General features: G+C 48.7%; 1 protein-coding gene and 1 long non-coding RNA gene across 5 annotated transcripts; one reads left to right on the forward strand and one right to left on the reverse strand.

Moving 5' to 3' along the window:
- The first annotated feature begins 12,830 nt into the window (after positions 1-12,830).
- On the forward strand, positions 12,831-24,821 carry NCR2 (natural cytotoxicity triggering receptor 2). 3 transcript variants are annotated; one of them, XM_070244559.1, is made up of 7 exons: positions 12,831-13,117; positions 15,520-15,593; positions 15,737-16,078; positions 21,935-21,994; positions 22,614-22,743; positions 22,883-22,966; positions 23,549-24,821. In XM_070244559.1, exons 2-7 carry the CDS (start codon positions 15,539-15,541, stop codon positions 23,802-23,804), a joined length of 927 nt encoding a protein of 308 aa, XP_070100660.1. In that variant the 5' UTR covers positions 12,831-13,117; positions 15,520-15,538; the 3' UTR covers positions 23,805-24,821. The 3 variants fall into 3 exon arrangements, with proteins under 3 accessions (XP_070100660.1, XP_023480675.1, XP_070100659.1); XM_023624907.2 differs by having other exon boundaries at positions 12,857-13,117; positions 15,492-15,593; XM_070244558.1 differs by having other exon boundaries at positions 12,865-13,117; positions 15,492-15,593; positions 22,856-22,966.
- Positions 24,822-56,595: 31,774 nt separating this feature from the next.
- Positions 56,596-57,627, reverse strand: LOC102150486 (uncharacterized). 2 transcript variants are annotated; one of them, XR_011429743.1, is made up of 3 exons: positions 57,497-57,627; positions 57,234-57,318; positions 56,596-57,149 (listed from the first exon to the last, which is right to left on the reverse strand). It is a non-coding gene; the product is annotated as an uncharacterized lncRNA (long non-coding RNA). The 2 variants fall into 2 exon arrangements; XR_002802058.2 differs by having other exon boundaries at positions 57,448-57,620.
- Between the last annotated feature and the right edge of the window lie 13,556 nt (positions 57,628-71,183).

Below are 71,183 nucleotides of genomic sequence, written 5' to 3' on the forward strand. Positions count from 1 at the left end.
AGCAGTGCTCTTTTATTTAGAGAATAGAATAGCATGGGGACAGGACCCACGGGCAGTCAGAGCTTCTGCTGCCCCAAGTTGAGTGTTAGAGCTAAATTTAAGGCATAGGTATGTGAGTTATCTCTTTACAAGACAAAGAATAAGTAAAAAAGTTAAACCGGTATCAGTGCATTTGGCGGTCCCACAACTTTTAGATAAGAATCAAACCGGATTGAGTAAATGGTCTCCACTTGAATATTATCCTCAGCTAAAGACAAAGGAGGATTTGAGGGGGGGGGGGGGGTCAGTTACATGAGGTTGCCAGACAGTAAACAACTTAAGTTCTTGCCTCTGGCATTGATTAAGAGTTTCTAGAGATAAGGCCATCCCCCTTCTTCCTGGCACAGAGAGGGAGGCATCTTCACAGATAGAGGTTTTCCTTAGAAATGTAAATCTTTCCCAACAAAGGGACAAGCAAATTCCACTCCTTGGAGCCTGCTTCTCATCTGTAGTTTTAAAAGTAACCAGCCTAAAAATCCTCATCATAAACCGTTTTAAAATTAAGCAGCCTAAAAATCCTCATCAATCATGATGACAATGAAGAAGCCAGCAGCGGGGTTGTCCCACATAAAATAGGGAGGCTCCTGAGCCATTTCCCGGGGCTTGGAGCTGGAGACTAACGGGGAACAAGTACCTGATGTCGTTTCCTTACACCAGATTTTCTGCTTATACTCACCTTCCTGGGGAGAGGATTGGCATTTCACAGAGATGGCCTGCCCCTGCACTGCCCACACCACCTCATGCCTGGAGTTTCGTGCTTGGGAGCCTAGGAAACAAGCCCTCAGGTCAGGCTAAGGAATGGGGCCCAGCCACACCCAGAACCTGACACCACACAGCCCTCAGCCCCAGTGCCACACCACTGCCACTCCCGGGTCCCACCGTCCCATAACCCACTCCGCACCTCCCCTCACCTCCAACTTCCCTCCCTCCCTCCCTTGCCCTGTCCCTCCAGATTCACCCTCCTCTCCCTGCCCCTCACCTGAGGACAGGAGCAGCAGGACCAGAGGCAGGTGTGGGGCCTCCCAGGCCATGTTGCCCTCTCCCTGTGCTCGAGCACATGGAGCAAGGAGCACAGGGTGGTTCTGAGACAGACAGACCCAGACGCTGGGCCTGACCCTGCCCAGATGCCCCGGCACATCATGGCACAAGATTGAGAAAGGAAAGGCCTTGATTGGGTAAATGGGAGGCCTGCAGGGGGTGTTCAGTGGGCAGCAGGAGGGTGGGGGTCCCCTGGGGGAATCTCCAGCTGCTGGGAGCATCTCTGCCTTGCAGGGGGCTCGGCCTTGCCCAGCTGGGCAGCCAGGCACTGTGGCTGCGGCCTGGGTCCCCTGTCCACCCCACCCCCACGCAGCACTTCCTGGGTGAAAGTAAGAGGTTGCCCCACTTCTCTCAGTCTCCCTCCCTTTCACTTCATCTGCCAGGGCCCTGGCTGTCTCTGCCCACCTCCAACTCCCCGGGAAAGGACTGGCTGAGGCAGGCAGGGACTCAGGAATATCTGAGACCAGATCAGCCCTTAAGACCCTCAGGTCCCCAGGGGGAGCAGGGACCTCCTGGCCTGGAGGCTGCATGGTTGAAATGACACAGGCACACCTACGCTCAGACTCTCACAGCCCCTGAGAATGTGTCCTAGGCACCCGCATTCTTTATAACAAATAGGAACCGTAGTCAAGCATTCCCGGCCAGCCCTCCATCACCAGGCAATTTGCCTGCTTACTGCCACACCCTCTTACACACCTCTGTGACCAGCTCCAAGAAGCACCGCACAGTATCAAACATCAAAACGCCAGACCATATTATTTCACGTGTAGCAGTCTCTTTAGTGAGTAGGTTTGTATGCAGAACACACGGACTCCACCCGGTATTGGATACAAATTACATTTCCCTCCTCCTGATGAATGTTGACTGTGATGTAAATAAACAGGAAATAACGAGTTAAGGCTACTAAGGATTTTAACTAAATTGGACCTGGGCTGGTTGTGCCCCCTCCACCGGAACCCTCCACCCCTGACTGCTTATCCCATTGGGGGAACCGCCGAGACACTCACCTTGGCCTTGGACCTGCCACTCTCTCTGGGACTTACCGCACCCTGATGTCCCCCTGGCGCTTCGGAACTTTTGTCACAGTGGGTTTTTTAATCAGATAGCACACTTTGGATTAAACTTTGTACAGGTCGTAGGAGTGACTTTTTGAGCAGTTCGAATTCAGATCACGAGGGAAATCTACACTTTCCATTTTGCAAGGTTACGCAGGAGCTAGGAGATAGAAATAGGAGATGGAATTTCAATTTTATGGAAATAAGGTAGGGAAAAAAAGACCTTAAAAAAAGCGTAAAACCACATTCGCCACTTAGAGTTTACAAAGCCTGGTTACAGGAGTACCTAACTCTGGAACTCCCGGACTTGTCTGCAACTTAGAATCACCTGGGAGGTGGGAAAAAATGCCAACGCTCGGGCCATGACCCAGACCAATGAAATGAGCCCCAGGGGACCGGGCATCAGTGTTTTTGAAGCTCCCCATGTGATCCCGGTGTGCAGACAAGCCTGGGAACCACTGATCTAATTTAATTTCCACAAAATCCTTGTGAAGCAACGGTCACTAGCCCCTTTCACAGTGAGGAAACTGAGGCACAGAAGTCCTGAGGATTCCCTTAAGGTTCCCCGGCGAATTCGTGGCATCGCCCGGGCCCAGGCCTCCTTGGGCAGAGCTCCCTCGGCTGCCCGCACCGCCCTCCCGCAGGACAGGCAGCGCAGCCGGCGGCGGGAGGGGGCGTCTATAGCGCTGAAGAGGGGGCTCCGCGGGAGCACAGCCCAGGTGCGCACCCGGGCGACGGGCGGGCTGCTCTGCCCCCTGCTGGCCGGAGAGCGCTATGACCGCGAGCTCGCGTGTGCTCACAGGTATGAAGAGCGCCGCGGCTTCCTGATTCTTCCCTTTCCTCCTCCCCAGTGTCTCCTTCTCAGACTCCTTTTAACTTGCCCTTTTCTATGTGACAAGGGGGCCCTCCCTTCGCAGCAGTGAGCACTTTGAGGGTGGAGTCACCATTCTCTGTGCTGTGGTCTCCCCACCAGTGGCTGTGGGGTGAGCACCCCCCGCCCCGTGCAGAGCCGGGGTCTCAGGCCCCCCAAGGGTGCAGACAGTGCTCAGCGCCTGGGCCTTCTGTCCTGTCGGGAGCTCAGTGGGAGCCCAGGAATGGAAGCTGCAGAGAGAGGACCCAAAAATCTCTGGTTCCCAATCCTGAGAAGGTCACCTCTTTGCAGGTGCAGCTCTGGAGAATCAAGAGGAGCCTGGGGCACATGGCTGTGTAGGACCTGGGCTCTGGGAGGTGCCCAGGAAATGTGGGGCTAGAGTTCACTGTCTGACTGGCACAGTCTGTGGCCCTGTTAGAGGAAGTGGCCCCCAGTGGCACTGTTACCTCTGGAACCCCACTCTGTTGACCTAGAGAGTAAATACCTTCTTCCCCCTGCCCCAAGATACAGGACAAGAGAAGAATCTGGGAGAAGCTGAGACCACATAGGCCCAGGAGGGGTGAGGAAAGGCAGCTGTACCCGCCCACTCCTCCCTCTCAGTATGGCTGCAGGGCCAGAGGGGACTCAGTTTCCCTGTCTGCCCCATCAAGTTGGCGAGGTCAATAGCTATGGGTAGACTTCTGATGGCCTTTCTTTTGATGTTTTTCCTGGGTCTACCTGCCTGGAGCCCTCCGTTCTGGGTCCCCTGCAGAGGTTTCCACCAGCCTGGGAGAATGCTCAGGGCCAGGGTCAGAGCTGACCTCTTTCCCAACACCTCCTATACCACTCCCTGCACCCCCCAAACACACACCCCAACAGGCTAAGCAAGAGTGGGGCCCGGACTGCGTCAGGGCTCATTCCACTCCTCCACACTCCTTCTAAAGCTCAGCATTGATCCCGTGTCCTCCAGGAGCCACGTACAGGGGGTGCAGCCACAATGCGGCTGAAGACCCTGCGTGGAGGGAGGCTGGTGGGTGACTCCTGCTGTCATCTAGGTGGAAGGAGTTGAAGATCTGGGCAGAGGAGGCAAGGATTCCAGAATCTGGAAAAGATCTAGAGAGTTTGGTGACAAAGGAAACCAAGTATTTGAAAGCCATTTATAACTTCCAAGTTTGACCCAAATTTGGGGCAGATGTGAAACTCTAGCACGATTGTCTCAAATTTCACATTTATCAAAGTTTTACAATATTTTACAATCCAGAAAAATACAAGTACTTTGAGGGTTTTTTCCTTAATGATAGAATTTTTCTTTCTACTTTTTTCCATCTTGACCATTGAAAGGGTTTGCCACACTCACATGGGGAACTCTGCGCAGTCAGTTAATGAACGGAACTTGCCCCTTACCTTGGCTCTAACAAGCACATAAGTTCCCTGTCGGTGAAACCGTTAGGACAAGTCTGGCTCGGGCAGAATGAGGGACTATCATCCTGGTGTGTTTAGTTTAATACCAGGTCGGGCTTTTCACTCCGCGCTCTTCCTCCTCTCTCCCTTCAAGCTGCCATCTGCTGAGACGTGTGGTCCCGGATCATGGAGCCCGTGTCCCCGTGCTGTCATCTACCTCACCAGCCTCAGGACCCCCCAGGCCAGCTCCACCTCTCACCACTTCACCATCTTCACTTCTGAACACAAGAAAAACCCCACCCGATCAGGGTGCGTTCTCTTTTTTATATATTGTTGAAGGCAGTATGCTAATATTTTGTTCAGGATGTTTGTGGTCCTGAGGGAAATTGGTCTGTCATTTTCTTGTCTTCTAATTCCTTTTTCTGTTCTTTGTATGAGGGTAATTCTGGCCTTATAAAATGAATTGGGATATGTTCCCTATTTTCTCAGAGTCTAAATGTGATATTATTTCCTTCTTAAATCCTTGTGGCATTTTGTCTTGTTAAGACCATATTCCTCAGCCCCTCCTGAAGTTGGAGGCCCAGACGGACTCACTGGCGAATTCTGGTCACGTATTTCTATGTCTGAAATGGTTACTTTTTACATGGATTATTATTTATTTTAAATGTTTAATTAAAAAATGACTATCACAATACTCTATTATGATTTTCTCCATAAAGCTTACTCTTACTATAACTTTATTATTATTTATTTGCACGTTTATTAATTTCTTATCTCCTTTCTGCCTTCCCCATCCTACCAGACACCCTTCTCTGCAGGTAAACTCATAAGAGCAGGAAAGGTCTCTATTATTTATCAGTCTATTCCTTGAGTCTAGAACAGTAGGCTGTCCGTAAATATTTGTTGAATGCATGTATGAATGAGTGAATAAACTCTGGCGAAGATTCTTTGCTTGACCAAATTTTAGTCAGGCTCCTGAAACTTGTCCTAAGATTATCTGTGCAGTTCCTTGTAAAATCCAGTTTTAGCAAGAACCCTGCGAAGTCAGTTCAGCAAGTGTCCCCCGCCCTCGATATCTGATTGGATTCTTCATCTGCCACCATCCCCAGGTCGTGTCTGGTCACCCTGACCCGTCGTCAGCAAAGGATCCTCTTTGGTCGGTCTAGCCAGAATCCCCCCTACCATTAATGCTTCGTCTCAGTAATCTTCCCCCCATTGACCCCAGCTGTGCCCTGACTGTAAATTCCCGCTTGCCCCGGCTGTGCTGGGAATGGAGGCTGGTTCTGTGCTGAGGTCTCTTTTCCCTCTTGTAGTAGTCCTGAATAAAATCTGATTTTACCGCTTTAACTACTGCCCTACTCTGGTTTTCCTTTGGCAACTCTCCTTTTGTTCCTATGGGTTTTCAACTAATACCCTTGAGTTTTTCAAGTAGATAACTACATACCCAGCAAATAATGGTAATTTGGCCTGTTTTTTTAAATGGATATATCCAATTTTGTTTTCTTGTTTAATTACATTTGCTGGTACTTCCAGAAACTTGTTAAACAATCCTTTTGCTATTGAGCATTATTATCTTTTTTTTTTCAGGGGAAGATTTGTCCTTTGCTAACATCCGTTGCCAATCTTCCTCCTTTTTTCTCCCCCCTAAAGCCCCACTACATAGTTGTGTATAGTTATAAGTTCTTCTGGCTCTTCTGTATGAGCCGCCATCACAGCATGGCTACTGAGAGATGAGCTGTGTGGTTCCACACCCGGAAACTGAACCCAGGCTGCTGAAGCAGAGCATGCCGAATTTTAATCACTAAGCCATCAGGGCTGGCTCAAGCATTATTATCTTGATCCTAACGGGTTTTTTTCCTTCTTCTCCCCAAAGCCCCCCAGTACATAGTTGTATATTCTAGTTGTAGGTCCTTCTGGCTCTGCTGTGTGGGATGCCACCTCAGCATGGCTTGATGAGCGGTGACATGTCCATACCCAGGATCTGAACCGGTGAAACCCTGGGCCACTAAAGCAGAGCACGTGAACTTAACCACTGGGCCACGAGGCTGGCCCCTGCATTTTTATTAATATGAGTTTATAACCTGCATTTATTGGAGCTACAAATTTTGAAAATACATATATGCATTATTTGATGAAATCTTAAAACAAGATAGTACTGCGACAATAGCCATTGTACCCTTTTTCAATTCCTAGATTTAGAATTGCTGAGTTAGAGATGATTTCTTTTTTCAAACAGATTTTGATTACTCTCACCACACTGCCTTTCAGAAAGACAGGATCAATTATTTTTAGCTAGCAGAATATACAATTGCCTTTTCCCTAAAGTTTCCCCAACCCTGGTCATCATTGCTTATTTTAGCTTTTGTCAATCTGATGAGAAGAGTGGTCTTGCATTTATTTTAATAATATCTACTTTGAATAGACTTTATTAAACATTGTTCATTTGTATTTCTTCTGTAGGAAATTACCTGCTTTTTCTAGTGAATTACCCCTTTCTCTAGTGAAATATTCATTTTCTCTTATTATTTAAAAGACTTGTTTTTATATGAAGTCTAATAACCCTTTATCTGCCAAATAGGAAAGAAACATTTATTCACAACTGTAATTTACTTTTAAATGTTATCATATCTTTTTATAATGTCCAAATTTTAATTGGCATACAGTATGACCACTATTTTTCCCTATATAGTTTCTGGTATTGAGATTATAATTTGAAAGTTCTGCTCCACCAAAAAATTACATAAATTTCATTTTTATTTCCTTTGAGAACTTTTCTCTACTGCTATTTCCTGTCTACATATATAGAATTAAAATCAAGCAAACGTCATACTGTGGATGTTGATTACTAATGATGGCAGACATTAACTGGGGAGATACCATGTAACAGGCACTTCTGTAAATGTTTATAATGGTTTACCCAATAATTCTCAGAAGGAGTCATATTAGGGATCCATTAATATTTATTTAAGAAAGGAGGAAATTGAGACCTTTAGCAGTTTGCTCAAAAACATAGAGCCCGGAAGAGGCAGAGTGGGAACACAAAATAGAGTGTGTGTCTCAAGAGCCTAGGTGCTTTACAGCGTGACTTTAGATGCCTTGGAATCGAAAATTCAGGGAGTATCGATATGAGTCTGATACCCTTCTAGAGAATACCCGCTCCTGTTCCACTGTGGGGACAATTCCAGGACAAGAGGACGTATGAGTCTGACATGCCGCTCTTGCCGCCTAACTTTTATTTTGTAAACGATGACCCCTTTAAGGACAAATAAATATTAGAGATGTTGTAACTCCCTTAATAGATCTATACAGTGCACAAGTATTTTCTACAAATGAAAAGCCAGAAATCCTTTACTTTTAATAATAGCTAATATTTATTAAGCACCAAATTTTTACATACAAAATCTCATTCAATCTTGACAATAATTTTGCAAGATAGATACTGTCTTGGCCATTTTCCAGGCGATGGAATTGAGACTCAAGTCTGTCTGACTCCATGGGTGCACTCCTAATGGCTCTGGGTATGCTGGCCTTGGCGAATTGGCTTAAGATGAATTTACTTTAGCCACACTGGCACTGGCCTGCCCTGGAGTCCCCGGGATGAGCACCCGGAGGCAGCCCCAACCTTGGATCCCATAAACAGCAATGACAAGGGTATTAGTGGCAGACCATACCCCTCCTCCGCTCAAGGTACCTGGACAGCCCAGGCTCAGGGCGGAAGCCCTGAGAGGGCTTTGGGGAGATTTCCCAGGGCCTAGGGCAGCGCCTGGTGATGCTCCCTCCGCTCCACGGTGGGGTCCTTTCTGCAGACTTCTCTGCAGACCCAGTGCCTCTTTCCCACCAGAATTGAGCAGACCACTGACCACACCCTTCACTAGCTCCTCTACCAGTCATCAAGGGCTCTTGACCCCATGACACTTCCTGGTCACAAGTTTGTCTAAAGCCCCTCTCTGCAGGTTTGTCTCCCGAGTGTGTATTTTCACTGGGTTCTCTGTGCTTTTGTTTAAATGTGTACCATCCTCACAGACTTTCAGAGAAGCCCCTCACCTGGGCAGGGCACAGAGAGGCCACCCTCTGAGTCCTGCCCTGGGGCTGTCACTACACACCCCTCCAACGCTGGTCCCCAGGGAGCACAGCCTGCTGGGCCCTCTGCTCTGGCCATTTTCCCCATTCTACCTCCCCTGCCATTTAACACACTTTTTAACATAATATAATATTTAAAATATTAGATACACAAGCAACATATGAACATATGTCTATGAAGACTTTCTATGAAAAACGAACACGGTGCTAGAATAAAAGGGAGACTTCAAGTTCCCTTCCCGTCCCCTTCCCCCGACACTAACCATGCTCCTTCTCTCGAAAGTACCCCTGTTCTGCGAGGGGTGTGTAGCTTGCCAGACAGTTGCTGCGTTTCCATAGATAGAGGCTTATGTGTGCAAACACATGCACAGTCGGAGTTCACTTCACTTTACGTAAGTGGGATTATTCTCTATGCGCCATTCTGCAGCAACCATTAAATTTAACAAGATGTTTGGAGACCCAGCTGTGTTTGCAGGTAAGACGTGCCCAGTCTTTTCAAACTGCTACCTGGCACCGTGCAGAAAAGATGCGCCATGAGTTATCTTATTATTCCCCCGGGGCTGCTGTGACTTTGCTAGACTAACATTTGTGAAGTGAAGCACAGGGTGCCAGAGGGTGAGCCCGGGGTCAACAAAAGACCACAAGAGAAGTTGAAATAGACAAGTTTACCACTCACAGGTCCTGGAGCAGGTACCCAGCACGCCTCGAGGGGCCACACAGGGAGGTGAAGGCAGGGTGCAGGCAGAGAGGGTCAGGACCTGGGGCACACACCTTTATTAGGGTCCGTTTGGGAGTGCTTTGGGGTTCCCAGGCTAAGGCCAGATTGGTCAATTCAAACCAAAAAGAGCCGGGGTTCAGTATGGGGAAGGCCTTAGGGGGCAGGGGAGGCTGTTAATCACAAGGGCCGGGGAAGTCGGGTCAGGAACTTCCGTTTTGCGTGTGACTCTCTGGGCTCCCGTCTAGTGGGGGGCTGGCGTCAGGTGAAGACCCCTGCAAGCCACCTGGCCAAAGAACATGGATGCCAAGGCAGCAGCACCCGGGGCAGTGTAGCTAACTCCCCACAGGGGCTCACTATTATAATCAACCTGCGATGACCATCTTTGTGCAGGTCCTTCTGTGCCCGTGTGTGTGTGTTCCTCAGGCACGAGTACCTAGAAGTGGCGTCGGCAAGTCAAAGAATGCACGCAGCAAACTTCACAGATCCTCCCATTCACCTTCAAAAATCATACAATTCACATTCTCGCCGTGAAGATAATACCTGCTTCCTCGCACCCTCCACGACACCGGCTATGAGCAATCTTTTTAAAGATCTCTGAAATTAATGAATAAAACATAATATTGCAATTTGCTTTCATTTATAAATGTCTCAACAAATTAGAAGTTACGATGTCTTTGTAAATATCTCTGAGGATATCTATTGCAATTATTTGAAGTTTCTCTCCTGTTCCGTGAATTATTGCCATTAATTCTACATTCAGGTGTTCTGTGTGCTTGTGTTGAATCTTTACCTTCATGCTCTTCATTTCCCTCCACCGTGTGAGCTACTTGACTGTCAAACAGTGTTAATGATCAAAGGAATCGAGAGCATATCCTCCTGCCCACATTTTGGGCTGTTGAGGCTTCTGCTCCTGACATTCTAATTCAACCCTCAGAAACCTAATCTGTTGACGGTCACTATTCTTAACTTGGATTCACCTTCTTTTTAAATTTGTTTCCTACCATTTACTAAGATTGGGGGTGGGAAGAGAGAAATGCCAGCGGGCTGGGTCGGCCACACTGATCCTCCACACACACACACCCCCTTGGAGGTGCAGCCACTAATATCTAAGCACAGGAAGAAACACACACCACCTCCCTTTTCAAGACGGTGGGGTTTTCTCTGGGTTCCCAGAGGTGAATTTAACTGGAGGAGGCTGGAACGCATTTCCTGTGGAGTGGAAATCCCTAGTAGGTTTCTCAGAGGAGGTGGAGCAATGTCAGCCTCTGCCCGGGAGGAATACGCCAGCGGCCTTCTGTGGAGACCCTGGGAGGTCGAGGCTGAGAGTGGGGAACCAGGGGGAGACAGACACCAGATATGGGTGTGAGGATGAAAAGGAGGGAAGAGAGGGGAGGCAGAGGAGAAGCAGAGCTGACAGAGGTGGTGGTCTGGGTGATTCATGAACTTAGAAGCAGGAGGAGGAGATCTGGCAGAGGGGCGTTCTAAGGTTTGGGGGGTGGCTGAATAGGGTTTGGAGCCCCCTGATTGGGGCCTTGGAGCAGAGGCACAGGGAGTGTTCCAAAGGGCTGGGTCTGCATGTCGGGGAGGCCTGGGTGCCACAACGGTGATGGATTCAGGGCTGGGAGGCATCTTCCACAGGCACAGACAGCCCTCTCCTCAGAAAGGGCCACAGGAGTCATGGAGGGCAACAGCCGATGTGGCAGCATGGGCGTTGCTCCAGGCGCCTGGGCTGACCTAGGGCCATCAGAAACCTCCACTGCTGCTGCCCGCAAAGCGTTCTTATGGCTCTGGGGAGTGGGGAGAAGGAATTTCACAAAGTGAAGTGTATGCGCTGCCTGGTCCTGCTCCCCTCCCAAGCCTGCCCACCTCTCCAGGTCTCGGTCAGTCCCCGAGGGGCTGACTTCTGGTTGTCAGATCTGTGGCACTGAAGGAGTGGATGAGGTATGAGTGTGTGTCTGTGTGAGTGTGCATACATCTGAGCAAGGGCCTGAGAGTGTGAAGAACTGAACACTGGGAACCCCAGGACCCCCACCCCGTTCATCTCAGATGAGGCAACTGCAGGGTCCTCCACGTCTTCTCATCAGGATTCATGGGCATCCGGAACATTCTCACTTGCACACACTAGCACTTTCAGTATAGTGGGTTTTCAACTTGGACAGGGCATTTTGGATAATTTTTTGCAAGTTGAGTGAATATTTCAGTACCAAGAATAGTAAAAAAAAAAAAAAAAAATGTGTTCCCTCTCCCCCATCCTCAATAAAATAACTTTGAATTTATCTTTGTGGCAGTGTACCCCCACTGAAGGCTATGTTTCTCAGCCTCCCTTGAAATGGGGGGTGGTCGTGTGACTAAGATCTGGCAATGATTTGTAAACAGAAGTGTCGTCTGTGCTTTCCATAAGACCCTGTGAAAACATGACTGGGTCAATCTCTTTTCTCCTATCTTTGTTCTCCTCCATGCTGCTACCTAGCATGAGCATGTGATGACTGGAGCCCTGGTAGCCACCTAGAGCTATGTGGTGACTTGAGGAATGGATGCCCTGCACGGTGGAGCAATAAGATAGAAGGATTGTGGGTCTCTTGTATTCCGGAGGTAACTTGCTAGCCTTAGATTCCCTATGTCTGAACTCTTTTTGAGAAAGCAATAAACTATGTTGCATAACCTTATTTTAAATTATTTGTTACTCCCAAGCGAACCTATGATTCATCAGTCAGCTATTGCTACAATAATGCTGCATAACAACCCACCCCAAAACTCAGGGCTTGAAACAACTTTCATTTCTTCTTGCTCACGCATCTAAGGGTTGGCTGAGGGTCAGCTGTTCCAGGCTGGGCTCAGCTGTGCTTGCCTCAGAGAGTGGCATGTAAGATTAAGAAAAGTAACAGTGAAATGCAGACTTCCTAACTGGTGTTCACCTAATGCTGGAGTGCTGCTCCCTGTTCCTGTGCATGTCTGGCTTTCCATAAAGAACCACTTCGCTGCTTAGGAGAGTGAAATGGGCTCCTTTAATTGAATAAAGACACAGGTTTGATTCCCTCTGAGAGCTCTGGGATCCTTATACACTCTCATCTCCCAAAACACACAACAAACGGGCCCAAGTAGACCAAGTAGACACTGTAACCAAGCACTAACAACAAAACCCTCGCAACTGGACTGCACAATATGATACGGAGGAAACCTCGGCTAATTGAGTCAGAACCTGTGTGTCTTGTCTCACATTCCACAACAAACTAACCTGCCTGTAGGGACATCGGTCCTGCATTGCTTCTGTTCACTCGCCCCCACGTCCTGCAGATATGTCCAGCTCAGGTTCCTGGATTCCTCCCCAGGCCCCCATCGAAGGCAGACAGAGCCGCCCGATGGAGCTTCCTGCATGCGCCTCTCCCTCCCAAGGCAGGGCTCCCTCAAACATAGTTCGGACCTCCCTCTTCCTCTAGAACCACCCTGGCTCCCCAGTGCTTCCCCCCGAAGCCCAGGCTCCCCAGCCTGATCCTGAAGCTCCTCCATGAACAGGGCCCTACCGGCCCACCCAGATGGAGGTCCCGCCAGGAGCCACCCGCAGGCAGGTGGGAGGCAGTTCAGTGCGGGAGCCTGGACACATGTTCCATCAGTTTCCTCACTGGTAACAATGGAACTGATGAGGTCCATTGTTCTTACAGAACTCTCAGAGGAATTAAATGGATGAGGAATACAAAGCACCAGGGTACGGAAGACACTGAACCAATGCTGAGCAAAGTCAGTGGGTGTGGGGTCAGGCCCACCTGGAAGGAAATCAGAACCACTCCTGATCAGCGCCTGTGAATCTGACACTGTGTCTATTGAGTAGGGGCCTGGGGAGAAAGGAGCCCACACCCACTCAGCTCTGACATCCCGGGCTGCCAAGATCCCCTGCATGGCGCCAGAGTAGGGGACACAGGCAGGAAGCTCCAAAGGGAGGTAAGTGGATAGCCCAACACGGACAGGAGAAAGGCACAGTCTGTCCATTTTACAGACAGAGAAACTGAGCCATGGTTGGCCCAGCCCCCGTCTGGGGGAGGAGTTGAGGAGTAGAGTCCCCAGGAGCATGCTGTCTCTAGCTCTGCTTGCAACGGTCCAGGCTCCTGTGAGGGTGACAGCGAGGTTGGGAGGAGTTACTGAGGCTCCAGAGTTCCCTTCTCAGAGGGTGGGCAGAGGGCTCAAGCCCTCGACCCCCATGCCCTTTGACAGGACTGCTGGTGGTGCCCTGCCCTGGTAGTGTGACAGTGGTTCCTCACCCCATCTCTTGAGGACACTTCTGAAGGAACCCCAAATCCCACCACAATGACATGCCCCAGCCCCTCTTGCAAAACTTCACACTGTGACAGGGGCTATTTTGAGCCCCCTGGGAGCAGGGCCAGCCCCACCCTAAGCCCAGGCTCCCCTCCCTCCAGCTCCCAAACCTGGACTCCAGGTCCCAGCTGCCAGAGTGGAGCCGGGGTCCAGAGGGTTCCAGCAGAGTCCTCTCCTGGGGTGCTGAGCTCTGGACTCTAGGCAGAGGGTGCTCACCCCACTCACACTGGTGGGGAGTCCACAGTGCAGAGAAAGGAGCAGATCCAGTCCTCAGAGAGCTTCCTGTCCGGTGGCGAGGGACGACCCACACTGACCCAGCAGAGAACAACTCAGAGTGGAACACAGAGATAGTGTACTGTGGGCAAAGAGTGATCTCGGGGGCCTGCAGGGAGGAGGCGGCCCTTCCCCGTGATCAGCAGAGCCCAGAAAAAGAGAAAATCAACATGGGAAAACAGTTGCTACACACCCTGACACACCGCTATAACAGGCAGAGCCACCCTCCTCCCTTCAGGAGGGCACCCTTGGCATTTTGGTGCGTAATTAGGTTCAGCGAGGGGACGCCCAGATCTCGCCTCTGCGTGTGTGTGCAATCCAGTTTTTGATCCTGTCTCTGGGCGAGACTCCAGCCGAAAGGCCGCGTTTGGCAGTCAGGAGGCCTGGCCTGGCTACAGCAGCACATCCCGGCCGCAACGCCCTCATGTGAACAGAAAAGTAATGCCCCCCTCACACCCCTACTGTGGGACTGAAGAGAGAGGGCACGGGGACCCGCCTTGTAACTAACATCTGGCAAGCGAGGGGCTGGCACTGTTCCCGAGGTTTTCTAGTTCGAAAACTCCATCCTGCTTTCCCACCTGTGGTCCCTGGGCACTGGTAGCTGATGGCCCTACTGCGTTGTCCTCCTTTTACCTGTCCCTCTGCCCTAATCCTGGCGGATGCTCACTCTGCATCGGGGCCGGGCGAGGAGAGGGGCAAGGGGGCGGGGCAAAGCAGTGAACTGGGAATCCTGTCCCCTTGATAGGCTCGAATGCCTGTCAGTCATAACTCCCAGCGGAGCGCCCTGAAGCAGGCGATGGGCTGCAGAGACCCCCGGTGGCCACCACCGGAATTACACATACACAGAGAACTCGCAGTGGTCTTAGTCTCTCTCTGTCTCTCTCTCTGTCTCTGTCTCTCTCCTCCTCTCTATCTAATTTCTTTTTCTTTGTAAATTACATCTTTTTAAAATTAAATCTTAAAATTGCTAGCATCCACTAAAGAAACAGCTGTTAGGGTCTTTCATCTGTTTAGGTGTTAATTACACAAATGTTTCTCTAGTGTCCACAGGTGGACAGTTAAGGGTGCAGAGATGATGCCAGGTCCATCCTCCCACCAGCCCCTCTGAAGACCCCTGATCTCTTTGCTCTCAGCTCCCCTCTCTCCCTCCTCTGCCAGGGACCCTCCCTACACTTCCTCACTGGAACTGAATCTCCACCTCCCCTGTCCCCTCAGTGCCCACAAGACCTCCCTAGGTGGAAGCACGTCACTGATCTACCAGACAGGTCTGGGCATGAAGCTTCTGACCACCCCTGGGGCCAGTGGGGCTTAGGGCTCTTGCTCAGACCCCTAAGTGCCCCGAGCTTGTCATCCACCTTCACCGTGACTTTCCCTGGAAAGGAGGGTGAAGCCAGAGCTCTGCAAAGAAGAGGCGGTGCACAGAGAAAGAGAAAGAAGAGAAAGAGTGGGCAGTCCATTGCTTGACCACAGTTTCCTCCTGGCCTTCTCGGCTCCTCCTCCAGAGGCTGGTCACAGGAAGGGGCACCTGGGCCTGGAGGAGAGGAGCCGCCTCTGCAGAGACCCGGGAGCTGTGTGCCCGGCAGGGCTGTGCCCTCCAGTCCAGATTCACCTCTGCCCTCCCAGGTCTCCCGCTCCCCACCCCGGGCCTTGGCCTCTCTCCTTTCGTCTGTCTCAGAGGCACTGGAAGAGGCAAGCGACTCAGGCCCCACTCCCGGCTTCCTCTCTCCAGTGCCCCCCACCATGTCCTCTCCCACCAGCACACTGGAAAAGGGCCATATGGCCCGGAGGTTCCCATTCCCACAACTGCTACTGCTGCTGCTGCTGCTCCCAGGTGAGGAGAAAGGGATCTTAAACTGGGAGGGGAGGAGAGGGGGTGACAGAGACAGCAGGGCCGGGAGCAAGTGGCTCTGTGGCCAGAGGGCTGGTGGCGGGGCTAGTCCTGGCGTGGCCCCGACCAGCAGCCTTGTTCCCCAGGCTCATGGGCACTATCAAAGGCCCAGGAACTTCACCGTGTGGCAGGGCAGACGCTCTCTGTGAGGTGCCAGTATCCGCCCAGGGGTGGCCCCTACCAGAGCAAAGGCTGGTGTAAGGAGGTGTCGAAGTTCACGTGCCTCAGGCTGGTCACCAGCTCCAGACCCCGCACGCTGACTCAGATCTCTCAATCCTCAATCTGGGACGACCCTGCTGCTGGCTTCTTCATTGTCACCATGACTGGTCTGAAGGAGCAAGACTCGGGACACTACTGGTGCAGAATCTACCACACTTCCGGAAACTCTGTCGATAGGTCCTTAAGGTTCTATCTGGCGGTGTCTCCAGGTGAGCCTCTTCCCCGGGTCCCCTCGCTCCCTTTTGGTGCCTCCTGGTTTCCTAGTCACGGAAGCCAGGCTGCCCTCTATCCCACTCTCGTAGGAAGGCTGTTGGGGACGTGTGCCCGGGGGACTTGCATATGTGCACACACACACACACCCTCACACACAGTCTGTCTCGATGATTTACAAGCCTCCTCAAAGATGCTCAAACGGAGCAGTTGAGGATGCTGACCAGTCTGAGCTCCTCTGACCTGGACAAGGGGAGCCCCAGACAGCCCGGCATCTTTGGAGGAGACACCTGTACCTGGCACATAGTAGGCACTCAAGTAAATGTGTGTCCACTGGCCACAAACCGCCCCTCCCCATGTTGGTATCATGTTGGTCTTTCCATTCTTCCTGGTCCAGATCAGAGGTCAGCAAACTGTGTCTGAAAGCTAAGCACGGTTTTGATTTTTTTTTTTAAAGATTTTATTTTTCCTTTTTTCTCCCAAAGCCCCCTGGTACAAAGTTGTGTATTTTTAGTTGTGGGCCCTTCTAGTTGTGCTATGTGGGACGCCACCTCAGCGTGGCTTGATGAGCGGTGCCATGTCTGCGCCCAGGATTCAAACCAGTGAAACCCTGGGCCGCCGAAGCAGAACACGAGAACTTAACCACGTGGCCACGGGGCCAGCCCCTGAAAGCTAAGGATGGTTTTTTAATGATTGGGAAAAAATGGAAAGTAAAATAATATCTTGTGATACGTGAAAATTGTAGAAAATTCAAATTTCAGGATCCATAAATAAAGTTTTTTGGGAAGACAGCCATGCCCATTTGTTTACGTAATGTCTATGGCTGTTTTCATATCATAATAGCAGAGATGAGTAGTTGTGACATAGACCACATGGCCCACAAGTCATAAAGTAGCTGTTCTCTGGCCTTTTACAAACAGTTTTGCCAACCCCCAGTCTAGATGAGGGCTTCTCAAAGTATCCGTGGTTGCAATGGACTGAATGTTTGTGTCCCCTCCAAATCGTGTGTTGAACTCCTAACCCCCAGTGGGATGGCCCTGCACCGGGGCGTCTGGGAGGTGGTTAGGTCCTGAGGGTGGAGCTCTCATGAATGGAATTAGTGCCCTTATAAAGGGACCGCCTGCCAGAGAGCTCCGCATCCTCTTTCTGCCACGTGAGGATACAACCTGGAAGAAGGGCCTCCCCAGAACCCCACCATGCTGCCACCCTGATCTTGACCTGCCAGCCTCCAGCACTGTGAGAAATGAGTTTCTGTTCATAAGCCAGCCAGTCCGTGGTACTTTGTGACAGCAGCCTGAGCAGACCAAGGCAGTAGTAGAGGACCTTTTAAAAAAAATCTCCAATTCATCAGTGACTATGTTTTTGGTAAAATACAATAAAAATAAATCACCAGAAACATAATAAGAAAAAACATATAAAATACAAGCCCAAAATGCTTATTAGATTTGACAGGTGTAAAATTACATTTCAACAAATACAATCAGAACAAACATAACATAGGGAAAAAACTTTTAATCATAAAAGTTACAGGGAGGGGGCTGGCCCCGTGGCTGAGTGGTTAAGCTCGCGTGCTCCACTGCAGGCAGCCCTGTGTTTCGTTGGTTCAAATCCTGGGCGCGGACATGGCACTGCTCATCAAACCACGCTGAGGCAGTGTCCCACATGCTACAACTAGAAGGACCCACAACGAAGAATATACAACTATGTACCAGGGGGCTTTGCGGAGAAAAAGAACAAAAAAAGTTACAGGGACTGGCCCCTTGGCCCAGTGGTTAAGTTCGAGTGCTCTGCTTCGGCAGCCCAGGGTTCGAATCCTGGGCGCGGATATGGCACCACTCATCAGGCCATGCTGAGGCGGCGTCCCACATGCCACAACTGGAAGTACCCACAACTAAAAATACACAACTATGTACTAGGGGGCTTTGAGAGAAAAAGGAAATATAGAAAAAATTTTTAAAACTTAAAAAAATTACACACGTTCATTGAAAGTGTACATGCAGGTAATTGATGTAGTAGCTTAACATTATACCTGTAACATTTTATTATACCAGTAACTTTTGTTACTGGTATAATCCTAACCAAACAAAACTGATCATAATTAAATCATAACTAAAACAATCATAAATAAACAATCATAACTAAACACAAAGTTAGAAGTGAAATAGCAATTTTCTGTATTAAATGTCAATATTCACACTTGGAACAAACACTCTAAATATCCACATTTGAAGATTTTAATGTGACAAATGAGCATTCTTCTTGCTTATTAACTTACCTAATCTGAGTAACATTAGTGACATCATAACTCTCAGGGGAAAATGTATAAAGAAATTGTTTTGATGCTTTGTTTTAATAACACTCATAGCAGAAAACTGGTCTCACTGACGTGTGTTGACAGAAATACAAAAAAAATATTTTTAAGCAATCTCAACAAGCTCAGTATTTTTAACTTTTACAAAAGGAAGCACGTGATGCTGTATTTTCAAAATGCATTTTCAATCCTTCATCAGTAGCTAGTTCCAAAATTTTATCATAAAGTATAATTATATTTAAATTATCTTTTGATGAAAAAAATGGATTCTGAATCTATGACTTTCCTATGCATATATCTTCTTTTGACAGAAAATAAAAGTCAAAACATTCTATCAAATTATTAAAGCTTTTCTATGAGTACGTACTTTTGCAGATGCGCAATATTGAGATCATCACCTATTTTGTTGATCATTTTTATTAAATTCAGAACACGACATAATTTATAGAAGCTATCCTTCTAAGCTTCTTTTGTTTTTGTCCTTAGATTTTATTTGCCATTGAAAAACACGTTGCCTTCCTTCCTTGCATGGAAATATTAATATCAAAGCTCTAACAGAAACAAGTCTGACTGTGAAATTCACATCTTTAAAAAGCTGGTACTAAACTGATTTCTGTCTTGCGCAAACATTAGGAGTTCTTCCCGTGGATCAAAGATTCTCGACGTGGCATTCGATAACGACTGCTTAGGATCAGTTTCCGTGTCATCACATAATAAAGAGAATGATTTCAAATTCTGTACATTCATCTTTATGTAATCCACAATTTTTACCACGTTGTTAAGCATGCCGTTCAGTTCAGCTGAGTGTTTTTCATAACAAGACTTTCTCAGTGAAGGAAGCAGTGCGTTGATTTACATTCTGGCCCAAGGCTCCTTAATCTGAATGCTACTCCAGAATGCTTCCCTGTCATAGCAACTGCAGCCATCAGAACATACTCCTTCAGATTGCACCTATAGTAAGAGAATAGCTATCTTAGCAATATTTGTGCATTTTTCAACTTGCTGTGAAAAATACTTTGCTAGCTTTACAGTTATGTGTTAATTAACAATGGGGGTAGGTTCTGAGAGATGTGTCATTAGTCGATTTCATTGTTGTTCAAATATCACAGAGTTCACTTACACACACCTAGATGGTGCAGCCTCCTGCACACCTAGGCCATAAGGTACTAATCTTATGGGACCACCATCATATATGCGGTCCCTCATTTACCGAAACTTTGTTATGGGGCCCATGACTGTATTCATTCTGGGAGTGGATCTTCCATATCATTAGCTAATTCCTGAATACGTGGAGCTAAAATGTCCTGGTTTGTGCTATTTAAGCTCCCTTCCTTGCTATAGATTAACCCAACACCGTGAAGCAAACATCTGCCTTGCAGTCTTTCAACGCTGTTTCAGCAATTATAGACAGAGTTTTAGTCTTAGCAATTTCACAAGAAGCCCACAAAACATTAGAGTTTATATGTGAAATATTGACTGCTTTCAAGAGCATTTTTTTTTTTTTAAAGATTGGCACCAGAGCTAACAGCTGTTGCTGTTGCCAATCTTCTTCTTTTTATTTTTCTTCTTCTCCCCAAAGCCCCCCCAGTACATAGCTGTATATTCTAGTTGTGAGTGCCTATGGTTGTGTTGTGTGGGACGCTGCCTCAGCATGGCCTGATGAGCGGTGCTGGGTCTGCGCCCAGCATCTGAACCATGGAAACCCTTGGCTGCTGAAGCAGAGCGCGCGAACTTAATCCCTCAGCCATGAGGCCACCCCTCCAAGAGCTCTTTAATTTAATGCTCTTTTTTGTTGTTGTTAAAAATGATTAGTTTGTTTTGAACTTGTGTTTTCATGTTTTGTATGTAAATGCCATTTGTTTTTATGATGTTTTTGCTTCATTAGCCAGTACATCTCAACAAATAACTCACTGGGTTTTAGTACTTCGCCATGAATCATAGTTACAAAACTCACACTCTCTGAGCGCCATACTTTCCCATCGCTGCCGTAACGAATTACCGCCAACACCGTGGCTTACAACACCACAGATGTGTGATCTCCCAGTTCTGTGGATCGGAAGTCCACTGTGGGCCCCTCTGGGCTAACATCAAGATGCCAGCAGCCTGTGTTCCTTCCTGTAGGTTCTTAGAGAGAGTCCATTTGTTGCTCATTCAGATCTTCGGCAGAATTTGGTTCCTTAGAGCTATAAAACGGAGGTCCCATTTTCTTGCTGGCTGTCTATGGAGAGCTTTCCCAGCTTCTAGAGGCGGCCATATTCCTTGGCTCATGGCCTCCTTCCTCCACCTTCAAAGCCAAAGATCCTTTCCTCTCTGTCTGTAGCTGGGGCACATTCTCTGCTTTTAAGTCCTCGTGATTAGACGGGACGCACTCACATAGTCTCTCCATCTCAACATCTTTAATCTTAACCACCTCTGAAAAGTCCCTTTTGCCATGTAAGGGAACATATTCACAGGTTCCTGGAACCTAGGATGTGGACATCCAGGGGGCTGTTGTTATGCCCACCACAAGGAGGGATGACATTTTCCAATAAAACCAGTACAAACTCTTTGGGGTAACTTCAGAAGGGAAATTTTCTTTGAAAGCAATTCCACTATCATCATTTAGTTTATTATTACTGCTACAGTCAGAAAAGATATGTCTTTTCTTGATGAAAAGCTCAGTGACTTTTGTTTTGCTATGTGTTAATTAGTAATCAAATTAGCTAATTACTACTCTAAATTAGCTAATCATGTTAAACTCTAAACTTAAAAAAAAACAGGTTTGATTGAAAATTAAAATGATGGCAAAAATAACAAATGATAAAAATAATTTTTTCAGGTGTTTATACACTATTGGGTTATAACTGACCAACTAACCTTAACGTATCACAGGCAGGAATACGGTCCTACTGTGTGTTACTGGCACACAGCTTGCTCCATGCGCAGCTCTCTGTGCCACTTTGGCAGCACTCGGACTTATCTATATCCCGTTCAACCAGATGAGTTTACTAATCTTGCTTGGACCTTGAGGCAATGTCAAATTGATATAAAATCTCAAAATCCTTACTCCTAATTTCTGTATTTACTTTGTGGCAAGCAGGTTGCAATTTGTGGACCGGCGCCAGCCCGTCACACATTCAGTGGCCCAGGACTAGAATTTTCTGAGCGTCTCAAGGACCTCCTCCAGGCTGGGAACATGGGTAGTTCCCAGCTGTCATTCTGGGCAGGCTTGGAGAGAGTGTTCCTGTGGGACAGGATGGTGTCCGCATGCCTGTCAGCCTGGGACTCTCTCCAGGGAAGACCGTCCAGGGCAGCCCCTGAGCCCAGGGGTGTCCCAGCCTCAGGCACCCTCTCTCCTCTGGGCCTCTCCCAGCCCTTGACCCTTTCTTTCCCCCCCCTTTGCGGGAGACTGCTCCCCTCAAGGACCCTGGGTGTGTGTGTAGACTTGGCCGAGGACGCTGAGAGCCCCCACTTCCTGTCACAGCGTTGGGGCCGACACTGTGTCTTTCCCATCTGGGCCTCCCTCTGCCCTCTGCAGCCATTGTCTTCTCTTTATCCTCAACAGCCCCCAAGACTTCTCCAGAGATGCCCTCCCCACAGCCTCCCCCACGGGATCCGAGCACGGGTAGGTCTGGGTCTTCCTGGGAAAGAAGAGCAAGCAGGGCAGGTGGTCAGCAGGCAGGTCACAAAGTCTCAGAGTCAAGAGGGGGCTCCATAAAAGGTATTTACCCAGGCCGTTGAGGCAGTGGGGCCTGCGGGCTGGCCTAGGCTCTGCCACAGAACCAGGAGGGACAGGGCCGTGACAGCAGCCCTTAAAATTCCCCATGAGGCTCCCCCTTCCCCTAACGGCCCCAGAAGTGTGCGAAAGGGAACGATGTCAGAGATGAGAGCTCCTTAAAGACCGTGGCTGTTTCCACACTTGGGGAGGCCCAGAGGTAAAGAGGGCCCATCCAAAGATGTGGAGCAGCTCAGAGGGAGGCCCGGGCCTGCTGACTCCTATTCCAGTGCTCCTCCTGGACCCAGGGACACCTCCACAGGCCCCACATAGAGCCTGGGCCGCAGGTCTGTCTAGTCCTGAGCCGGGGGACTTCACACACCAGTCCCCACTCCCCAAATTGGTTTTCTTCTAGGCTGATGAGCTTCTGTTCTCAGTCCAGCCCGGTCCCCTGTTCCAGCTTTCCTGCCAGCAGGAACAGGTGGGCCATCCCATCTGCTAACCAAGGTCCCATCTCTTTCCTTGGCAGCCTCTGCCTCCATGCAGGCCACCTGGGCTCCCCATGACCTGGTCTCATCACAGACCCAGAGCTGTGTGTCCCCGACTGGAAGAGCTGGAGAGACCCCCGGGGCTTCCTCTGCTATCACCGCCCCTTCACGGTGAGTTCAGCTTGCGACCCTCATCCACACACGGGCCTGGCTCAGGGGCCCAAGGACAGAAGCTGCCACCCCAGGCTCGGTCCTCTCCCCTTTCTGTCCCTCTGTCCTCCAGGCAACAAAACCCCACCCCCCACTCCAGTCCTGCAGCCCCCAGTGCCCTGGTGCCCCTGCTGTGTGGACTCCTCGTGGCCAAGAGCCTGGTGCTGTCAGCCCTGTTTGTCTGGTGAGTGGGGTTCAGGCTGGACTTGGGGGGAAATGGAGCAGGGAACAGCCTCTGTCCCTGGGTAGAGAGTTGGAGGGGAAAAAATTATAATCAACAGCACTCTCCAGATTAAACCCTCACTGAATCCATCCATCTTGGGTGTTCGTTACAAGCTCAGCTTTGTCTTTCAGCTGTAAACTCTCACGCATCTTGTCCACGTTTCCCACCCCTCCCCACTCTCCCTCCCCCTCTAATTCATCCCTCCGTTCATCCCTCCGTCAGTAACACCGACAGGAACAACCAGAAGTCCCTCCCACCGCCTGCCCTTCATGGAACCAACGCCTATGCGCAGCCCCCATCTCAGAAGCTGCCTCATCCTAAGTCCTGAGGGAAAGAGGGTTACACAGGAGGGAGAGTCACAAGCTCTGGGGAGAAGGGGACACACGAGGGAGCACAGAGGTGGGGCTGAGGGAAAGGTGCAGGGCCAATGAGAGAGTGAGGAGGACATGGAGACAGGACCAGGTCAGGCCAGGAGCCAGCGTGGGGAGAGAGGGACACGGCCAGAGAACGATGCCAGTGGTTTCACGTGTTTCTCCCTCTCAGGACCTCACATCTCAGGACCTTAAGGAATCGACATGTGCGGCACAGAGGGAGGTCTCTGACGTGCCCAGCTCGGCGCAGACCAGGCCCCTGGGCACTTCCTGCTGAGCCTCGGGACCCAAGAAGGACGGCCAGTCTCCCTGCAGTCCTCAGGAGCTCCTCCCTGACCTCTGAACTCTGCCTTTCCCGCGAAGAAAAGGCCAAAGCCTCCCAGAACTTAAGCCAGCGCCCTTGGCTACCTTCCTCACTCCAGTGCTGAGGATTTCCCAGCTCCGCCCCCGCCCAGGTCCAGGCCCACTGCTGGCTCACACTGTGTTTGCCTCTGGGCCAGCACCGTCCAGACATGGGAGCCAAAGCCCAGGACAGCACCTTTCCACCAAATCAGAGTCACCACTGCTGACAGCTCCCACTCCTCCTCTTCCCTTCCTCCTCTACCCCCACCTCCTGCTCTCCCTCCTTCTCATCCTCCTCCTATAGCCCCACAGCTCAGCCACGCCCCAGATCACTGCCGACATCTCTCTCTCCCTCTCCCCTTGCTCAGCCACACACTGCCAAAGCCTCTCTATCCGCTTCTCTCTGTTGCTTCCGTCTCTTCCTCCTCGTTTCCAAAACCCGTCACCTCGCACCTCTGTGTGGACCACTATGTCAGTCACCTAACTGGTGTCCCGCCTTTGCTCTCCACGTCCCAGATTGTTCCCCCTTATACATCCCTCTCAACAACGCCTCTGTGCACTTTGACTGTGTGGGAATTGAAGTCCAGGGTCATTTCAGGGCCCCAGGCTCTGCCAAGGTCAGCCACCCCTTGTCACCATGTCACTGTGCATCCCCCATGCTGTCCTTCTTGTGCCACCAAGATGGCCACAGGCTCGGGAGAGAAGTGAACCCTCCTTTTTCTGCACAAGTTGAGCAGGACGCTCCTCACGACCACGAGCGAGGTGGCCCTGGTCTGACGCCCGGCGCTGACCCTCCCTACTGCTGTCCTCTCTCTGACACTTGTTATCTCAGTGTTGGACTTTCCAGACTGAGCCTCTAACTTTATTATCTTTTCTCTCTTGTTCTTCATCCATTTTTCTTTATTCCTGCTTTCTGGGAAAGTTCCTCAAGGTTGCAGTCCAAGTCTTCCATTCAAAGGTTTACTATTTATGCAAGCACATGTTCAAGTTTCTAAATGGTCCGTTTGTTCTCTGAACGTTCCTTTTTCACCTGCATGTTTTATTTGGGGATGCCATATTTTTTCTGGCAATATTAAAGTTTTAACTTTTGACGTTTTTTTTAAGCCTTGTCTATTTTCTGTTTCCTCCAAGTGCCTTTTTGTATCTTTTGTTTTCTCCTTTCATTGGCCTCTGTCTTTCCTCAGATCTTTCTGGAAACCTCTGCTGCTTCTCGGCAGCCCATCCATATTTAAAGGTTTGGATGCCCAGTGTGTGTGTCATGGACTCTAGACTGATTGGGCAAGAGCATTTTAATGGACTGAATGTGTCCCCCCCAAATTCGTATGTTGGAATCCTAACCCCCAAAGTGATGGAATTAGTTGGGGGGTGCGCCTTTGGGAGGTGATTAGGTCATGAGGGTGGAGCCCTCATGAATGGGATTGGTGTCCTTACAAAAGAGACCCCACAAAGGTCCCTACCCCCTTCCGCGGTGTGAGGACACGGCGAGTAGACAGCCCTCTGTGAACCAGGAAGCCCTCACCAGACATGCAATCTGCCGAGTCGCGGTCTTGGATGTCCCAGCCCCCAGAACCGTGAGAAATAAATGTGTGTCATTCAAGTCCCCCGATCTGTGGTATTTGTGTTATAGCAACCCCAATAGACTAAGACAAGCATGGTTTTGTTTTTTTCTTTGACAGCTCAGTTTCTCCAGAAAGACTGTCCTCCTTGGGGGTATAAGCCTGGATGCCAGGGTTCTAGGCGCCAACTGCAGCAAAGCGAAGGAGCCCCATGCCCAGGGTCTGTATCACTCCCTCAGCCCCCTGTTGAAACACACTGTCCCGCTCAGTGGTGCCCTGAGCGAGCATCTCTGTGATGCACCCTCATCAGAGACTAACTTGAAGTTCTTTGCAGGGTGCTGGATGAGAGCAGAGAGGATGTGGGCAGCTGACCCACTCTTAGTCTCACGGAAGGTGAGGAGTGGAACTGCTTCTCAAGCGGACTTTCAACCTACTCTCTGGTTCCCAGCCCCCGCTTCCCCTCTGCCTTCTGAGATGCTCATGCCTCCAATTTCTAAGACTTTTTGAGGTCCTGAGATAAAAATGACTTGCTTCTTATTTCTCCCACTCCCATCCTTCTCTGGTCCATTAAAGTCATCCAATTGTCACCCATCCTCAAAACTTTTATGGAGCCCTCTCTTTATCCTTGAAGCTGGCTTTATACCCTACTTACCCATCTACTGCCACTTCCCTCACACAGCTTCCACAGCTCCTTAGCAGAAGTAGAGGGGCACCTCAGATTTTCCATCAAACCAACCCTCTCAGCACCCGCCCCCGTGAGGAGGAGTAAATGAGATCCCAGACGTCCCTCTGCTTCTGTGAAGACTCCTGGCTCCCCCTCCATCGCCCCAGACCAGCCTCTTCATTCCTTTATCCCTGTTCACTCCAGTGACTACACGAGGCCCAGGGTGCCCTGGTCTTCTCTCGTCACCCAGAATCACCTCTCAATGAGACCTTATAAATTCATTAAGTTAGCCCCATTTCCCACTCTTCCCAAAATCCATAAATCTTTTCACTCTGTCCTCTAAAACATAGAGTCGGCAGCACAAGCCCTTATGCTCTCAGCTTCTCAGAATGGCACGCTCTTACTCTCCCTGAAGTCTGCCTCTGAGAACACTGCTTTCTCTGTAGTTCGCACAAGTCATGGTTTTCGCTCTCCCTGGCCTTCTGCCAGTGGGCCTGAAGGTGGGGACAGTGTCCTCTTCACTCCTTATTGCCGCTGCCTATCTTAGGACAGGAGTCCTCCCTAAACCAGCCCAACAAGTTGATTTCCGGCCATCAGACTGTACCATGGACCACCATCACTGTCGCAGATCCCACACAATCAGGAGAACTCCTCTTTCTTCTTCGTTGGTCTTAACCCCCGGCTAGTGAGCCACTCTCACTGCTCCTGCCATAATCCTTGGTGCACTTGGGCCCGTGTAGACTCAGAGATAATCCTTCCCAATCCCTGGCCTCTCGGTTCCTTGACCTCCTCTCTCCCAATGGTCTTGTCCTCTTCCCTGCCTCAGTCACCCAATCAAGTGGTCAACAAGAATAGCGGCTCCCCTCCTTAGTCCCAACTCTGAAATACCCACCTTCTAACCACCACTTATCTCTCTTGCTCAATCCCATTTACCTGATCGTTGTACCTCTTCAACACCACTGGGGTCCATGATCCACTAGTCCTGCCCCCTTACCTCTCTCTCTCACCTCACTCATGCATTCCTTTCCCTTCGGTTCCATGATCCAGCTTTATAATCACTTTTCAGCACATAGTCTCATTTCTTTGTCCCCTTTCCCTTTCATTGAACTCCCCAGCAAAAGGCCATCCTTGGTTGAACCCAGCTTCCCACTTACTCTGTCCTGCATCCTGCCCTGAAGCTAAATGGTACTGAGAAAAACGACCCTATCACGCTGAAATTTCTCACTGTAAACACGTGTGTGCATCCTAGATCTCTACTTCACGCCATCCTTTGGCCCCTCAAACTCCAATGCCCCTCCCTCCCCTCACACTCAGCTGGTGCCCTTGCATCCTAACTCACCAAAAAAAATGGAACCCTGAGAAAAGAATGTCTGTTCAGTCCAGCCACACCTGTCAATCACCCCACCTCTGTACCCTGCGTGTGCTCTCTTCTTCCAGTCACTCTCCCTGTTCCCATCGCAGGCCGATGGCTCCATGTCAGCCCCAAATCCCATCTTCTCTTGTCTAAACAAGAAAATTGCTCTGGGAGCTCTCCCCTCTCCTGCAGCATCTTTTTCTCTCTCAGGGATCATGACAACCCGAATATACATGGGCTAGGATACATTAAAGACCCTCTCTCGACCCCACAGCACCTCCAGCTACCACTCCACATTCTATAGCTTTTTACAGCAAAACCCCATGAAAGGATTGAATATGCTCTCAGCCTCCAATATTTCTCTTTCTGTTCTCTCTTGAACCCACTCCAGCCAGGCCTTCATTTGCATTGCTCTCTGAAACATCTCGTCACACTCTCCAGTGACTTCCACATTGCTAAAGCCAGTGCTCAATACTCACATGTCATCATCCTGGGAAATGAGCAGCATCTGATATGACCCATCACCCTTGCTTTCTCCCCTTGGCTTCTAGGAAAAACAAAGAAAAGAAGAGAAAAAGAAACTCTCGTGGTTTGTCTCCTAATTCATTCGATGCTGCCTAATAAGCTACCCCAAAACTAAGTAGCTTAAGACAACAAATGACATAGGTACTATCTCACAGATTGCTCTGGGAGGGGGTCAGGAATTTGGGAACATCTTAACTGGGTGTTCCTGGTTCCGAATCTCTCATGTGGTTGCAGTCAGGATGTCAGCAAGAACTGTATCATCTGAAGTCTTGCCAGTTCACTGGAAGACCACTTCCAAGACGGCTCATCCCCATGGTTGCTGGGGCAAGGCATCTGTTCCTTGTCCTGTGGCCTTTCTTCATGACATGGGAGCCAACTTCCCCAGAGCAACTGATCCCAGAGAGAGTGAGGAGGAAGCCACACGGCCTTTTATAATCTAGTCTCTGAAGTCACATACCACTAGTTCTGTCATATTGTACTCATCAGAAGCCAGTCGCCGAGTTCAGCCCACACTAACGGAGAGGGACAAGGCTCCATCTCTTGAAGGAAGGTATATCAAAGAAAGTGTGGATATATTTTAAGCCACCACAGTACGTACTCTGGCCACAAATGATTTCCAGTTCTCCCACATGCAAAATATGCTCATCCCCTCCAAAGGCCTCTGAAAGTCTCGTCCCATTACGGCATCAGCATGGGGTCCAGGAAATTGTCATTTAAATCAGGCCCAGGTATGAATAAAGCTTCAGGTGTAGCTCCTTAGGGACAGCTCCTCAATCGTAGTTCTCAGAATGAAGACCTGTGAGCTAAAGCAACAAGCCATCTGCCATACACACAACCAACGTACAATGGAGGAACAGCGTGGGAGAAGCATGATAGACATTCCTGTCCAAAAGAGGGGGATATGGGGGGCAAAAAGAGCCCTGATGCATAGAAAATATGGAATTTGGCTGGGCAAATGTTGGAAATTACTTGATTAGGACTCTGCCCTACCTTGACCTGGGAATAGTTCACCAGGGCTCCTGGCTCCTCCCTCTGGATTCTTGCTTCTGCCCTCTGAGTCATCTTCACTTTCCATGAAAGATAGCCCATGTCTACAGAGTCAAAGTTTTCTCAGACTGCTTCTTGCTAGTAGAATTTGGAGAATACCGAGGCCTTTTTATATTTTATACTCTCTCTGTTCCTTTCAGTCCAAGCTGGCAGTGTTTTGTCATTCTCTTTAAAAAAATGTGTGGGCTTTCTAAAAGGGAACCCTCAGCCACTGCTGGTGGGAAGGCAAACTGGTGAAGCCACTATGGAAAACAGTATGAGAAACAATATGAGAAAACAACAGATTTCTCGAAAAATTTAAAATAGACATACCATACGATCCAACTATCCCACTACTGGGTATTTATCCAAAGAACTTGAAATCAACAATTCAAAGATCTATGTAGCCTATGTTTATCACAGCATTATTCACAATAGCCAAGATGTGGAGCAACCCAAGTCATTCAACTGGTGACTGGATAAAGATGATGCAGAATATATATACAATGGAATACTACTCAGCCATAAAAAAGACAAAGTTGTCCCATTTGCAACAACATGGATGCACCTTGAGGGTATTATGCTAAGCGAAATAAGCCAGACAGAGAAAGACAAACACCACGAGATGTCACTCATATATGGAAGATAAACAAACACACGGATAAGGAGAACAGATTAGTGGTTGCCAGAGGGGAAGAGGGTCGGGAGAGGGCAAAAGGGGTAAAGGGGCACACGTGTAAGGTGACAGACAAAAACTAGACTGACAATTCGTGGCGAATATGATACAGTCTATACAGAAACTGATACATAATAATGTACACCTGAAATTTACATGATGTTATAAGCCATTATGACATCAATAAAATAATTTTTAGGGGCTGCCCTGGTGATGCAGTGATTAAGTTCACACACTCCACTGCAGTGGTCCAGGGTTCACCAGTTCGGATCCTGGGTGCTGACCTTCACACTGCTTGTCAAGCCACACTGTGGCAGGTGTCCCACATATAAAGTAGAGGAAGATGGGCACGGATGTTAGCTCAGGGCCAATCTTCCTCAAAAATAAGTAAATAAATAAATTTAAAAAATGGGGGGGGGGGTGGCCAGCCTGGTGGTGCAGTGGTTAAGTTCTTGCATTCCACTTTGATGACCCAGGGTTCACTGGTTCAAATCCCAGGCGCAGACCTGCACACCAATCAAGCCATGCTGTGGTGGTGTCCCACATACAAAATAGATAAAAATCCACACAGATGTTAGCTTAGGACCAATCTCCCTCACAAAAAAAGAAAAAAAAAATCAAAAGGACCACTGAAATAAAACCAGCTAAATCTTTAAAAAAAAAAAAAATGGGTCTCCTGTGAATCTTATTAAGATTTACTCAGTTAAGCAAAAGTCACACCCATAGGTCTCTCCAACGTGGAGTCTCTTCTGTACCTTGTGCTTCTGCTGAGACACTAAGGAACAATGTCTTTAGGCTTCTTAGAAGCCCTCATGTTTGACTGAAAAAAAATCAGTGAGGCACACGCCCTCAAACTCAGTAGAGGGCCTTTTGTCTGAGATGCTACCTTTGATCTTTCCGCGATCTTCATGAAGGATTTGCAGTCACACCCTTGGTTTCATCTTTAGACCGTATTTTCCTGAAAGTGCCCTAGATTTGACTTTAGCATCATTTACTCTCTGGAGAGGCTGCGAATTTTCAGGGCCATCAAATCCCAGCTCCTTCATGTCTCACAGCCCTGCCTGCAGTTTATCTGTAAACTGCCAGCCCTGGTGGTCTAGTGGTTAAGATTGGGAGCTCTCACCGTCTCAGCCCAGCTTGTTTCCCAGTCAGGAAACCACACCACCCATCTGTCAGTTGTCATACCGTGGCGGCTGCCTGTTGCTGTGATGCTGAAAGCTATGACAGCAGTATTTCAAATACCAGCAGGGTCACCTCTGGTGGACAGGTTTCAGCAGAGTCTTCCAGACTAAGACAGACTAGAAAGAAAGACCCGGCCACCCACTTCTGAAAAAAAAAAAAAAGACCATGAAAACCCTAGGAATAGCAGACAAAGCGTTGTTTGATACAGCACCGGAAGGTAACAGGATGGAGCAAAAAGACCAGGCAGGATCCCGCTCTGCTGTACACAGGTCTCTAGGAGTCAGAATGGACTCGACAGCACCAGCAACAATGGCTTCTCTCCCTCCTCTCACATTTTACAATAAGCCACAAGAAGAAACCAGGTAGCATCCTCCACACTTTGGAGATGTTAGCTACAGCACCTGGTTCATTAGGTACATTTTCTACTTTCCACATCACTGCAGGTGGCAGTGTTGCTAAACTTTCTGCCACTCCATGACAAGGACCCCCTTTCCTTCTCACCTACTGGCTAAGTGAACCTGGAGAACATCCTTAAGTTCTCTACCTCAGTAGAGAACTTATTGGTAAAAACAGAACTGATCATATCCACCTTACCAAGCTATTTGGATTCCTAAGTAGGATGAGATAGTCATAAAGCATCAGATAAAAGTGGACACTGAACAAATGCTGCGCTCCAGAGAGAGTGAGGTGTCATAGAAAGAGGACCCGCCTGTAACACGGCAGGGACAACTTAGAGCTGATCTCAGCTGGAAGGACAGGTCATAATGTCTAGGCAGAGGGTGAACTTGGAGACCTACAAGGAGTCGGCTCCTCTTCTCAGTGGACAGCAGAGGGGAACACGAGCAAGAATCAGGGTGAGGAAAGTGACCAGCCTGGGCCCAAACCATGTGCATCCTCATTGACACCCCTTTCTGGCCAGCAGTGGTCAGGGGCAGCCTTCCTCTTATCAGGAGGCTTTGGCCACCACGCTGACGTGTAACAGGATGGGGAAGGGGTTGCTCTGCCTCTGCGTGCAGTTCTGCACAGCTCCTAACCACCCTCCTGGTTCCCTGTTCCCGTTGCATTTCCACGCCGTGGAAAACCCTGTTGGAGCTCAGGAGCCTGGATGCCAGTAAGGCCACCTGCCACTCTCAGCAGGTCACTGACCTTCTCTGGACCTGTTTATCTCCTGTAGGGAGATAAATATTACCACCGCACTGTTGTGAGGGTTAAGATAAACAATGAAATGAACGAGTCTTGTAAATCATAAAATGCTGTGAATACATGTTGTTTTCTGTTTCCTTCAAGCTCTAAAACTCTATTCTGCGTTCCCACATTTGACCTCTAGGAGACCAACTTCTCTACTCTGCCCTCTGCTTTCCCCATCATCACCCCACCTTCTCCTCAGTTCTCCCATTGGCCCCTGGGAGCCCAGGAGCCCCTCTGGATGCTGTTGTAAGCAGAGAAGGGCATTGCACACAGCCCATTGAGTGGAGGGCACCGGGGAGGAGCAAGACTTGGAACCCAAATCCAGATTAGTATTCTCAGCTCAGCCTTGGGTGAGCTTGGGCAAGTCACTGCCCCTCTCTGAACCCCGTTTCTTTCTCTGGAAGATGAAGCGGGTGAAAATGAGTTGTGAAGCCCCTTCCACAAGAGGTTAAGCTAATGAGCATGAAATGAACACCTTCCTGTGCCTAGCTCAGGGTTGCCGGGGAGAGAGCACCATGGGACACAAACAAACAAAAGGAGCCAGCAGCCCTTGAATGCAGCTTCAAATCCACAGGTGGAGGGGCCCCTGCGAAAGATTCCAACAAAAACTGAAGGAAGGAAACACTGGGGCAGGAGCAAAGTTGGAGAGCAGGTGGCTGGGGAGGGATGGAAGAAGCAGACACTCGGGGGCACCAGAGAGAGGAGGAAGTTGCCCAGCAAGGATGAATGTGATACTGCAATTTATAATAAGCTTATGTTTTGGTCTTTGTCCATGGTTCCTGGCTCGGAGGTCCCCAAATCCTTAGATTTTCTTAAATGAGAATAGCAATGAGAGCATCTTTGCCACAAAAGTGAAATGGCTGTCACGTTATTCATAGCAAGTCCCTTCCAAACACATCTGGGTTCATGTCAATGAGGTGACTTCTAGAAATCCCCTAAGGATGGGGGCCGGTTCCCAGGGGGACCAACTATGAATAGAGAGTTGGAACTTTCAGTCCCAGCCCCTGATTTCTGGGGAGGGGAAAGGAGCTGCAGGTTGAATCAATCACCAATGGTCAATGATTTAATCAAACATGACTACGTAATGGAGCCTCCATAAGAACCCAAAAAAAGGACAATGTTCAAAGAGTTTCCCAGTTGGGGAACCAGAGTGCATCCACGTACCGATGTGCCGGGCAATAAACTACACGTGGACAGAAACGCCTGTGTCCTATGCATCTCTTCATCTGGCTGCTGGTTCAAGGTCTTTAATATCCTTTGTAATAAATCAGTAATCCAGTGAGTAAATGGGTTCTTGAGCTCTGCGAGCCATTCTAAGAAGTTATTCAAACCCGAGGAGGGGATTGTGGCAACCTGTGATCTGTAGTTGGTCAGTCAGTCAGAAGCACAGGTGACAACCAGGACTTGCCATGGTATCTGAGTGGAGGCAGCCTTGTGGGACTGAGCCCTTCGCCTGTGGGATCTGATGTTATCTCCAGGTAGATAGTGTCAGAACTGAGTTAAACTTGTGGGACACCCAGTCAGTGTCTGAGAAGAACTGAGTTAATTGCTTGGTGCTGTGGAAAAAACACACATCTTAATGAGTAACTTCGCTGTGAAGTCACGTTAGCCAGAGCAGCCATGACCTCACATGAGCTCTGTTAAAAACAAGACAACAGGCTCAAAATGGAGTCACTTATGCTAAGCCCCACGTCACCAAACTGAGCCTTAACTATTACAGTTTCTGCTCTCCCAGAAATGGAATCTACAACCAGCCAGGATCACCTGGTCAGCACTAGTTAAATAATCTGCCGGATAGACCCCTGCCATCTCCTAAAGGAAAGTAACTTTTTTATAACCAACCCACATTTTTGCCAGTATATCTTCCTTGTTCCTGCTCCCTTCTGCCTAGAAAAGTCCTTCATTTTGTACAGCTCCTCAGAGCTCCTCTCTATCTGCTGGATTGGATGCTGCCCGAGTCAAATCAATTTTTGCACAAATAAACTCTGAAAATTTTTAACATGCTTCAGTTTACCTTTTAACAGTTCATTAGAGAGTGTACATTGTCCCAGGAAGGCGCTGAAGCCTCCGTCCCACCTCTACCCTCCTCTAAGAGTCTAGCAGCACGCAGGTATCCAGGGGCAATTGGGGCTCTCAACTTTGAGGTCTTTTCCACAGAATCCCCAGCCTCCCATGGCCTCTTTCCAGTTCTCAGCCTTCTCTCTCTGGGCTCCTCTCGGGACCAGGCTCTGCATCAGGCCCAAGGCAAGGAATTCTGAGGAAGTTGGAGGTCTTGGGCAGACCAGAGTTTCTGCTCATGGTTAAAGTGCTAAATTTCCTGGGGAAATCTGAATACGGACTGGTATAGAGGGTATTAAGAAATGTTTTGGTTTTTCTGTGTGTGTGAGGAAGATTGGCCCTGAGCTAACATCTGTGCCAATCTTCCTCTATCTTATGCGGGATGCCACCACAGCCTGGCTTAATGAGCAGTGCTGGGTCCGCATCCGGGATCCGAACCTGAAAACCCTGGCCACCAAAGTGGAGTGCCCGAACTTAACCACTACACCACAAGGCCAGTCCCCAAAAATGATTTTTAATTGCACTGGCTGTGATAATATTAATTTCCTATATAGCAAGACACTCTTCTTCTTCTTCTTTTTTTTTTTTTTTAGAGACGAATACTGAATTATTTAAGGGTGAAATGTCAAGATATCTGCAATTTATTTTAAAATACTTCCTCATAAAAAATACAGTGAGTTAAAAATAAAGAAGTGGAGTGGAGTACCTGGACCCTGAGCTCCGATGGCCGCAGGCACATCCTGCTCCTCTCTGGAAATTAGACAAATGGTCCCCCTTCCCGTGCAAAGAGGACAAAAAGGCACACCTCTGGGCCTGCTGATTAGAAAATGCACCCCCTTCCGGGGGAAGACTCAGACAGCGCCTGGCAGGATCCAGCCCCACCTGTGCCCCCTGGGCAGCCCCGACGACTGACACACCCAGGGAGTTCCACTTGGCTGTCATCAAATGACAGCAGAGGCAGCCACCATCAAAGCCACAGCCCCAGCAGTGCGCCCATGTCTGGGTGAAGCCACAGTCCTTGGCCTTGGTCAGCAGGCCTCCGCAGCAGCTGCACCTCATTGCACAGACCACACCAGGTTTCTTGTTTTTTTCTCTTTTCTTTGCAAACCATGGATAAATGTCAATGTTTTCCTGATTCTAAAAATCCTGAAATTGATTAAAGGAAAGTATGTTAGATTCTTTCACCTGCTTAATTTTTCGAGTGACATTTCCAGAGCCTCAGTACTTGGGCCAGCAATGGGAGCTAAGGCACAGGGGTGCCCCAGCGCTGAGGCAGCCTCTCCCCTCCTCCCTGCCTTCCTCCTGAGCCAGCCCCGTCCCCTCCCACCAGCCCCTTTGAGGACCCCTGCTCGGCTCTCCTCTCCCTGCCAGCACCCACAAAACCTCCCAGGGTGGAAACACATCACTGACCCACCACTTAGACCTGGGTGTGAGGCCTACGGGGGGTTTAGGATCCAAATGACCCTATGACCCTGTCAACTGTCCTTAGCCCATCCTTATGGAGGAGAGGGTCACAACCAGGATCCAGGAAATGAGAGACAGTGTGCAGAGAGAGAGGAGAAAGAGTGGGGCAGTGTTGAGTTGACCACAGTTTCCTCCCAGGACTTCTCAGCTCCTCCCCTGCAGGCCACCCCACCCCTGTCCACCCCAAGGAGGTGGGGGGGGGCGGGGGGGAGGGCAGCTGGGCAAAGTGGAGCAAGAGCACTTCGGAGCTTCCTGTAGCTGCCCTGGGGGCAGAGCTGAGGCCTCCCTGGGCCCAGAGAGCCTCGTGCACCTGTGGCAAGGGGGTTCTCCTGGCTCTGCTTCCCTCCTTCCCTATTCCCACCTCCCCAGGCCTCCCACTTTCTCGAAGGAGGCCTTTGTCTTTCTCAATTCTTCCATCTCAGAGGTGCTGAGGGAGCCCTGATGAATCAAGCCCATTTCCCAGAGACCACATCATTTCCTCAGCCCCTCCACCCACAGCCAAGAGCTCAAGGAGAGGGGCGGCTTGGCCGGGGGTCCTGTCCCCCTGCTGTTGCTCTAACAACACCTCCACTTGGCACCCACGTGCTCTTGACCTCAGATGAAGGTGGGGAAGAAAACAGGAGAGACGGTAGGAGATGGGGGACGGGGCAGGGCAGGGAGAAGGGCTCTGCAGCCAGAGGACCAGCCAGGAGGCATGTTCTGGGTGTTGGCACACAGGACCCTGCTCCCCCGTCCAGCCCTGCAGGGGCCCCGGACCTGATGCCTTGAATTCCAGCCTCCTGGGGAGACAGACCTGAGCCCAGTGGAACGAGAAGGGTTTCTCTGGGCAGGGCTGTGCCTGTCCCAGGAAAAAGGGCAAAGGAAAGAGTCCCAGACAATCTCTGTGACCTGCCAGTCACAGGACCCAGGAGCAAAGCAAGACTATATCCTCCCCATATTCCACCCAGGACAACACCCCTGTCTGGCTTCACCATCACCTTAACTGGGCTCCAAGAGGTGAGTTCAAGACACTGGAGGGAAACACAGTGCTCCCTGCAGCTGTCAGTATTTTCTCAGTCATCCCCAGGTGTGCCCAGGTGAACTTCTTCCCTGAGGAACTAGGTTTCCACAGGCTTCAGGCTTCTGGGAGAAATGTCAGGCACCCTTTTCCCAGAGAACTGGCCCCCATACAACTGGCTCCCACATACAGAAGCCAGGAAGGAAAACACTCATAGATTTCCTACTTAAAACACCAATTCTTATGTATGGTAAAAGAGACTATAAACAATGTTTTTAAAAAAGTGACAGGATAGAAAAAGTAATACGTGCTGTAGGGAGGAAGAAACTTTCCTCTACCCTTCTAGGTTCTTCTGATCTAAGGATTAAATTGACGTGAGAGAGAATAACAGGAGAAAAATCAAACAAAGTTTAACCACATGTATACATGGCAGAAACCGAGGAAAAATGAGTAACTTGCTAAAATGGCAGAAGCTACCATCTTAAATACCATCTTCAGCGAAAGACAAAGGAGGATGTTGGTGACAGTGGTTTGAGACTTCAAAAGGGAGGAAGGTGATTCACATGGAGACGGAAAAGCAAATGTTTGGTAAATAAATGTTTGCCATGCCTTACAGAGACAATGGGACGTGGAGAGGACTTGGACCAAGTGGGCCCTGCGGGGTTCCTCCCTGTCTACCACACCTAGTTTGTGTTATACTACAGTTATTGATGGTGATAGCTCCTTCCTGGGACAGGCCTTCTAGCTTCAATTCTTTTAAGCACTTAGGGGGAAGGTCAAAGTTTCTTCCTGAGTCTTTTGTTCTTAAAAATAATCAAGTCATGGGGCCAGGCCCATGGCCGAGTGGTTAAAGTTCCGTGCGCTCTGCTTTGTTGGCCCAGGTTCACTGGTTTGGATCCCAAGCGTGGACCTGCTCCACTCATCACCATGCTGTGGAGGCGTCCCACATACAAAACAGGAAGATCAGCACAGATGTTAGCTCAGGGCGAATCTTCCTCACAAAAATAAATAAATACAATAAAATAATCAAGTCAAAGAGACACATTTTGAGGTGGCAAATTCTGCTCTCCTACAACGCATACAAAGATAAATATCCAGAATGTATAAAGAATTTGTAAAACCAATAAGAAAATGTCAATAACTTGATAGAAGAAACAGAGAGGGATAGAAACTACCATCCAAAGAAACACCCACGGAAATTCATACACAGAAGCCGGGATCAATTTCATTAGAAAATGGGAAAATGCAAATTAAAACAAGGGGAGAAATCATTTTTCACCCAGTAAATTAATAAACGTTTAAAAGATTGGTCGTTTCCGGTGGTGATAAGGTTCTGAGAAAATTGACAGTCTCAAAAGCTGTGGGCGGGAATATAACTTAGTGCCTCCTTTTAGGAAATCAATTTGTCCAGATTCCTCAAAATATTAAATGTGCATCCCCTTCCTGCAAACTATTCAATCATCTCTGGTGTCTAAATGAGAGAATATAATCATGTGTGCCCAAAGAGGTGTATAAAAGGTTATTGTTGCAATATTTTACATAATAGTGAAACAAATCAAACTGGCCATGAATAACAGAGGAACTAAATAATGACGCTTCCTCTCTAGTAGAGGGTACAACGCAGCACGTTGAAAGAACGAGGCAGATCTCAGTGTACCAACATGCACAGATCAGATCGCCAAAACATATTTAGATCCAAAAAAATCAACCTGCTGAGTGACACATATCATAGCACCTCATTCATCTAAGTTAAAATGAAGATAGAGCTATATTCATGGATACAGTGTGTTACGTGTGCGTGTAACAAGGGAAGACAGTGTGCAAGGGTTACCTCGGGAAGGGGTGTGTGAGGGGTCAGGGAGGGGTACGAAGGGAACTTTTACAGTTTACTCTGTATTCTACTGTATTGTTTGAGTATTTTTACAACAAAATGTACTTGCGTAAAAAAAAAATAGAAATGTTTTTCAGGACCGTTGAAGCGAGTGGACAATGAGGACCTCAGAGGCCCCAGCAGCCTTGCCCAACCCCTCCGGGGGGACAGCAGTGGAGGGAGGCGTGCGTCTTGTCCTGACTGAGTCTCCTGGGGACAGGATAGTCCCCGTGTCCTCTCTGGAGGCTTGTCTTACATGCAGTGTGTTCTCACTGGCTCCCTAACACTTTAATTACACATCTGTTCTGTCCTCTCCATTGTCCAGCGAGCTTAACACAACCGACTAAAGCCCTGCCCCGTGTCCCACCCCGACCTCTGACTCACTCCACAACCAGAAGTAGGTTTACTTTATGTTCACACGAAAACCCAGACACAACGCTCACGGAGCCCTTATTCAGAAATGCAAAAACCGGAAACAACCCAGAGGTCCTTCAGTTGGCATGTGATAAACAAACTGTGGCACAGCCATACAACGGAGCACTGCTCAGCAATCCAAAGGGACAAACCACCGAGGCACGCAACAAAATCGATAACCCTCAAATGCGTTATGCAAGAACTGGCTGATTACACCTCGACAACAAAAAAAAGAAAGAAAAAGGCTGCACACTGTACGATCCCATGTATATGACACCCTGGAATAGGCAAAACGACTGGGACAGAAACCACTGATGCAGGGAATTTGGGGGGTGATAAGATTGTCTGTATCTGCGTTGTGTTGATCGTTTCATGACCGTGAATTTGTCAAGCTCATACAACTGTATACTATATACGTAAACCATTCCTCAATTTAAAAAACAAAACAGAGACATATGTCTCCACTGGGAGCCGGCTCTCTGAGCCGCCTCTGCCCTCTGCATTCCTGTGACTGATGGATCTGGACCTCGAGGTCATCTCAGCTGGTGCCTTCCTTTTCTTCCCATCCTTATTCTTCTTTCTTTCTCTTCCCCCATCCTCCTTGTTCTTTGCCAGTGGAAAGTTCCCTTCAGATGGAATCCTACACATGCGCCTGTACAGACATCTGCTAGAGTGGTGGGGTCTCAAGGAAGAAGAGTAAATGTCCCCTCTCAACAGAAGTTGGGCCCCATGTCTTTATTCTGCAGGTGAAGAAACTGAGGCCCCAAGAGGAGAGGGGCTCCCTTAGTACACCCAAACTCTGTGCTCCCAACCCTCCTCCAACGTGGCTTTCAGAAACCATTCCAGGGGAGACTAAGAGGGGCCGTCACAGTGAACAGCTTATCCTAACCATTCTAGAGTCTTCTATCTCAGCAGTATGGTCATGGGGCAACAAAATAGAAACAGATTTGGGAGAAAACATGCCTTTTCCAACAACCTGCCCACTACGCCCTTCTCCCTCTCTTCTCATGGAAGAGGTCCATGGGGCCAAGTGTCCGGCAGGAGGGACTGGTTTTCAGATTGCCTACCAGCTTTGCCATGAGGCAGACACAGGCTTAATAAGGGTCATCCTTCAGCCTCTTGGCAACCGTCTCAGCAGGAATGTGTCTCTCAAGGCTTCAGGGCATTCAGGAACCCCACTTCTGGAATGTACCCCACAGACACAGACATGTGAAACGACACATGTAGATGTCTACTTGTCACAACACTGTTTGTCCCAAAAGATCGAAAACAACCTAAATGTCTGAGCTATTGTACATCCATTCAGTGGGATTCTCTGCATTTTCACAGGATGAGGAAGCTCCCTCTGTACTGGGATAGACGGATCTGCAAGATATTTTATATTTGGTGACATACCAAATTCTGTCTATAATATCCTACCTTCTGTGTTTTAAAAAAAAATGTGGAAATTAAAGAGATTCACATTTTTTTAAACTCTGGAGAAAAACAATAAACTAATAACAATGGTTTTCAGGGGTAGCGTAGGAGATGAGTGATGGGGAACAATGTGGGATGGAGATTTTTCACTTTTTAGATACATTTCTATCTATTTTTTCTTGAACCACTAAATCTACTCAAAATTAAATTTTAAAAAGTGATTGTATGAGAGCTTCCATGTCTGGGAAGATGCAGTAGATATAATTTTCTCTCTTCTTCCCACAAAGTAGAACTTAAAATTCTGGACACTACATACATAAAACAAACAGAAGATGACTGAAGGTGGAGGGAGGGAAGCAGACTGGCTGAGACCTCGGGACATGGGGAACAACGCTCCCGGGAGGTTTCTGGGCTTTCCTGTTACCTCTGTTTCCTGCTTTCCTGTAGGTTATGCAAGATTTAAATAAGATCCAGAGTCTAGTAACATGATACTCAAAATGTCCAGGTTTCAATCGAAAATTACTCATCATACCAAAAATCAGGAAGATCTCAAACTGAACAAGAAAAGATAATCAACAGACACCAGCGCCGAGATGCGCGGAGGTTAGAACACTGCGGTGGGCAAGTAGGCGATTGCTGATGGCAGGTAAGCCTGCCATTTCATTTACTGTTTTCCGTTCCTACTGGTTTTTGTTTCTCTGTCTTCTTTTTTCTGCTTTCCCGTAGATTACCAGAACACGTTTTAGAATATCATTTTGATTTATCTGTAGAGTTTTTGAGTGTATCTTTGTATAACTTTGTTTAGTGGTTGCCTGAGGTATTCCATGAATACACACAACTTGTTTAACATTTGCCAGTTTGAGTGACATGAAGAAACCTTTCCTCCCTTTACATTCCTTTACCCTCCTCCTCTAATGAAATAAAGATAATAATCAAGATGAGAGCAGAAATCAGTGAAATTGGAAACAAAAACAATGGAGAAAATCAACGAAACAAGAAGCTGATTCTATGAAAAGATCAATAAAATTGACAGACCTCCAGCAAGATTGGCACAGAAAAGACGAGAAAAGACACAAAACAGGGGACATTACTACAGTCCCCGCAGACTTCAAAGCGATAATCAGGGAATACTATGAACAACTCTACACACACAAATTTGACAAGTTAAATGAAATGAACCAATTCCTCAAAAAGTCCAAACTACCACTCCTCCAACATGAACTAGATCATTTGAATACCCCTATATATAACTATTAAAGAAATTGAATATGTAATTTAAAACCTCCTGAAAAAGAAATCTCCAGCCCCAGATGTTTTCACTTGAGAATTGTACCAAACTTTTAAAGCATTAACACCAAGTCTACACAATTTCTTCTGGAAAAAAACAAGAATGAAGCCAGAATCACCTCGATGCCAAAACCGAAGACAGAATAAAGAAAGAAAACTACAGATCAATATTCCTCATATATATAGATGCAAAACACCTGAACAAAACGTTAGCAAATAAAATCCCGCAATATATAAAAATAATTACACACCATGACCAAGTGGAGTTTATTCCAGGGACACAAACCTGGTCCAATATTTGAAAATCAGTCAGTTTAACCCACCATATTAACAGGCTAAAGAAGAAAAATCACATAATCAGATCAATTGAGGCATAAAAAGCAATTGACAAATTCAACACCCCATTCACGACCGTCTTAGAAAACTAGAAACAGAGGGGAACTTCTTTAACATGATAAAGAACATCTATAAAAAACCTACAGCTAACATACATAATGGTGCATAATCTCGCTAAGATCAGGAACAAGGCAAGGCTGTCCATTCTCACCACCGCTATTCACATAGTGCTGGAAGTTCTGGATAGAGCAAAAAGGCAGGAAAAGGAAACAAAAGGCATACAGATCAGAAAGGAAGAAATAAAATGTCTCTATTTGCAGATGACATGATGGTCTATGTAAAAAAATATCCCAAGGAACCTACACACATACACACACACACACACACACACAACACCTCCTAGAATTGAGTTTGACAAGTCACAGGATACAAGACCGACATGCAAAATTTAATTATATTTCTATACCCTAGCAATAAACACATGGAAATCATAATTTGAAATACAATACCATTTACAATCACCCACAAAAGACAAAATACTTAGATGTAAATCTAACAAACATAGAGGAGCTGTATCCAGAAGCGACAAAAACACTGATGAAAAAAACAAACAAGATCTAAGTAAATGGAGTGCTCATGGCTTGGAAGACTTCACACAGTAAAACGACAGACATTGGGTCCCTTCAAATTCACATACAGGTTTAACGCAATTTTGATAAAATCCCAGCAAGATTTTTTTTTTTGTAGACAAAGACAAGATTCTTCTCAAATGTACACAGAAAGGCAACGGAACTAGAAGAGCTAAAACAATTCTGAGAAAGAACAAAGTGGGAGGAATCATTCTGCACAGTGTCAGACCTACACAGCCGCAGTAATCAAAGCTGTGGGCTCCTAGAGGAGGGATCGATGGAACAGAACAGAGACCCCGGAAATAGGGCCACACAAGTATGACCAACTGGTTTTTGACAAACATGCGAAAGCAAGTCAATGGGGGAAGTATCGTGTTTGCAACAAATGATGCTGGAGTAATTGAATATCCATAAGGAAAAAAAAAAGAACTTTGATCTAAACCTCATATCTCATACAAAAATCAACTTGGGGGCTGGCCCCGTTGCCGAGTGGTTAAGTTCAGGAGCTCCGTTTCGGCAGCCGGGGTTGGCCAGTTCAGATGCTGGGCACAGACCTGCACACAGTTCAGCAGGCCATGCTGCGGTGGGGTCCCACACAGACGAACCAGATGACCTGCAACTAGGATGTACAGCCATGTGCCGGGGCTTTGGGGAGGGGAAAAAAGGAGGAAGATTAGCAACCCATGTTAGCTCAGGACCAATTTTCCTCACACACACACACACACACAAACCTTAAAAAAATTAACTCCAAATGAAGTATAGATTTAAACGTAAGACATAAAACTATAAAAGTTCAGAAGATAACGTAGAAGAAAATCTTTAGCTTAGTAAAGAATTCTTAGACATGATACCAAAAGCATGACCCAATTCACAAAAGAAAAAACATGGATAAACGGACTTCACCAAAATTAAAACTTTTGCTCTGCAAAAGACCCTGTTAAGAGGATGTTAAGACAAGCTACAGAGTAGGAGAAAATATTTGCAAACCGCACGTCTGACAAAGGGCTCATATTGCCAATATACAAAATACACTCAAAACTCAACAGTAAAGATGGCCAATAGGCACATGAAAAAATGCTCATCATCACTGATCATCAGGGACATGCAAATCAAAACTACACTAAGATGTCACCTTACACCCGTTAGAATGACAAAAATATCTAAAACTAATAGCAACAAATGTTGGAGAGGTTGCGGAGAAAAAGGAACCCTCATCCACTGCTGGTGGGAATGCAAACTTGTGCAGCCACTATGGAAAACAGTATGGAGATTCCTCAAAAAATTAAAAATAGAACTACCATACGATCCAGCCGTCCCACTACTGGGTATTTATCCAAAGAGCTTGAAGTCAGCAATCCCAAAAGTCCTATGCACCCCGATGTTTATTGCAGCACTGTTTACAACAGCCAAGACGTGGAAGTAACCTAAGTGTCCAGCAACAGACGAATGGATAAAAAAGATGTGGTACATATATACAACGGAATACTACTCAGCTGCAAAACAGAATAAAATCATTCTATTTGCAATAACATGGATGGACCTTGAGAGAATTATGTTAAGTGAAATAAGCCAGCGAGAGGACAATCTGTGTATGACTCCACTCATATGAGGAATTTAAAACTATGGACTAAGAACAGTTTAGTGGATACCAGGGGAAAGGTGGGGTGGGGGGTGGGCACAAAGGGTGAAGTGGTGCACCTACAACATGACTGACAAACATTAATGTACAACTGAAATTTCACAAGATTGTAACCTATCAATAACTCAATAAAAAAAATGAGAAAAAAAATTCAACAGTAAAAAAGGAAACAAGTTAATTAGAAAATGGGCAAGAGACAAGAACAGACATTTCACCAATGGCAAATAAACACATGAGAAGACATTCAACACCACCAGCTGTTAGGGAAATGCAAAGGAAGACTATGATGAGATATTACTACATGCCTATTAGAAGAGTTAAAATAAAAAGAGTGACAATACCAAATGCTGACGAGGATGAAGAGAAACAGGGTCTCTCATACGTTGCTGTTGGGTATGTAAATGGTAAGGTACTCTGGAAAAGAGTTTGGTAGATTTTTTTTAAAAAAATTAAACCTACATTTGCCATAAGAAACAGCAATTGCACTGTTAGGCATTTATCCTATAGAAATAAAAACTTATGTCTACATAAAAACCTGGATGTGACTATTCACAGCAGCTTCATTTGTAATAGCCAAAAACCAAAAACAACCCAAATGTCCCTCAATAGATGAACTGTGGCACATCCGTGGAATACTACTCAGCCATAAAAAGGAATGAACTACTGATACATGCAACAACTTGGAGGAATCTCAATATTTTTTCAGAGTGAAAAAAAAGACAGTCTGAAAAGGTCATATAATGTATGATTCAAGTTATGGAACATTCTCGAAATGACAAAATTGTAGAAGGGTTGTCGGTGGTTAATGATGTTGGGAGAGGGAGGGTGGGTGTGACTGTAGAGGGGGAGCATGAGGGGGTTCTTTGTGGTGCTGGAGTAGTCTGTGTCTTGAGCACGGTGGCGGTTTCTAGAATCTTCACATGCCCGGAAGTGTACCGGGGACTTCTCTGTATTATCTTCCTACGAACTTCCTACGAATCTTCCTATGAAATAATTATTTAAAAGTTAAAAGCTTTTAAACAAATGATTGTAGGAGTCCTTTGGTGTCTGATTCTCCTTTAAGCTGTGAGCCCTTGCCGCCCAAGGCTGAAGGCGGGACCCATGCAGGAGGGGAGGGCTATTTCTTGACCCCTCACACGGCCAGGGCCAGGACATGGTAAGCTCTTAATAAATGTTTGTTGAGGGCAATGATCCTAGTGTTATGTGGACACAGCTCTGGGATATTCTCCAGCCAAACCTTTCCAGAAGTTTCACACCTCTCTGCCAGGAAACCTGTTTGGTGTCTGGAAGGAGCCCTCGTGCAGGGAAGAAAAGTGAGCAGACAGGAAGGAAGGCAGGGGCCACCGGCTGGGAAGGAGCCTGGCGGCGGCAACCATATCCTAGCCCACTAGAGGGCAGCAGAGGATGGAGAAAGGTTCTCAACTCCGCGGGTAGCATCTCCGGCGAAGGGTTGGGGGGGTCTCTGCTCAGGAGTTCTCTGCCCACCCTGACAGCTTCAGGTGCAAAAGCAGCTTAAGCATTCCCAATGCCTGATAAAGAGGGAGCCCCCATTCCAAGCAGAGGTCTCCTGACGTTAAGTGGGCTCAGCGTGGTCATCCCCTGCCTTGCCTTCTTTCTTGCCATCCGCGGTTGCAGGAGCTCCCCGCTCTGAGCACCTTGCTGGTCACCGTCAGGGAAGAGCCCGAATCTCAGAGAGGGGACAAAGACCCCTGCCCACCCGAGTCATGCAGCATGCAAGACAAAGTTATGCAGCTGTTACTGAACTGGTCTCAACCTGCAGACCATGGACCCATCTGAAATAGGCTCAAAGGAGAAGGGGGAAGACCTTGGAACATTCCCAGAGGTGGATCTGGAAGCTCCGTGCGCATGCTAAAGACATTTTCTAGATGATTCTTCAGGGCCAAGGGAAAGGAGAGCTTCCTAGGAGGGAGGCCAACACTTACCTCTTCTCACACCCTATATGCGGCAAGAGATACTGTGAAAGTGAGCAGATCACTCTGCCCCTTACCAGCTGTATGTTCTTAGACAAAGTACATTGCCCCTCTTGGCCCCAACTTCCTCGTCTGTATAGTGACGGAAATGATAGTTTTCTCCCAGGAGTTATCTTAAATAAAGTAAGTGAAGCGCCTTGCACTGCAGCTGGCACCTGGCACCTGGCAGGCCATCAGTAAACGTGTTCTTGCGCACCCTCTGGTTCCTGGCACAATTCTGCATCTTGCACTGACTCCGGCTGCAGTATCCTCCTTGGCCACCGGGAGGCGGTGCGGGACCATGGTGCCGGCTTCGCGCACAACCGCACTCACTGTGGGGAAGAGAACTCCGCAGGCTGAGCAGCTGCGGAATTAGAGCGTCGGAGAGAGACTGGATCTTGCCTTCTTGCGCGGATTAATCCTCGCTGTCTCCACAGCCCGAAAAAGGCCCAGGACGGGCAGAGCAAAGGAAACAGGTAGGGTGGGGAGTCAGGAAGTGGAAACAGCAGAGATCCTCAGGCTGGGGTTCCAGGTGTCCTGACCCGCAGCCCAGATTCAGAGCTAGCAGATTTAGAGACCCTACCCACTGTCCCATTCTGGGCACCTTCCTAAAAGTACGCGTGGGAGGGACAGAGGGCTGTTCGAGATATCTCCTGGGCCCCTCCTGGGGCAGTCTTGCCTAAGCATTCATATTTGACGAGGACTGGGGCATATTTGGGGATCCGGATTAAGAAACTCACAAACCTGGGAACCACGGACAGGTTCGTTAATTCTCTGACCTTATCATTTTCAAAAACATAAATCAAGTTATGTCACTCCCTTTTAAAAAAAAATACACCAGTGGCTTCCCATCACACGTGGTATATAATCCAAAACTCTCCACCTGGGCCTGCAAACCTGGGCCTGCCCTTCCGTTTCTTCTCCTTCCTCTCCCCTCCCTGTCAGACTGCACCCCAGCCACTTCCCACATCGCCACCACAGCATTCGAAGCTCCCTGGGCCTTGGACCCTGGCCCTCCAGAAGTCTGCCTGGCTCATTCCCTTAATTCCTTCTGATCTCTGCCTCCTCCCCAGAGAGGGGCCCTCCCTGACCCAGCTTTATCTTTCCTTCACAGCACAAAGGGCTATCCTGCCTAACATTATATTACGTGTCCTTCAGCTTATCTGTTTTTTTTGTCTTTCTGTCCCAGGAGAATGTAAGTGTCCTGAGGGCCAGGCTCATGGGGTCCTGTTTCTCTATCACGTAGTAGGAGCTCACTAAACATTTTGTTGAATGAATGCATGACTTAATGAATTAATCTACAAAATGTGGAGGCTCAGGACTGACCGTGACCGTGACAGCTCTTTGTAAATTTAATTCAATATATATTCTTGTGTGCCTGTTTAGCGCCCACGATGCAGGCTTTAGGCATCATTGTTATAAAGAGAATGAGGTGGGGAAAAAAATCTGATCTGGGCCCAAAGCGCAGACGGTAGGCGTCGTCCATCTTTTCCCTGCTCTCTTCCTATTCCTGAAGCGGCAGGTAGCCGTCGTGCCAGCGGAGAGCAAAGTGCCCCGGGCGCCACAGAGGCGCGAGGGGGTGGCACTCCTTCTCCACTGTCCCCTGCCCCCATTCAGCCTTCTGGGCCTGGAGTCCTGAGATGCAGGTGAGGAGGGAGAGATGCCCCTCTCCCTGTCCCATCCCGGGTTCTCGTACCCTGGTGCGTCTTCCCCTGAGAGCCAGGTCGCCCGGGACTCATGCCTCAGTACCAGCCCAAGGCGGCCCAAGCCTCGGAAGATTCCCCGCTGGGGTCACAAGACAGCGCGCAGGGAAACACGAGCCTGGAGCACCGGGCTCCCCCGGTGGCCCGCGGAAGGCGAAGAGCAAGTGGGTCCGGAGAACGTTGGTAAGTAGGTGTCGGCGCGACCCGGGAGGCGGACTCCATGGAGAAAGGATGCGCGCGGGCCGGAGTCGCTGGCAGGAGGATAGCGGAGAGCAATCGGCTTCGGAACCTTTGATTCTGATCCCCGAGCCCCGGCGGTTGTACGCGCGAGTTAACAAGTGTGCAATTACTTGTGCAACTAGCGTGTGCGCGTGGGCACTTACATGCTCCTGAGGAGGGTGGGTGCAAGGAGCTTCACCGAGCACACAAAGAGCGCTTAGACCTGGAACATTTAAATCGGGAGGGAAAAGAGGAAAAGGTGTTGTGAGCCTGGGGAGAAGGATGCGGGATTAAGAGCGCGATCTCGTCTGGGTCTGGACGCCGGTGCTCCGCTAAGGGACCCGCCAGAGCGGGATGCGCGGGGAGGGTGAGCTCCCGGGCCCGCTTCTCGCCCATTCTCCGCAGAACTTTTCCCCCCTCCCTCTTCCCTCGCTCTGCCTCTCTCGGGGCGGTCTCCAGGGACTGTCTCTCACATCCATTCTCCTTTCCTCCTTGATTTATGCTGCAGAGTGGAACGACCTTCCCTGACCTCATTTTCATGACGGCGCGAGCACACCCGGAGCCGGCTACGCACATTCCGGAGCAGGCGCGCGCCGACACTCACACACTCACATTCACACTCACCCCCTCCCCCCCATCCCCCCGAGACCTGGGCTGGTGCACCCTGCCCATCCCTGAGTTCACACCAGCTCCGCCACTATTCTGGGCACTGCCGCGGCTGTGGACGCTCAAAGAATAGATCCTCATTAGCATCTTGCTTTGAATATCATTTGCATTTTATTCATTTCATGTCAAAACGCTCAGAACTCTCCCCAGGCTGCACTTCTCCCCAGAGCTCGAGTGTCGTGGGCCTTCAGCTCAAGCCCCTTCGCTGGGAGCCGCACAGTTGCTGGCCGCCCCCACCCCACTCACCCTCGCGTGGCCAGAGCACCGGCCACCACCGACAGCCCCCACAAGACAGGCCACCGTCTCCTGAGCTCCTGGCGAGGTGCGGGCCCTGCGCTAGGGGTCTACGTGCATGATCTCATTTCATCCTTACGACGACCCAGAGAGCTAAGTGCTAGGTTATACCCATCTGAGAATGGAGGAAACTGAGTCACAAGGCTGACTTGCTCAAGCTCATGGAGCTGAAAATGGAGGAAGCGCAACTGAAACCCAAGGCGGCCCAAAGCCGGAAAGCTTAGCCACTTCGCCGCCGCCAGGTCACAGCCAAGGTAACTGCGAGAGGAGAAAGTTCGTTTTCCTACGTGGAAGAAAGTCGTTCTCGCACCGCCGCGCCCCTTCCCCCACCCCGGCCGCGGGGGTCCCTCTGATCGGGCCGCCCCCTGGCCTGACCCCTTCCCAGCGAGGGCTCGGCCGAGTCCGGCCGCCGCGCTCTCGGGGTCGCCTGTCGGCGCTGGCTAGTTAAGAAAAATAAACAACGTTCCAAATGGAGGCGATTCCTTTCAACCCCGGCCCCGCCGCTTGCCAGAGAAATGCAAACAGCGGGGGACGGCCCGAGTCCGCCCGGGCCCCAGCGCCCGCGCCGCGGGTGGGAGGGCTGGGCCGCGGTAACCCGAGCCGCCGCGCCGGCTCCCCGCGCGCTGCCCTCCGCCTGCCCCTTCGCCCCTGACCCCGCCGGCGGCGCGCCCGGCCCGCGCCCGCCTTCCCCGGCGCCCCCCACCGGGCCAGGACCCCGGCCCGCCGTCCTCGACGCCCCGAACTGCCCCTCCCGCAGAGCGCTCGGCTCCGGCCGCATCCCCGCCCGCCACCCGGGGAGCCCCCGGGGAGTCCCGCGCCCTCGCGGCCACATGGCTCCCGTCAGCAACGCTCGCCTGTGAGGGCTGCGCACCAGGCCTCAGTCCTGGGATCATTAAACACCAAGGAAAAAACGGGCAGGGGGTGTCAGAGACCCGTCTAGCAAACCATTGCCTAGTGAGTGGATGGGGAGGGGGGGGCTGCATCCAGATCTGTCCCCTCCCCATCCTGCAATGCCAGGTCGGAGAAGCCGGGGGCGCCCCAGCAGAGTAAGGCTACCGCGGGCCCGACGAAACAAGGGGTAGCGCATGCCGGGGCGGGGTGCCCAGCCCAGACCAACCAGGTGAGCGTCGCTTCTCTCTTGGGGCTTCGTTTTCCCCAGGTCCTGCGCGGCCCGGAGAACCTGCGTCCCGGGCCACCAGGGGGAGCCGACGGGCGCGTGAGGACGACCCCGCTCGCGTCCAAACCCGACTTCGAGGATTCGCAGCCGGGCGTGCGATCCGTGCAGGACGCGACAGCGCCAACCTTGTTTTTATTGCTGCGCAAATGACTCTGGGGAGTCGGCGCGGCTGCATGTGCACGCGAGACGCGGGAAGCCGTCGCGAACAGTCCCCGGCGCCCGGCGCGGGGTTCAGAGGGGGTCTCCGGATCCCGGCACTGTGGCCTCACCAACTCGAGGACCGGTCGCTGCGCCTCTGGCCTGGCGGCCTCTCCCTACAGAGCGACCCAGGGATTCGTCGGGGCTTCACCCTTCACGGGACACGTGGCCGGCGTTCTCCCGGCCACCGTTCGAGGGGCCCCGAGTTTCAGGGCCCGGAGTGTTGGGGAGGGGCGGTGGCGCACCCGCTTCCTCCGAATTCCTTCGGTGCAAAGCCAGGCGGCGCCGAGGGCGGCGGAAATGCCGCGAGCAAAGCTCGAGTCTGCTTCGTAAGAGTTGGGGACCAGCGAAGACGGGGACCCCCGCAAGCTTCCGGTCCCTTTTTATCCTCAGCTTCTTTTGGCGGGACAGGCGTGTCTGTCTGTCGGTCTGTCTTTGGTGAAGTGTCCCTGCGTCCCTGCCTTCCCTTTCCGACTCAACTACTGGCGAGCTGGGGAGTCGAGCGCTCTCCCGGGAGCGATGCTCACACACGTGCGCACTCGCGCGCACAGACGCTCGCCCGTGTCCCTTCGCGCCGCTGCGCCGCGCAGCTCGTTGGCTGCGGCGGTTTAAACGCCTCTCGAGCTCCTGGCCTTGACTTTCCCCGGTCTCTTGACCCGAAAGGCAATCAATACCTGTTAGGTGTGCGGGGCCGCTCGCTGGCCTCCACCCTCCCCGCGCACACACGATACACCGCGTTAGCGATTCCCTTTCTCGCACTTTCGTGAAGGGGCGAGATGTGAAACCGGAAAAAATTCCTCTTTCCTCGAGGATTCCCTATCTGGGCTTCAAATGGGTATTTTCTCCCATTGTAGTAAAAGGGGAAAAAAAGTTTGCTTAGATATAGGGGAGGGGAAAGTACGTAGACGTGAACTGCACCACCGGCGTCTCTCCACAGCTTCCTAATTCGGTTCCCTCTCCACCAGCTGAAACCGAGCAATTATGCCAACAAGGAATCCATTCCTTTTGAGCCCTTCAAAAAGGGCCAGTTTGGAGACGGGCAATAAACCTGCGCTGCCTGAATCCACCCCTCTGCCCTCCTCCCTCCATCATGGCTCCCCCCAAACCCCCCCGGACCCTGCAGTGTAGACTTTGACTTTAAAGAGTCCCCGAGGGAGCAGGTTTGAAAGCCCAGCTCCGGGTTCCTGGGGCAGCGTTTGACAGGTCAGCCCCTCGCTTGCCTCCTTCCCCTCTCCCCCCACTCCGGTCCCCCTCTTCCACCCACCCCCGACCCTCGTGTGGGACTCAGACACCGATCCTGGGGCGAAGACGTGGCTGACAGTTAAATTGCAATGTAGGTCGAGGGGGGAAAAGGGACCGTGTCTCTTTAACGGGCCCTGCAGACAAAGCGTCTCCCCTCGGAGCAAGCGGAGTCGGGCGCAGCCGCGCGCAGACCTGTCAGCGCGTCTCCCGCGCTTGGGAGAGAGTTTGCAAAGTCATAATTATATCTCTTAACCTGTCTTGCTCTCTGCAGAAGAAGGTCCCATTATATTGAAATGAGATTATTAGCCATCAAATACTTTCTTTCTCGGGAGTTTTTTTTTTTTTTCCTTTTTTTTAAATTCAAATACCTTAACGACTTGGCAATTGCATTTTGATCAGATTTAGTTGGCGCCCCAGCTCGGCGCGGGAGCCGGGGCGGGAAGGCAGATGGTTGGGGAGGGAAGAGGGGATGCCAAAAGAGTTTGCAAAGAGAAGCAACCCCTCTTTTATCCTGCTCTTAGGGCTCGTCCACCGGGTGGGGACCTCTAGGCCTGGGGAGGAGGTGTGAGATAAGGGAAGTTGCGGCGAGATGGGGGGTACGCCTTCCAACCCTTCCTGACTGTGAGCTCAAGCCACTTCTCAGGAAATGAAGGTGAATTTCAGGCGGGGCGGATGTGGACCGTGCAGCGGGGACCAGGATACGGAAGTTTGAGGGCTGCGGGAATAGGGGAGGGTCTGGGGCAGCAGGTAAGCTCTGAGGCTGGAGCTGGCAGTCGGGGGGCTTAGCAGTTTCCGCTCCAGGTTGGCTCAAGTCTCCCGCCAGGTTCCTGGTGGATGGAATTTCAGTACGTAATAAATGGAGTTTTGCTCTACGCCGAAGGTCTGTCTGGTTTTACCGAAGGTTGTGAGCCCCTTGAGGGTGAAGTCCATCTCGTTTCCAGACCCTGGAACCTCTCTCCCTACTGCCAGAACAGCGCCACCCCCAACCCCTCGCCCACCCCTTATCCTCTCCCCGGACTCGGGGGAGGCTGTGAGGTGGAAGATTTTCCAGGCTCTAATTGTAAAGCCCCTCACTTTGACTTCCCCTGGTGGGAGGAGCGGCCAGGCTTGTGTTTTCCTTGGCTTCAGCCCAGACTCAAGGAAAATAGAGGGAGCAAGACAGCTCACCAGTCCCACCTCCCCGCACACACTCCCACCCTCACACTTCACATACAATCCTAGTGAGTCTAATTGTGCATTTAGTTCTGCCCCATCACCTGATGGATCTCTCTTCAGGTACTCCAGAAGCCAAATGGGGATCCAGAGTCCAGAAACGTGGCTTCCAGGCCAGGCTAGACCCGTATCACCTTGCTCCAGTCAACCCTAGTTTCTGAGTCTGTTTCTCCCTGTGCCTAATGAAAGCCTTCGCCTGGAGATCTGTATGATCCTTGTCATCTCTGACATTATTTTCCTATAAAAAAGGTTCTTAGTACAGGTGTGGTCATCTGGAAGATTCCAGGGAGACCACACCACCCCTCTCCTCCCATCTCTTCAGAAAAGCAGTCTGAAGGGGGGAGGGGGGATCACTTATGGCTTTAAAAGCTTCCAAATACCAAAACTCTGGGGAACTGGCAGTGTCTACTGAAGCTGAAGCCTGCACACCTATGACCCAGCAGTTCCATGGGGAGGCGTGGCCCCAGCAGCAATGCAAACCACATGCACCAAAGGACGTGCACAAAAATGTTCACAGCAGGACTCTTCACAATAGCCCCAGACTGGCAGCTACCAGAGGTCCTCCAACAGTAGGATGGACAGACAAAGTGTGGTGTCATCACACAACCGAATATACTACATAGAGAAAGAATGGACTGTTGCTATGTGCAACGTGGATGATTCTCACAATGTTGGACAAAAGAAACCAGACACGAAAGAGTACATGCTCCATGATTCCTCTTATTAAAAGTACAAAAACAGGTAAAAGGGATCTATGCTCGTAGAAGGCGACATGAGGGTCAATTCCAGAGAGGATGACTGGGAGGGAGTATGAGGGAAGCTTCTGGGCTGAGGGGAACCTTCTGATTCTTGATTTCGTGACACAAGTGTGTTCAGTTTGTGAAAATTCATTGAGGTGTGCACTTATGTTAAATGCATTTTGTAGATGTATATTATATTTAAGCCTCAAATTGGAAATTTCTTCTCCCCCATCCTCAATCTCATCCACACGCTCACACATTCTAATGCCCCAAACTCCATATTGGCAGGAAATCAATGAAATTGTCTTTGGCCCTCCTGCCCTGTGCTTGGCGCCGTGGAGCATCCACAAATGGATTTTAGTTCCTGCCCTCAAAGAGTTTGCAATCTAGTTTAGGAGGCGATAAACATATAGGAAGCAATTGAGAAAACATCCGATGAGCTAGAGTGAGTGGTTCATGATTGTATGAGCCACACAGCGTGGATGTGAATCCCAGATCCACCCCTTATCAGTTGTGTGACCCTGGACAAGTGTCTCCACCTCTCAGGACCCCAGTATCTGAAACGTGGAGAGGACTGTACATGAATGGCTGTTGTGAGGGTTACATCAGATGGTCTGTGTAACCGCATGTGATAAGTGCTCCATAAACGTGAGACACTCTTCTCGCCGTCTGTGGGGCAGCTTGGGCTGCTCAGAGTTCAGAGAAGAGGGAGGTGAGTGTGGGTTAGGGAGGCAGGAAAGGCCTGCTGAGGGAGGGACGATTCGAGCTGGGAGAGGTTGATGAAAAGGGGCTTTAGAAAGATCATCTGGGGCAGTGGCTCTCAAACAGGAGCAATTTTGCCCTCGAGAGGACATTTGGCAATGTCTGGAGACATTTTTGGTTATCACAATTCAGGATGGGGGGTGTTGCTACCGGCATAACAGAGATCAGAGATGCTGCTAAATACCCGACAGTGCACAGGGCAGTCCCCACAACAGAGAATTATCCGGCCCAAAATGTCAGTGGTGCAAAGCTTGAGGAACCTTGATCTGGAGGATAGAGAGAATTTGGTGGCAAAAGAAGGCATTCCAGGAGGGAGAAGGGTGTGTTCTGGAAGTCCTGATGCGAACTGAGGGTGGGCGGCATTGGGGAGTGCCCAGGGATGTCCCTGTGCTGGTCTTCATCCCTGAGGCTGCAAGTTCCTCATTCACGTCCCTGATTTCAGAACTTGCTGAGGGTTCAGGAGGCTCATCCCGGACCTGGTTTCTTTGCTGCTCTCAGGAGAGATTTGGATAAAGCAGAGCAGAGTCTCAGGAGATTTGCAAGTCCACGAAGATCACTTCTGCGTTGGACCTGCAAGTGGAGGAAACCCCTGAGGTCTCTGGGGCTCAGAAAAGGACTTGTCCACCATCATGCAGCAGCGGGAAAGGCTGAGGTTCCACCCTGGAGCTCTGTTCTTGACGTCCAGCAAGTTAGGGGGGAAGGGACCGCAGATATTGACTAATCTAGAAGGGGAAAATACGGCACTTTTTAAAAGTCAAAAGGAAAGTTGACACTGAACCTGGAAGTGCCCAAGAGAACAATGTGATTCTCTAGGGGCAAGTTTAGTTCTGGGCCCCAAAACCATGTTTCATAGCTATAGGATTCCAGAAAAGATAAAATTGACATTGATTAGGCAAAAGATTTCTTTCCTGAAGCAATTTCTAGATGCCAGGCACTATTCCAAACACTAAGCATACAGCCTTGAACAAAAGGCCAAGCAGATCCTAGTGGAGCATCCACCCGGGGGTGGGGGGAGGATGGTAAATAAAACAGTATATAATGTGACGCCAGCATTCGATTGAGCACCTGCTGTGGGTTGGGTGTTCTTCATAAGTATTCTCAATTTCATGAGAAACTTTAAGGTAGAAATTCCTTCCTCCGATTTAAGATGGAGAAACTGAGGCTCAAAGAAGGTAAGTGACTTCCCCACAGTAGAATGACTAATAAGTGGAAGATTCAGGATTTGAACGTAGGTGGCCGATTCATGATAAAAACGCTTTAGTAAACTTAGAGGGAACTTCCTTCATCTGATAAAGACTATCTACAAACAAAGAAAACCCTATGGCAATCATAGTATTTAATAACAAAACAGGGAAAGTTTCCTCGTTTAGATCAGGACAAGATAGGGACGTCCACTGGCAACATTCTATTCAACATCATGTTCGGTGTCCTGGCCAAGACGATGAGACAATAAGTAAAAGCCCTAAGGAATGGCAAGGGGAAAGTCTAAATATTATTATTTTTAGATGATGTGATGTTGTACATAGAAAATCCAAAAGAATCTACCAACTCCTAGAATTAATATATGTATTTAGTCAAGTCACTGAGGACAAGTGATATGCTCTGATAAATTATATTTCTCTATACCAGCAAGAAAAGATAGAATATAAAATTATAAAAAGCAATACAATAAGTCGGTAATAGCTATGGGGTATGGGGTTTCTTTTTGAGGATGAAATGTTCTAAAGTCGGTTGTGATGATGGTTACACATATCTGTGAATATACTAAAAACCACTGAATTTTACACTTTAAATGGGTGAATTGTATAGTATGTGAATTATGTCTCAATAAAGCTGTTTTTTTAAAAAAAAGATAAAGGGTAGACATTGTGGAGCCTCCCCTTCCTACACTACCCATCCCTTAGAAAAATTCCTTCTACAAAGTACAATTTACAACAGCAGCAAACACCATCCAATGCCTAGGAAAAGATCTAATGAAAAACATGCGTGACTTCAACGCTGAAACTACAAAATGTTATTGAGAGAATTTAAAGACCTAAATAAACGGAGAGCTATCCCATGTCCACAGATGGGAAGCCCTCGTATCGTAGTGATGTTACTTTTCACCAAATCAATCTATAGATTCAACACAATTCCAATCAAAATCCCATCACGTTTGTTTGTGGAAATTGAACTCGGGGGATCTGAATTCATAGCCCACTGGAACTGGACGCTGTAAAAAAAAATCCAAGAGTCCCAGTGTCCCCCATGCACAGGGTTATAGGTAGTCATAACCAAAAGGCCACCAAGCCCTTCAATCATAAAATTAGGACCCTGGAAAACTCAATTGGGAGTATAAGGAGAAGACAAAATATATTTTCAATTAAAACAGACGCTTAGCACGCTTTTAGTAGACAGAAGAGAAAGACCATCATTGACTAAATATATTTTTATTTAAACAAGGATGTTAGAGAGGACTGGGGATTGCCACCCTCCACAAGTGGTATCATTGGGAATATGGCTCGCTGCCTGAGGAAATGGCTCTCTCCCAGTGGGACAGAGGTGTGAAGGGATTCCTCTGGCAAGGTCTTGGTGAGTGGGTCAAGAAATCCTTGAGGCCACATGCCCATGGGCGCCGACTTGCATAGCGGCATGGCATTGCAGGAAGCTCTTGACCTGCACCAAGATAGCAGCTGGGACTGCACCTTGGGCTTTGGAAAGCTCTGGGAGAGTTGAGATTTGAAGTCAATGGCCGGAGACAGCTGCTTCCTCCCTGATGACAAGCTGGGGAGCACCCGAGACACTGAGCGGGAGACTGGAGGGGGCCGGGGGTGCATCACTGCCTTTGTCCTCAGGCTGCACCCACAGAGACAGAGCTGGGAGACGTGGGACTCCGAGAGGGAGAGCTTGTTGCCCGATGCGTGGGAGGGTAGAGCCCTCAGACTCCCCCCTGCCTCCCATCTTGATGCCTTGGGATGCCAGGTTTTCCTAAACAGGGAGGAAATTCAGATTCATGGAAAAGAGACTCAGAAGAAGAGGCTAAAGAGATGCCAGGACAACACAAATACTCACTCTGCCTCTTTCCAAAGAGAGTTCTCTCCCCCCGGGAATGAGGGCTTCAAGACAGATTCTACAACAGGCTGTCTCTTCATTTGCTCTAAAAAGAAGAGAGAGAGAAACTGAGAGCTAGGGATCAGGGAGCTGATGGCTACGAATATCCGAGAGGCAGAAGAGTTTTCAGGGAAGGGAGAGGAGGATGAAGGACAAACAGAAGCAGTCTGATTACTTCAGGCTGGAGGATTAGAACATCCCGAAAATTCTCTCTCTCAACACACCTCTAGTAGGAGAATCAGACGCACTCTCTTATAGAGTCAGGGCGGGGAAGTGAAATGTGAGAGAGGGGAAGAGAGGGCAGATGTAGTTGGAGAGAGGGAGGAATTCTCTTTGCCCACCTCTCGCAGTGTCTTTTTGAGTCGACTTAGTACATATCACTGAAGGCCCCTGTTCCTACTGTGATGTCACACATGAGTTGCAGCTGGTAAGCCCCAAAGACTCCTGTGCTGGGTCATTGGGCTGTGGACTCCAGGTTATCCCTGGAGCCTAGAAGGTCCTGCCTCTTCCCCTGGTGGTACACCAGTTCCAAAAACACTTCAGACTCTTTCTTTGCACCCATTAGCATGTGCCCAGCACTGTGGTTCTTGACAAAAACAACATGGCACTCTTCCTGTTCTCATGGAGCTTGTGGAGTCGGGGAGAAGCACACACAGGATGCCATGTGAATACCACCAGGGTGCACCCACATAGGCTGGATTGAGCACATTGACACCAAGAGCTAATAAGGTCCATCTCTTCGGGCTGGGGAGTCCACATAGCTTCCTACTGGAGGAGAAAGGGTCGAGCTGCGCTTAAGAATGGATAAGACTCGGGTGGAGGAACCAGGCAAAGGTTAGTGGGACAAATGCAAAGCAGGATTAGAGCCAAGAGACCAGCTTGGCTGGGAATCAGATAAGAGGATCGGAAAAGCAATGTGAAACCCTAGTGGGGAGGGTCTTTGGTGCCAAGGTGAGGATTTGGGGCTTACTGAGGATAATGAAAGCCCTTGGGAGATGTGATGAGCAAGAGAACTCTATCAGCCGGGGCCCCCCACAGGACACAGGCGGCACCCTCAAGTTTGGGGAATTGAAAGAAAGTTTGGTGAAGGGTGTATTCATTTTCTAGGGTTTCTGTAACAAATTACCACAATCTGATGGCTTAAAACAACAGAAATTTACTTCTCTCCCTGTTTAGAAAGCCAGAAGTCAGAAATGAAGGTGGCAGCAGGCTCTAAGAGAAAACTGTGCTGTGTGACTGCCAGCAATCCTTGGCTTGTAGCTGCAGCCCTCCAACCTCTGCCTCCTCCATCATATGGCCTTCTTCCCTGTGTGTCTACACATGGCCTTCCTATAAGGACACCAGTCACTGGAGTTAGGGCCCACCCCAAATCAGTATGACCTCATCTTAACCAATTACCCCTGCAAAGACCCTCTTTCCAAATAAGGTCACTGTCTGAGATTCTGAGTGGACATGAATTTGGGGGTGGGGAGGGGGGGACACATCATTCAACCCAGCATGAAGGGACTATTATTTACACAGGCGTGGACAGTGTAGGGAAACCCCAAGGGATTGTGCAGTGTCCAGGGCTGTAAAAGCAGAGAGCTGTAGCCACTTCTTAAAGGCAAGGGGAAGCAGCAACTAAAAGAACCAGGAGAGTCAGCTAGAGAGGACCATTTTGAGAAGGGCTCTGACCTTTGGGGGAGCCCCAATCAACCCTGTGGGGGATGAGCCAGGCAGAAGTGCTCTGTCCTCACTCTCTTGCCTCCCTCAGACCTGCAGTCAGGCTTCCCATGCAACAGGACGCCAGAGGGCACAGAGGCCCCTGACGCAGCCCACACAGATCATCCTCCCAAGGTGGCCAGAAAGGGCTCCAGAGGGGCAAACTGAAGATTGCCAGTATGCAGCGCAATGCCAGCAAGGGGCTGATAGTTGGCCAGACACACGAAGAGGAGTCAGATGAAGACCCTGCAAATGGTCCAGTTCTGGACAGAGACTGTGGGGTGACAGCTTCTCCTCAGCATTCACATCTGCTGCTCTTCAGACATCAGTTATATGGGTGGACTCCGGGCACTCATTTGTCAGGACAGGGACGCTTGTGGGTAGAAGGATGGGCCCCCCGCTCCCAGGAAAGGAGGCACGATGTGGTGACTTAAACCATCGGAGTCCACACACTAGCCCAGGACCAAATTGAGTCATAGTCACATTTGTTGGCAGACTCCCGGTTTGTGAAATTTGAATTTGAACATCTTCAGGTGGGGCCTTCATGTTCAAGTTTACTCTCAGCCTCAAACATTTCCTGTTGTCCCATCCTGGGCCCACTTCACTCATGGCCACTACCTGCCAGCTCCAGGAGGCATCTGCGTGCTCACCCTCTGCTTGAGGACATAGAGTGGAGAGAAGGAAACAGACTAGCCATTGAGGATGGGGTTCCCCATCCCTGCGCATCCCCTCTCCCCTAATGGGGCAGAGACGCCTGGGAGGAGGAGGGGATGGGCCCCTGCACACCCGGAAAGGCCAGGTGAGAGAATGGCCCAGCTGAAGGGCTGGCGAAAAGGCTTCTTTAAATGGAAGTGTTTCCTGGGAAAGCCCGGGTGCTGTTTGGATACAGACAAGAACCAGTTTTTTCCAGCCCTCTCCAAGGTTATTCATCAGATCAGCTGCTCCTTGGAAACATGGAAAGAGCCTGGACTCTTGTCTCTGAAGACCTGGGTTTCTACACTTCCTGTCTGTCGGGGACCTTGGACCAATTCTCTAATCCCTCTGAGCCTCGGTTTCCCTTTCTGTAAATAACAATGCCCATCTCATAGGGTTGCTGTAAGGACGAGATGAGAAGATTCTGTTTGCCAAGTATAAGATCGAGGACAATGGTAGTTATTGTCTACTTGCTATTTGCACTTCCTCATCTCCCATTCTCTGATTCATGCCAATCATTCCACCAAAACTGGGCTAGTCAAGGTCACCAGGGACCTCCTCATGGCCGGGTCCAACGACCAGTCCTCATTGTTACCAACTTGTCTGGAGCATCTTAGGCTTTCTATCCTCTTGAAATACTTTCTTCACCTTGGCACTGGAACCTCATACTCTCCAGGTTTTCCTCTTCCCTCCTGGGCCGTGGCTTTTCAGTCTCTCTTGCAGGATCTTGCTCCTCTTCCTGACCTCTGAAGGATGCAGTTTCCCAGGGTTCCGTCCTTGGGAGACCCTGCCCACCATCCACACTCACCTTGGGTGATTATAGTAGTTTCCTGTGGCTGCTGTAACAAAGTAGCACAAACTGAGTGGCTTAAAGCAACAGAAATGTATCCTCTCACAGTTCTGGAGGCGAGACATCTGAAATCAAGGCAGCACGCTCCCTCCAAAGGCTCCAGGGAAGAATCTTTCCTTGCCTCTCCTAGCTTCTGGTGGTTGATGGCAATCCTTGGCTTTAGCAGCCTAACTCCAATCTCTGTGTCCCTCTCCACATAGCTGTCTTCCTTCCATGTGTGCCTGTGTCCAAATTCTCCTGTTCTTACAAGGACATCAGTCATTGGGTTAGGGCCTCCCCTAATCCAGAATGATCTCATCTTAACTTGATTATATCGGCAAAAATTCTATTTCCAAATAAGATATTTACAGCTCCTCGTGGACATAAATTTGGGGGACACTATTCAACCCAGGACAATGATCTCATCTGGTCTTATGGTTTTAAATACCATCTATACATTATTGATTCCCAAATGTGTATCTCTAGCACACACTTGGTTCCTGCTTTCCTGCCCCACAGCTCCTGCCTTCTCCACACCTCTACTCACATGCCCAACCATCACTTTGGACCTACCACATTCTCAACAAACTCTTGCTCTGCAGCCTTGCTCCTCCCCTTTCTCTATAAATGGCAGCACTCTGAAACTAGTTGCTCAGGCCAAAAACTCTGGAGGCATCCTTGATTCTTCTCTTTTTATACACTTCAAATGCAATTGATCAGCAAGTCACACTGGCTCTAACTTCAAACTATATCCAAGGTCCAATCATTTCTCACAACCTCCACCCCTACCATCCCAGTCCAAGCCACCATCAACTGTCACCAGCTACAGGAGCCTCTCATCTCATGTTACCACTCTCCTCATTGCACTGTCCTGCCCACCCCCCCCCCCCCCAGCTGACAATCTGAATTTATACTTGCGAGCATCTAGACTACTTCTGCTGTCACGTTTGAGGGACTCGTGAAGAATCATGTCATTCAGCCCCAGTCTTAGGAGAATTCTAAGTAATCGAATAACTTCTCTTGGGGCTTTCTTCTGCTCTCGATGCCATTTGTGTTTTGCAGACTGTTTTACTTATTCATTAGCTGTTCACACTTATTGCCAGACACCCTCCTAGGCTCTAGGAAAATAAGGACGAAGAAGAAATTGTCTCTACTCTGCATGTGTTCCTAACCTAGCAGGAAAATGGACAGGTGATCTATGCACAGGGGACTACCTTCTTGAGCCCCAGAGAAGGGGTCACCTAACTAGCCTGTTGGGAGATCAGAGAAGTTGGCTCCAACTCCACAGAGGAATGCCGCATCAGGTTCCCCCATCCTCTCCTCCTGCCATCCCACAGCCTTCAGAGCTTCTTTCAATCCAAACACACCTCCACTGAGAGTCTGCTGCCTTGTGTATCCCACCCAGTGGTGTGGATCACCACACATTTCCTAAATTATATCCATTCAAAAAATATTACTTTTTTTCTCCAACAAATACTTAGTGAGTGAAGTACTGGGGATAGCAGGGGACAAGCAATAGTCCTGCCTTTCTGGAACTTCTGTTCTAGCAGGAAAGACAGATAATTAACAAATAAGCATATATAATGTTAGTGTGGCCTATGACATGAAGGAAAATAAAGCCAGGTAAGGGGACAGAGAATGATGAGAGGTGCTATTTCAGATGGAGTCGTCTAGGAGACTCTGAGAAGTGACCTTTGAGGCACTTTTGGGAGAATGACTTTCCAGACAGAACAGGAAGGAACGGCAAGGAGGCCAGTGGGGCCCACGTGGAGTGGGTGAGTGTGCGATGAGGTCAGAGGGTGAGCAAGGCTCACATCACAGGAGGCTTCTAGAGCCCCGGTGAGAACTTGCACTGTAGTTTAAGTGGGAAGGGATTTGAACAAGGGAGTGGCCTGGTCCAGCTCATCTTTTAAAGGGGGCTCTTTGGACTGTGGAGAAGTAAAAGTGGAAACTGAGAGACCAGTTCTTAGGTGCTGGTGTCCATTTGGAGCACCAACTGGAGCTTGCATAAACCCTGAAGGTTGGGAGCCACTGAAGTCTTTTGAGCAAGAGCATGACTCAATTCGTTTCTGTTTCAAATCAGTCATTTGGACGGCATGGGAGATGGATCAGGAGACCAACCGTGGACAGAATGGGCTGTACAATTTGCGGAGCCCAGCACAAAATGGAAATGTGGGGGCTTTTGTTCAAAAAGAAGCACAAATTTCAAGATGGTGGCAGAGGTGCATTAAACCAAGTACGGGCCCTTCTAAGAGTGGGGCCTGTGGGACACTCGTCCATGGAGCCCGCTGTGACATTGCAGGCATGGAGGGCTTCCAGGTCTCACTTCTCCTCCTTTTAAATATCACACAAAATATAAAAGAAAGCGAGAAACGGAAACATACTCCATCTTCAACAGAATTAGGAGACATCTAAATCCCTGAGGCATGATAAGAAGCAGAAAGCAGATGGCAGAATGACCTAGCAAAGAGGAGCAAAGTCAAACACCAATGTCTGCAGGAGGCATCAGGAGAGGAAAACCTATTGGTTACGGAAAACCTAGGAAAATTCAGAAACAGGAGACACCAGATACTGCAGAAAGCCAACATGAGGCAGAGGGCTAGACATGGGGATGATTTGAAACTCCGTGTAAAAAAGTAGTAAGCCCACACTAGGGACCCACCTACCCCTACAATCAGCCAGTCACACCTCCCCAACCCTGCTGGAGACCTGACGTTTGCTCCGGAATCATGGAGTTATGAAATAAGTGAACCATGGAGGTTCCAAAATGGGACCATCAAAAGACCCAGGAAAATCAAAGCAGAGTCCGCTTGGTAAAGAGCTCCCTGTATCCTTCCCCACTCAGCTCCAGACACCAGCAGCTGGGCTCCCACACAGGAGAGGGGAGAAGCCTTCTCTGCAGAAACCATATGACCCAGAGGAAAGACTGACAAATGCTGGCATTTGGAACTCCCAACAAAAACAGCCGACTGGCCACCTGATCAAGACACACCAGTCCACAAGCCCACTGGTGCACTTCCAATTGGAAGCATCCAAGATCAATCAAGTATTTGAAGACAGACTCAAACATTAAAGAAAAAAATTAATAATGGGGGGGAAAGAACTCAGAGAGAAAAAGAGGGAATTGTAGAAAGTGGAACAATTCAAAGAAATTATGATTCATAGCCTCAGAAAGATAACAGACGATATTCCATCCGTGAAACAAAAACAGGGCGCAATATTTAAAAAAAATGAAAAGGAACGGACAGCAAATTAAAAATGGTAGTCAAAATGTAAAAGTCAGCAGTAGGGTTGAAGATGAAGTCAATGAAATCTCCTAGAAAGTAGAACAAAAAGATAAAGTGAGGGATAATAAGAGAGAATAGATAAGAAAATTAGAGGATTAGTCCAGAGGATCCAAACTGACTATTAGGAGAAATGTAATAAAAGAGCTGAAAGAAGAGGAAATTGTAGCAGGTTGTGTTTTCCGAAGATGGCTGCAACATTTCCTATCCCACACACTTTCCTAGAACTTGGCCACACCCCCATTGAGAGAGGGGTCTAACTCTCTTACCCTTGAATCTTGAAAGGTTTTTGTGACTGTATTCACCAGTATAGCATGGTGGAAGGCATGACCATGTGACTTCTAAAGCCAGATCCTCAAAGGCAATGCCCCTTCTGCTTTACTTGCTGGAAGAATTGCCCTGGAGCTCTGAGCCACCACACAGGCAGTCTGATTGCCCCAAGGCCACCATGCTGTGCAGAAGCCCAAGCTAGGCCAAGTGGAGAGATCACATGGGATACCCTGAGAAAAGCGGGAGATGCCCAATAAGCCCTCAGCTGCTCCAGTCCCCACGGTCCCAGCTCCAGCTACCATCTGACTAAAACCTCATGTGAAAGAAGCACCTAGCTGAGCTTTTGCCAGACCCACCAGAGGTCATAAAATGATTGTTCTGGTTTTAGATCACTAAGTTTTTGGGGTGATTTGTTACACAGCAATAGCTAACCAGAACATTGCCTAAGAGATAACAAAATTTCTCAGATTGAAAGATTTGAGTTGCCAGGCTTAAAAAGGCCCACTGAGGACCCAGCATAAATAATGGAGCCACCCCAGGGCACACCACGTGAAATTTCAGAATAAAAGGACTAAGTAAAAAATTTTTTTAAAAGTGATGGGAGCAAGGCTTACATAAAGCAAGAAAATGACACAGAAGAACACATATCAGGATGGCACTGAACTTCCCAAAAGTAATAATAAAAGCTACAAGTCAATGGATCAATGTCTTTGCATGAAGTAAGACATGCTCTGGTAACAATAAATCTCAAAATTAACACAACAGTAGTTTATTTTTTGTTTACATACTAGTCCTGGATGGATGTCCAGGTAATAGGCTGGCTCTCTTCCATGGGCCCAGGCTCCTTCCACATAGTGGCTCAGTCATATCACAGGCTCCCTCCTACCCCTTTTTGTGCCTTGGGCCCCTTTCACTATCTGGTGAAGCCTGATAGAATATTTTTAAATTCATAAAACAAAACTTGGGGCCACCCATGGCAAAGTGGTTTAAGTTTGTGCACTCTGCTTAGATGGCCTGGGGTTCACCAGTTCGGATCCTGGGTGCAGACCTATGACCACTCATCAAGCTGTGCTGTGGCGGCATCCCACAGAGAAGAACTAGAAGTACTTACAGCTAGGATATACAACTATGTACTGAGGCTTTGTGGGAGAAAAAAGGAAGCTTGCAACAGATCTTAGCTCAGGGCTAATCTTAGGGGAAAAAAACATAATAGTAAAAAGCAAACCAATTATACGGACCTATAGCTATCAAAATATAAACAGACAATCTGTGATAGTAATTCATATATGTGTTTCTGTATAAATTGAATAGCTAACAAGACAATACATTGAAAGCATAGGTGAGTTAAAGTTTCATTTACTTTTTAAAGACATGTCAAAGTGAAGACTGACTACACTTGTTGCCTGCATACCTCCCAATGTCAAGGAGAGTTAAGAATTCTTATTTGAATCACCCAGTTTTGCAAACCTTTACCAAACAATGAAAACCACTCACCTACCTCCACAGATTAATTGAGCAACACTCACAGGCAGGGATTGCTGGAAAGCAGCTAGATCTCTGGTTCACCTATAGGAGAGCACGTGACTCAGCCGTGTGGCCGCTGAATGCCTCCTCCGCTTACTGTCGGCCAGTTGTGTTGCACGCCTGTCTGTCAACAGGGGGACTGCAATTATGTGCAGTCTAGTGGCAGGTCTAATCACCACCGTAATCCCCACTGGTGACAAATGTAACGATATTTTGAGATTTCTGCAACAACTGTAATGTGATATGAAAATATCTGTGATTTCTACTGGTGACAAAGTCACAGCTACTGCTAATACTATTGTGGTTTGTCATCTACACTTGCAATAGAAAGAAATGCTAAATGTCAGTGCAAGAGGAGGGAAAATAAAGATATCATTTTCCCATCCCAAGTTCGTAGAATCCCCTGAACTTCGGGTCCAGGGACCCCAGGTCAGGTCCCTTGCTCTGGAGTCATCCTGCAGCCAGCCAGTAGAAAGGGAAAGAACATGGAAGACTGCACAGGGGAAGCCTCTATGGGCCAACCATATGGAAATTGGCACACTTCACTTCCATTCACACTCCACTGGAGAGAATTTAGCCACATGGCTACACCTCCCGACAAAGGAGACTGGGAAATATGACCTTATCTGTGTGCCCAGAAAGAAGACAGAACAGATTTGAGGGCCCAGCTAGCAGTCCTTTCCCCAATCAGTGGCATGTGTGGCCTTCTTGCCACTCATAGAACACAGTCACCTCCAAGGGAGTCAAAGCAAAGGCCCATCCAGCTTCTGCATTCTGTTCAATGTCCGGGTCCTCAAGGTGACGTAGTCTTTTCTGTCAAGTCTGATGGAATTTCTCTTGGTCTAAAGACTTAGAAACTCTGCCCACCCTCCAACCCTGCACACATCCAATGTATAGGATAACTGCAGTTAAGACTGGGAAACATAGGCAGTCCCTGGTCCACAACAGTGATGGAACCCTGCAGGGCTCCCCGGCCTTGGCAATGGAGGAGGTCCCTTCCTGGGAGCCTGTATCTTCTTTTTTGGAGGAGCTGCCCCCTGCCTTCTATAACCCCTGCTCTGCCCATCCTCCCCCGTCCACTATCTCCTGTGGCCACACCTGGAAAGGTGAGTGGGAGGATTCTCTTTTTTGGGGTCCCACGTCTTTCACAGCCCACTTGTTGCTCATGGAAGTTTGGGAGTCCAAGTATTTTCAAGTTTTTTCAAGCCATGTTTGTGGTTTCCTCGGGAATTTAACTTCTTCTTTCACACAGATTTCTGATCTCTTTGCTTCCCATTGGTTACACACGTCAGTAACCACATCCAAAGTTTCCTAGACATGGTTCTTAAGTCTTCTGTTTATTTTTCGCTTCTTTGGCACATGCCAATCTTTATCTGTCGAATTAATATCAGTGACTATAAAGCCATTTGTAGCGAGCGGCTTATTAGAGAGACAGCATCCTTAACCTGATCTCGCTGCAGGAATGGGTCCCTTTGTCTAACGGAGATGACTTCACGGTCTTTGTGATTCAAAGACTCATTTGGTCGTATCACCTCCTCTGTGGGGTCCAGAAACTGTTTCTTCAATCCCTAATCTCTACTTGCAAACAGACCAGAGCTTTCCTGAGCTCGTCTTTTCCCAGAGGCAACCTCTTAAGTGAAGTAAGTGACCAACAACAAACCCTGCCTGCCTTTTCCCCCCTCTTCCACCACAGGCACGGTCTCAGTAGGATATTGTTATCTCTGGTGTCAGTTTTACCAAATGTTTCTGTCCCAGCATCACAGGTATCTCCAGCTCTCCCTCCCGTTATATCTGTTTCCTCACCACCAACCCCTAGCCAGGGCCACTTACTTTAGTTTTTATGATGGCATCACCCTACTCCTAGAATGAATTTCTGTGCTAGAGTAGGTTAGATCGCATAACAAATAGACCCCAGAATTTCACTGGCTTAATCAATAGGTGTTTATTTTATTTTTTTTAAAGATTTTATTTTTTTTCCTTTTTCTCCCCAAAGCTCTGCGGTACATAGTTTTATATTCTTCGTTGTGGGTCCCTCTAGTTGTGGCATTAGGTGTTTATTTTTAACTCACATAACATTCCCACATGGGTTTAGGGCAGGACAGTTCTCTGTGACATTCTTTTCATCTCATGGGTCTGCAAAGCCCTAGAATGTTGTTTTCATTGTCTCCGTCCATCTTGCCAGAAGGGGAAAAAGCATGGAGGAGCATGTGTAGGAAGGTTTCAATGGGCCAGGTCTGGAATTTTAATTTCCTTTAAAGGGAGCTTAATCTTATTAAGTTGAGCCTCATTAAAGGCCAAACTTTACTGCAAAGGAAGTTGGAAAATGTAGTCTAACAGTGTGCCCAAGATTTTGGTGGACAGCTAGTAGTCTCTGCCATGGTTATTTCTAATCTAGGCTTCTATACCCAGCCAATTTATCAATCATGTATGTGGATGGTAAGAACACATTTTCAGACACACAAAATCTCAAAAATACATCTCCCAATGATCCTTTCTCAGAAAGTTACTAGAGGATATGCTCCAGCAAGAGGAGAAATTAAGCCAAAGAAGAAGACAACATGGGATCCAGAAAACAGGGAACAATAATTGTATAGATCTAGAGAGCCTACAGTCCGTATTAGGGCAGAAGTTTGGAGAGCTGTCTCCAAGAAAAAAGTGGAACTGATAAATTATACAACAGCGTGACAGAGTGGAAAACTATAATAAGGTACATCTTGTAGAACGTTGTGGAAGGTAAGAAGAATTTAGTCAGGATATCAAAGGAAACTAAGGTTTAAAGTGAAATAATTTCTAAATTTAACAAAATAAGCAATTTTTACAATAAAAAGAAATTTAATCACAAAATACCATTTAGCTCAGCAGTGAGCAATCTTGACATAAGCATAAAGTTGAAAACGGTGATGATGGGGGCTGGCCCAGTGGTGCAGTGGTTGGATTCGCACGTTCTGCTTCTCGGCAACCCAGAGTTCGCCGGTTTGGACCCCAGGTGCGGACATGGCACCGCTTGGCAAGCCATGCTTTGGTAGGTGTCCTGCGTATAAAGTAGAGGAAGATGGGCACGGATGTTAGCTCAGGGTTGGTCTTCCTCAGCAAAGAGAGGAGGATTAGCAGTAGTTAGCTCAGGGTAATCTTCCTCAAAAAAAAAAAAAAACAACAACAATGGTGATGGACTTAACCAAAAATTGAGATGCAATTAGGAGACTTGGAGAAGGGGTACAAGTGAGCTAAACTCATAAGACATATATCAGTCAGGATGGACGAAGATATTCTGTAGTAACAACCCTGAATTCTAAATGGCGTCATATAATAGATGTTTATGTCTTACACTACACTCCTCAAATGGGTTGCAGGAGTTCTGTTCCATACGGTCATTCGGGGACTCAGTCAGAAGCTCCACCAACTTGTAGCTACACCGTCAGGAACACCTGGCACCCTGGGTCCCAGGGAAGGGCAGAGAGACTAGAGAAGGATGCCTCGGACAGAGGCGATACTCACCCCTTCCTCTCATGACTTCACTGTGCAGAAGCAGCCACATGTCCCTGTCTAATGGGAAGGGGACCCAGAAGCAGAGTCTTGCATGTGCTCTGAGGGGAGAAGGGCTGCTAATGCTCACCAGGGGAAGTTTCCAAGACAATCTAAAATGAGTGAGTCAACAGATAGCCATATGCCTGTAATTTTAAAATATAGACGTATCAGAACATGTTGAAAAGCTAAAAGAAAAAGGGAAAACGTTTGAGAATGGTGCCTCTGGGGAGCCTGGCATGTGAGCAGCACGGGGAGGGAAGCAGGGCGGGCTGCAGGGGACGGCTGGGTGGCGGTGTAAGCATTTTAGCATTGTTTGACTTTTTAAACTATCTGCATGCATTGTTTTTATTAAATTATACATAACATTTTGATAAGTTGCTTGAAAAAGACTGGAGGGAAACTCACAAACGTACTCTCAGCAGCCCCTTCTGGAGCCGTAGCTGAGGTCAGTGTTAGACAGCCGGTCAGCGGTTCGCAGAATCCCCATCCTCCTCATCGCTCCCGGGCCGCTGGCTGCCTGGCTGAGCTCCTTCCCTGGGTCTCGCTCAGGAGACTTGAATTTGCTTCGAGAACCGGGCACTGTCTCACAGCCGCTGAGCCCTTCCCAGGCTGCGGCTCTCTCTACCAATGTTTCCCTTACACTCCTGCATCCAAAGATGCTTCCCCTTGTGAAGACGAATACAAAAAGCCAGTTGAAGAGCTCTCACTCGCACTCTTCTCTGTTAGTAAAATCCCGTTGGTCCAAGCTTTTCAGTTTGTCCTGACAATCTCTTCTAACTTTCTTCATGGAAACTTAAGTTTAAACTTGAACTTTATCTGAGCTGTGAGGACTTTCTATTTCCCCCTTTTTGTCCTCATTACGTGCTCTGCTCATCGCCTTTATAGATGTCCTGCTAACACCCAGGCATTCCCGGAGACTGCCGATGTCGGTGCTTCAGATGCCTCCCCTTCCCTCCTCCACACTGAGGCCAGAGAGCGCATCAGTGAAGTCCATTTGGTCACAGCATCCTTAGCAACTCCTCTTTGTCTTCTTAGCAAAATATCCTAGGCCCTTTCCAATCCGTCCTCATTCCCTTTCCCACCCCGACCCTTCCTTGCCCCACGCTCCCTATGCTCTGGCCATACCCCTCTAGTTGCTGTGTCTAGGACCGGCCAGGAATTTGGGGCCGCCATCTTAGCTCCTGCCAGGCTCCCTTCCTGGAAGGCCCTTTCCCTGTGGGGCGCATCTCACTCAGATTAGGAAGCCTTCCCATGTTCCTGGCAGCAGTGGAGGAAGGGACAGAGGCCCATTAGAATGGGTGGTGCAGGTTCAACACCCACTTCTAACATTGAGAAAGTCACTCGACTTCGCAGAGCCTCAGTTTCTCAGCTGTTACATTAGGTTGGGTCTGGATTATCACTAACATCTCATTCAGGTCAAATACTAGCCATGCTCTCCTCCCTCCTCCCCCCTCCCCCGCCATGAAAATTACACTGAATTGTAATTTAGTTTTTAAGGGCACAGATTCTGGGGCTACAGCCGAAGAGCTTGGGTTCAAATTCCAGCTCTACCACTTACTAGCTGTGTGACTTTGAGCATGTTACTAGGCCTCTCTGTGCCTCACTTTCTCACTATTTAGTGAGAGATAGTAATAGTATTTGTCTCATGGGATTGTTGTGAGAATTAAGTCAGAAATATATTACACAAATACATATATTGTGACACATACGAAGCTCTCTGTAACATCTCTAGGAAACTCTTATTATCATTAGTCTCCACTACCAAACTGAGCAATTTAAAGAACAGGACCACATCTCCTTTCTCTCTAAATCCCCAAAGCCAAGGACTTTGCCCAGTATGTATAAAAAACTCAATAATTTTTTCCCGGTGAAAGGAGGAGAGAATTGGGATAAACGCAACCACATCATTTGAGTTAGGTTTTAAGAGCTTTGCCCAACCTCCTTGAACTGTCTTTCCTTCCAGGAAGTCACTCCACCAAGTCATGTCTGGTTTTTCACTCCACATTTGGAAGGCTTGACGGTAGAGACGAGGAGGGTAGGAGGAGGGTTGTTGTTGGGAGGAGAGGAGCTTGTCATAAATTTGCT

Source organism: Equus caballus, chromosome 20, assembly GCF_041296265.1.
Source record: "Equus caballus isolate H_3958 breed thoroughbred chromosome 20, TB-T2T, whole genome shotgun sequence".
NCBI lineage: Eukaryota > Metazoa > Chordata > Mammalia > Perissodactyla > Equidae > Equus > Equus caballus.

Excerpts from the sequence above, each read along its gene's own strand:
- NCR2 (XM_070244558.1), top strand. The coding sequence starts at position 15,503 with ATGTCCTCTCCCACCAGCACACTGGAAAAGGGCCATATGGCCCGGAGG. Across the intron at positions 15,594-15,736 it reads GCTGCTGCTGCTGCTCCCAG|GCTCATGGGCACTATCAAAG; the intron begins GTGAGGAGAAAG and ends CTTGTTCCCCAG. Across the intron at positions 21,995-22,613 it reads CCCACGGGATCCGAGCACGG|CCTCTGCCTCCATGCAGGCC; the intron begins GTAGGTCTGGGT and ends TTTCCTTGGCAG.